Raw genomic sequence first — 69,032 nt, forward strand, 5'->3', positions numbered from 1 at the left:
CTGGGCGGTGGTGCACGCCGGTCTCTGGGTGGTGGTGCACGCCGGTCTCCGGGCGGTGGTGCACGCCAGTCGCCGGGCAGCGGAGTGCTGGGCAGCGGAGAGCTGGGCAGCGGAGTGCTGGGCAGCGGAGAGCTAGGCAGCGGAGAGCTGGGCAGCGGAGAGCTGGGCAGCGGAGTGCTGGGCAGCGGAGAGCTGGGCAGCGGAGAGCTGGGCAGCGGAGGGCTGGGCAGCGGAGAGCTGAGCTGCGGCGTGCTGAGCAGCGGAGGCTCCTGGATGCTGGGCAGCACTGGCTCCGGGACGCCGGGCAGCGGAGTGCTGGGCAGCGGGGTGCTGGGCAGCGAAGGGCTGGGCAGCGGAGAGCTGGGCAGCGTAGGCTCCAGGATGCTGGGCAGCTGGGAGCGTTGGCGGTGTCGATGGCGATGACGCCCCCTCGCCCGGTTCCCCTTGACGATGGCCAAGCGAGACCCAGCCCAAAGGTCTAGGGCTGTGTTGAGGGAATCAGACCCTGGGTCAGTAATCACCCAGACTCCCCACCGGAACCCCTTCGAGATGTGCTATAGTCTCTCCGGTTACCGGAATTTTAACCTTACTCCTATTTATCGCTTTATCTAGAATGGATAAACTCTGTCTCTTGAGTTCAACCTAGAGGATCTATTCTCGGTAGATTACAAGTGGCTTCCGACAATGTCTAGACTGCATTGCTCAGAACTCAGGCACAAATCTAGAATTAGATTTAATAAAACACTCAGTGATTGGAGACCAATACTATTGCTTTGGCGTATTTTACCAACAGCTACGGGACACAGCTGCTGCTGTATCTGCGTGTGTGGCTTCAACTGTAACAGACCTAATTTCACTCTTGGCTCTGGCCTTATCACCAAGCAGTCAGTGCCAAGTTTTCTCTCGTGAGCAGCGCTCTTTATCCTGCTTTTATGAGGATATAAGTGAGAGCCACTCGTTGAGAAACTTAACACCAATCACCTTACTCAGTAATAAGAATCAGATAAATATCTCCACTGGGGAAATATCGTTAGAATGAAACCTAAAGCCGTGGGCAGGGCCTGTCCCAACCTGTATCAGTTTAGAGAGAAACTCTCAAACACAGGCTGGCTCCTATTATTAATGTAATAATTTGTGTTACCAAGCTTACCACAGAAATACAGGAAAAGGACAAAAACCCAGGATATCTTTCTCGGCTAATGAAGCAGGGGAGGCAGTCGTCGCACAAAGTGAAGTTCAATAAAAAGTATTTATTAAGAAGTGAGTTACAAATATAGAGTAGTAAAGTATTCAAAAGATAAGAGGCCACGAGGTGGCTGTTAGCTGTATATGACAACAGATGTCGTAGATGCAAAAGTCCAGGAAGAGTCTGCCCGTACCTGGGCGCTCGGGGGTTAAATACATCAAACCCTTGTGGCAGTATACTGTCAGTACATAGCATCCTCCGCCCCTCCCTCCTGCTCAACTCTCAACCCTTGAAGCACGTACACATGTTCCCATAGTGACGCATTACAGCTGCAGCCGGTGCGTGACCTTGAGCGTCTAGTATTTTATCAGTTTTACCTAGACAGTGCATGAGAAACATTTCTAGCAGAAAACACATTTATAGCTGAGTCATATTGTGCTAGCATTTCTCTGAAGGGCTAACAACTAGCTAAGCATTTGTTTTACATGTGGCAATAATCCCTAGTAGTAGGGACCTTGCTGGCCTCTTGGATCGGGTTGATATTGGGCAGGGGGCGCCCCATAGAATCCTGTGTTAGGATGGCGGCGAGGATGGGGTAGGGTCCTTGGTGAGGTCCCCTCGTGCATATGGGTGGGGGTACATCGGTGGACCCCCCCCCTGTTGTAGGGACAGCGTTGTATGGTGGATTCCAATTGCTCCATTGCTCGCTGTCTGCGGGCCACCCAGTGGCTGGCGCCCACGCAGCACGGTTGTGTTTCAGCTTCTCTCTCTTCTTGCCGGCCGACACGGCAGATGCCTTGGGCGGGGGCTTTACAGGAGCTCGGGGTATAGGGGTCACATTGATGGCTTGAGCCTCGCTCTCAACAGGCTGACACAGTCTCACCGTAGGGTGGCTCGGGGAACGCGGAGTCAACAGGGGCAAGTGCGGAGCACACGGGCCGGAGGCCTACATACCCAAGATTGATCGAGTGGGGTGCAGGCTGGTGAGCAGGCTTGAGAGCAGGCTGGGAAGCAGGCTGAGGACAAGCAGGACAATGACTAGCAGGCTGGAGAACAGGTGGAGAAGCAGGCTGAATGCTAGCAGCCCGTAGGCTTGCAGGCGCATTGGACAAAGCGGCCCACATTCCCTTAATTGTCCCCTCAAATTTATCTGCTAGCTCTGGCCTAGAATATGCCACTCGGAGAGCCTGCTTCAGACCCTCAATCTTACGTTCGGCACCGATGGAGGGATCTTGGCAAATGTCCATGATGGAGATTATTGATTGAAGTGCCTTGGTGAAATCATCCACCTCTGCATCATCTGCTGGGTCCATTGTGGTTGGTTCGTTCTGTCACGGTGCGAGGCAGAGAAGTGTAGGACCCAAGCGCAAGATGAGAGGCAGAGGCAGCGTAGTTCAAGTTAAAGTGTTTATTAACACCGACACAATGGAGTAGGCAACAATCAACGTCTAGGTACAGGCAAAGTCAGTAACCGGGTAATCAGTCAGAACAAGAAAGAGACAATAAAGAGTACGGGAAAACTATACTGGGAAAGCTAGGGGAATTAGATACAAGGAAACAATAAGTAAGGAGACAAAGACTGGCATAAACTCACACTGACTACAATCAACGAACCAACAGGAAACTGAAGCAAACACAGGACTTAAATAGACAGGGGTTTAACAGGACGCAGGTGAACACAACAGACAATCAACACAGGATAGGCTAACAGGCAACGAGCACAGGTGACTAGGTTTACAATGATTACAGGGAGGTGAGACAAGACAGGAAACAGTAAACAAGGCAGACAGGAAACACTACTACAAAACAAGAGTACGGAAAACCAAGGCAAAGGCAACAGAGCTACAATACAGACAAATGCAGAACATAACAAACAGCCTAAACAGGCCTAAAGAACAGCCCTTAAGAGTCCAACACCATATAAGGGCATTCAAGGTCCACATAATAAGGTCACGTCCACGGCCCGAGGAGCGGACCGTGACAAAAATGACTTGTCTATTAGTTCTACTGGATCTCTTCTCCACTTGTCTCTCTCTCTAACATTTCAGTCTAGTTTATATTTGTTGACGAAATTGTCACTATATTTAGTCTAGTTTTAGTCATCATAGATTAGTTTTTATTTTGTTTTTATTTCGTTTTCGGCGGTGAAAAATGGTAGTTGACGAAAAATGTTCGTCATAGTTTTAGTCGACGAAATCAACACTGTCTCTCTAGTCTGAGGTCTAATACGTATCAATCTGGGGGTCCTTGACATCCAAATTATTGAGAACCGCTGACTGACCCCTATCTCTATAGATATGGTACAGTAGATGACCCCTGTCTCTGTAGATATGGTAGATGACCCCTGTCTCTGTAGATTTGGTATAATAACAGTTTCAAGAGAATTTCCTTCTTTTCTTAGCAGAGATAAGAAGAAAAAAATTACAGAGCATCTAAAAACAGTGGTTCTCAAACTTTTTTTGACTTCATCCATGGCACCCCTGAAATTACACTGTTTACGCTACGTAAATATGCAAATCTTTCCCCCTACGATACAGTATGTCACAGAGGAATATCCGTTTCCATTAGAACAGACTAGAAAATAACTATTATACCTGACGTTTAACCACTTAAACCCCAGCATCCCTAGTCTGGGGGAAACGTTCACCAAAAATAGCCGATCTACAGTACAAGCTCACAACGCGCCACAACGTGTCCCGTTGTGAGCTTGTAGATCGGCAATTTTTTGGTGGAGAGAGTTGGGGTAGATGGAAAAATAGCTCATCAAGTACAGTGTGACTCAGGTCTGTTTTACTAAGCATAGAGGCTCTAAGTGGTTTAACTGAAGTGATATTGATGAATTCCAAACATTATCAAAGTATTCTGCGGCACCCCTGGACTGGCGTCACGGCACCCACTTTGAGAAACCCTGATCTAAAAGACAGCTGAGAGTATTGTGCCAATATCTTGGCACGATGTTGTATTAAAGCAACCAAATGAAGCTGCAGCACTGCCAACATAGGGCTATTTTTTGTGTTATCCTTTCAGCCTTAGTGTCTGACTGTACCACGTACTGTTTATATTTCTGTCTAATAGAGTATTCAATCAAAGACTCCAATACCAACATGAAGGAGGAGACAATGAACTCCTCATCATTTAAAATTAGTGTATTTTTGATATATCTTCAATATGTATTCCTAGTCATTTATCTTTTCGTTAATAATGTGAAATCTATGATGTCTGAGGTTGTTTTCTTAAAGAAAATAATCATGCGTGGAAGCTTGTGAATATGGTTAACAAACTTTTATAGTAGTCATTGTAAAGGTGAAATGGAGGGTGACATTTTGAGGAACTGCAAGTTCCTCAAACAAGTGTGGTCACTCCGATGCAAGTTGTGGAACATCAGTGTCACATGCACACGCGCACACACACACACACACACACACACACACACACACACACACACACACACACACACACACACACACACACACACACACACACACACACACACACACAGACCTGAAGCCGATTCTACAAATGTCTTTTAAATCCCAACAGTTTTCTGAAAAAAACGTATGTTTCAATATCAGTGGTGCTCAAACCTTTTCATCTCAAGGACCCCCAAAATTATATGTATTTGGTCGCCGACCCCCATCTCAAAATATTTTGTTCCAGGGACCCCCAGAAGCAAAGATTTGAGTTAATGTTTGCTTTAAAAGAATATATATATTATATTTGCACACATTTTCAAAAATAGCAGATCTACAAGCTCGTAGCGCGGCACTCGGTGCCGCGCTATGAGCTTGTATATCTGCTATTTTTGAATAGCCAAAGTGTAAAATAATGTTTTTTTAGCTCAAATCAAAAACAGAGAACTGTTAGGATTTAGAAGGCATACACACTTACATTAGACTATATTTAGTGTATTGAAAGTCATAATACATTTCCTAAGAATCTATGTATCATGCAATCATGCATGGTATTACATCTTTAGGTTATGTACAGAGGAAACATTTGTGTAACATCTTGAAAACAGAAGTACATCTTGTGTAATGTATATGTTGTACACTGCCAGTAATAGAGAACATATAGTCTGAGCTATGCCCACCGTTATTCAATAAGAGAGGGTCAAAAATAAGACAGAATCATCCGTTTGAAGTAGAAATCTTCGGTTCTATATACAGGTATAGGCTAAGTTTGAAATGTGTGTTTTGGTATGGGGTTATGAATGGAGTGATAACACACAGAAAGAAAGCTACCACCGCTGTAATGCTATCACATATTTTCTAGCACTAGGGGTTGCGTACCTTCCCAAAAATCACTATGAAAATTATTCCCCCTACATGGTAAATTTGGTGTCATAGCTTACGGAATATGAACTGGGGGTGGAACCTGCATGATAATTAATTTGTCCCACTTAGGCTACTGTAGGTCAAGACATTTATGAATGAATGATTTAGCGATTCTGCAAGCCATAGAGGTGCTTTGCACGTAAACAACTGTTGTGAAAAAAAGCACCTGCTGCAAAGGTGATATTCATGTATGTAATATAATAAAATAAAAGTTATCCTATGCATTACTTACACACACAAAATTGTGTTAATTGAATTTCTTAATACATTTCTTTAGAATCTGTGTATGTAAACATGGCATTAAATATTTTTGTTATTTACTGTGGAAACCTTTGTGAAAAGGCCATTCCACACCATTGAGTCGCAACACAACTACTTGCAACTGCAATTCTTGCAACTACTTGCAAGTTAACCATTTCCCCAAAGACACCGGTCTGTAACTGGTCAGTCCAGACCGCTGCAATTTCGTGCAATGGTTGCAAGTTGCGACTAGTTGCATTGGTTTGGACTGGCGTCAACATCTCTCATGAAAACAGAAGTACACCTTGTGTAATGAGGTCAATATATGTTGCCACTGCCAGTAAAGTAGAGTTGCTACTTTAACAACTTTTCTAAAAAAAAACAACGTCTGAGCTATGCCCACCATTTTCCAAAGAGAGAGGTTCAATAGCCATCAGTTTGAAGTGGAATGCCTCATTCATTTCTATCTATAATTTTGAAAAGTGTGTTTTGATATGTGGTTATGAATGGAGTGGTAACACACAGAAAACCACCACCGCTGCAATGCTATCACATATTTTCTAGCACTAGGGGTGTACACTGTCCCAAAAATCACTATGAGAACCCCGGTACAGATGGCACATATTTGGGGTCCTGGCTCACAGACTAGTGGGAGGGCTGCAGAGAGGCTCTGTTGATGTACAGATTCTAAAGAAATGTATTATGAAATTAAATTAACACAATTTTGTGTGTGTACTGTAAGTAATGCATAGGATTATTTTATTATAGAGAGGCTCTGCAGCCCTCCCTCTGCAGCAGGTCAGAGGCTTGACCTGCACTGCTGCAGGTCAAGTTCACACTGCTGCCCTCTGCTGGACTGTCTGGTGCACTGACCAGTCCTCAGCCAACACATTCATTGGGGCATCTTTGACATAAACGTAAAAAAAGACAAATAATATTAGGTCTTACACTATTTATGAGTAATGGATTAGTTTGCATTTACTGTAAATTCAACAAGTAAACTGTTAAGAATTATTTTCTTCTACTTTTTTACCAAATTTTTCTCCCCAATTCAGTTATGTCAACTGATTCCTCCCCACACATAATGATCTGTTTATTTTAATATGTCATGTGTCTCTGAACACGAACTGGGAGTGATGAAAGCTTTACAAATAGCAAGACCACTACTATTGTTTCATTTGACTCGTTCTATTGTTTGTACATTGACTTCATTACTTTCCTTACTGATGAAAACACAATCACTCAAGTATTTTATTTCATTTTTTTTTTACAGTTTACATAGAAACGTTTCCTTATATCCACCCATCCACACAGACCCACATAAACAGACAGTGCCCAGGGCCACGCACATGCACACGCACACACACACAAAAACACATTTCTGACGACAACAATCAGTTGTACCCAGTGCGGTTAATGCGTACCGCATTGGGTACTCTGACCACAAGTACAACGAATAGTCTAGGCTGGAGGCAAAACAAACCAAATGCGCTGCGTTTTGTGAAAGGCGCAGCGGAGGTCATCGGTGGTATGCATCTAAAACCGATAAGCCCTCATCCTTCACAGTAATGCAAAAAATAAAATATGTCAGCGAGACGGAAATAAATTGTATTTACTCCACAGTGCCCTCTACAGATCTGGAAGATTTGAACTTACCATTAACCAAAATCTGTAGAGGGCACTGTGGAGTAAATAAAAATAATTTCCGTCTCGCTGACATATTATCATATCATCATATTTTATTTTCTGCCCAAAAAGTGTATTTTACAGAGTAGGTGGGGTGCTGAGAGGCTCCCCAGTGCGGAGAATAGACTTTCAACAACGCAAAACAGCCTTTGCTTCGGTGAGTAGCGAAATGGTTTTGTTTATTTTCACTACTCTTGAGCGCTGGCAGGGCAGTGGAATTCCTTGTACATGCGCAGAGCGAGGGGTCTTCCAGGGCGTTAGAGGGAACTCACTAACGCTCTGAACCAGGGCTACCCCCTCCCCATCCGAATGAAACTGCAGGCAATCAGAGAATTGGCACTTGCCAAAATTCAACATCTTTTCTCAAATGTCCATTTGCCACAGAACACCCTAAATTGAATAACAAGACAGTGCGTTTGGTGAGGGGCTGGTTCTGTTTTAATACCCACTCCACCCGTGCCATCCTCTTTCAGTCCATCAGAGATGGTGGTTTGGGCGTACTGAACATAGAATGGGTTTACACCGCCACCAGAACCAGCCACGTACCTTATCAATATGCCTAACAACGATGATCCTAAGGTCAGGGAAATGGCCCGCGAGTCACTCATTCAGCATATGCAGCAACGCAAGGTACCACCCGCGCTGGAGAATGAGCAGCAATTTCTTGGATTCAAGATTAAGGGAAATGGTAAATTGGACGTTAAAGCCACAGGATTTGGTGTGCGGTCCGATTGGATGGACCTTAACGATCTATGCCATCGTTCAGGATTACAGTTTGAAGTGGGCAGTGTCCGATAAAACAACTGTTGCGCTCAAAAGAAAAAGGTACATTTCTGTATATAGTTAGTAAGTCATCAATGTGTTATATTTTTTCCCTCTGTGTGTTAATAACTTAAACATGTGTAGCAGTTGTATCTGGTTTGACTGTAACTAATGTAACCGTCTTCTGATCAGTGCTTGGATCTATCATGTATTGTGCTTTTTGTGCAGATCCACATGAAATAATTCAAACGTGTGGAGGAGGATTAGGGCCACATGGAGGGAAAAAAAGAATTCTGAGATTAATGTCAGAATTAACTGGCTTTTTTCTCAGTTTTCTGAGATTCATTAAATTTAGACTATATTAATTTATTTCAAGAGATTTTTTTCATCTTTCATCAGTGAACATACCTCTTAGTGAGGCATGTTCCCCTCAAGGGAGTTTTGGCCTCCCCCTTGGTTGTTGGCCACTCTTTGCCTGTTAATGCTCTTTGTTAAATAAAGGAAGGGTAAGTGATTTATTTTGGTCAAACAAACTTTGTTTTGTTGTTGTTAAAAGGTTAAAGCTCTATATTCTGATAGTAATCATTGCTAGTGTTGTTTGTTCAGTAACAGGAGTCTCCCTGTCTCTCCAGCTCTATAATGAACAGAAAATACATTTTCAGATGGGTTGCAAATGTTCAACCAATCAGGATCAGCTTAATTTTTATTTTGTTCCAGTTCCAATTTTGTCTGTCCATTTCTTTGTGTCATCACTTCCAAGTTCACTTGTTTATCCTGTATCCTGTATGAGTTCTCTCTCCTGATTGGGTAAAATTGGTATTGGTATGAAAATGCATTTTCTATGTATTAAAGAGCTGGATATAGACCCCTGTTACTGAGCAAACACTCTATAGCAATGAGTACTATCAGAATATATAGAGATGTAACACTTATTATAACAAATGAATATCACTTACCCTACCTTTAATTAATATTGAATCACGGGTGAGTGAGAAGATCGCATCCAGGAGAGGCCCTCCACTCACTGCCACAGAGAGTCCCCAGCCAACACACAATTATCAGTGAAACTGAGGCTATTCTACTGTAGAGGAAAATAAGAGGCTTAGTGCTGACCTCTAGTGGTGGCATAGGGAATTAAATACATCACAACAAAGACAAATTGAAGAGCAACTTTATTGAAAACTGTGTCATATTAACATGTTTCAGATTAGTGATGTATTTCCCCCTCACATATTTTAAAATGATCCTGAATGAAAGCAGTGAAGTCATTTTAAGGTAAAAACAGTACTATATGAAATTCTTCTTCATACTATTATCACAAACATGACCTAATGAAATCACGAGGAGTCTTTCTGGATCAGTTCCTAGTCTCTGTCAATAGTGTCAGACATCATCTCTGGGGGTTCTAGATCAGTTCTGACCGCTACGATTAGAATATATTTCTGTCTCCGGACTGGCTTCCATTCGATGAAGCCCTATCCTCTTTTTCCTAAAAGAAGAAAGTCTTGGGTGGCCGTTCCCCCTCTAGCGTGGGCCAGTCCCTCTCCTGCATTCATGCATTCTGTAGGCACACATGTAAAAGATACCTGCAACAGACAAAGAGGGGGGGGGGGGGGCGAGGGCGTGGTTCAGTCATTGATGCACACACACAGGGGCCCAACAAGGAATATCTTGCAGTGGTGGGAAAAGTATCAATACTGCAATGTAGAAATACCCTGTTACAAGTAAAAGTCCGGAATTCAAAATGTACTTGAGTAAAAGTGCAAAAGTATTGGCATCAAAATGTACTTAAAGTACCAAAAGTAAAAGTACTCATTATGCAGAATGTCCCATTTCGGTTTTCAAATGTAAACAAATATTTAGAAAATAGCAGATCTACATGCTCACAATGCGTCGCATCGCAACGCATTGTGAGCTTGTAGATCTGCTATTTTCAAATGGCCGAAATGTATATAGGGCTGAAGTGGTTAATGTGTGTTTTATAATAATAATCAAAATCTGCAAAGTAACTAGTAACTAAAGTTTTCAAATAAATGTAGTGGAGTAAAAGCGCAATATTTGGATCAGAGATGTAGTGGAGTAGAAGTAAAAGTATTGGAAGTTGGAATTACGCAAGTAAAGTGCAAATACCTCAAAATTGTACTTAAGTAGAGTACTTAAGTAAAAGTACTTAGTTACTTTCCACCTCTGATATCTTGCATGGCCTACTGTGTAGATTACAGAACATGCTGCTTTAAACAGTCTAGCAGTGAAGAGAATTCTAGCTGAAGAGAGATTTCTACTGCATGGTAAACAGGCAGCATTTTGGTTTCAATTGGCCCACCGAATAATAATATGGTGTCAACTAATATAATGTATGTGGTCCTCCTGACTTCATCATTAACGTGTTGCACCCATCATTGCTCTGTTTGAAGCTAGCTATTGAAAACAACCTCCATACTCTTGTAAAGCACATATGACCTTAAAGGGATAGTTCACCCCCAAAATGTTTTTTTCCCTATTGATTACACACCCCCATGGAGACTTGAACTCATGACTTGATTTTTCGCTTTTTTGTCGTATTCCTAAGCCAATAATTTGATGACCGGTGGCGGCTCCTACCGGAGACATTAGCATCTTTCCGCCGGTTAAATTATTGCCTTAGGAATGCGACAAAACAAGAACATCTGAATTCAAGGCTTCATGGGGTGTGTCATTGATAGAAAATAAGATTTTTTTTTTGGTGAACTATCCCTTTATATCAGCAACATAATGCAGATGATACACTTTAAGAACACCACAGAGTCTGCTGTTGTTGTTTCATCTGCCCAGGTTCACATTAGGATAACATTGTGGTTCATCTTTTGGAGAGCAGCGTGTCTGTGGGTTCTCTCTGTCTCTTATACTGTACCTGCAAAGAAGGTCATGAGCAGAGCCACCCAGCCTAGTATGTAGGACCAGGAGAAGCGCCAGTCACCGAAACGCCTGCCCAGGAAGTTGACCGTCACACCAGTATAGATGGCCATGGCCAGCAGAACAAAGAAAGCTGGGAAAAGGTGGGAGAATTGAGATTGTTATTCATGGTGCGAGCGTGTGTGTGCGTCACTGTGCATGTGTGCTTATAGCATATGTGTGTGTGTGTGTACGTGTATATACATGTTTGTATATCCAAACCCTCTGTGTTTGGACCTGTTATGTTTAAAAATAGGCCTCTTGCAGTGCACTGGTCCATTTGTGTATTGAGTTGAATTAACACTGTGGATTTTCCAGTGCGTATACGTGTAGCCTATAGCGTGTATAGGGTTAGGACTTACTGGAAACAAAGAACATGATCCCTGCAGCGAACGAGCGGTTGAACCTCTCAAAGGATGAGAAGTGGGCAAAGGACATGATGCCGGCGATGATGCCCGAGAAGCATGCCATGCCCGACAGGATCATGAAGGCTCTGGTGGCATTCCAGTAAGCTGCACAGGGACAGACAGGAGGGGACAAATCATCAGTGATTGTATGTGGAATAACATCTTCCTGACATCTTTGATTTATTGATCAGGTGTCTGCACAGTAAACTCCTCAGTATTAATTTAACTCTGAGAGTTACAAATGGATAAATTAACACTGAGGATTGTACTGTGTGCCAGGACAGAGCTCACTATGAACTGTAACACAAAGAGATGTTAATCTAAAAAAAACACAAAAGGATTTTTTTTTTTAAGTTAGTGTTGAATTAATCAACACCATCTTAAAAATATCTTGCCTTTTTCCTCCATCTAAACTCAGGCACTGCCTCATTTAAAACATAATAATGATAATAATCTGTACAGAAATGCACAGTTATCTGCTGTACACATTAACAGATGTTACTGTGTAAGGTTGTGAGGATGAACTTGAGGTTATATGGGGTACAATGACAACCAAGGTCATGCAGGTTTCACTCTCAAGGACCATGCTACTGTAGGCCACTTCTCAGGTGGCATCATTTGGACTTTGCTGGGTGTGTTCCTAACAAGGACTACCAGACTCCAGTGGTGGAAAAAGTGCTCCCATGTTTTACTTATAAGTAAAAGTATCAATACTGCAATGTAGAAATACTCTGTTACAAGTAAAAGTCCGGAATTAAAATTTTAATTGAGTAAAATAACAAGAGTATTGGCATCAAAATATACTTAAAGTACCAAAAGTAAAAGTACTCATTATGCAGAATGGCCCATTTCAAATGTGACAAATTCTTTTGAAAACAGCAGATCTACAAGCTCACAATGCGTCGCATCGCAACGCATTGTGAGCTTTTACTTGTAACGGAGTATTTCTATATTGCAGTATTGATACTTTTACTTAAGTTAAACATGTGAGTACTTTTTCCACCACTGAAAGTGTATTATTATTATTATTATTATTATTATTATTACATAATATAATAATAATGAATATATGTAATGCATTCCTCTCATCACTGCTTATCCTGGCTGAGAGGAATGTTGCTTCACAACATCCTGTATAAGTGAATGACGGCCCGGGCCTTACCTATGCTGTCGGTCTGCATGTAACACTTGTTGGACATGCAGTACCTCCACAGCCCCTGGTGGGCGTAGCTGCCGGACAGACGGTACTGCATCCAGTAGTCCGTGGCGGTGGACACCACCAGCAGGATGTTGCCCACGATGGCACAGAAGAGACCCCCTCCCATGAAGCTGTACATCTTGAGCTGAGATAGAGGGGCTGCCGCAGAGCACCTGTCACTGGCACCCACGGGAGATAAAGGATGGATTAACATTGTGTGAAATGATTAATAACCCCATTCAAGACCTAAGGCGATTCCTAGAAATGTTTTCTAAATCCTAACAGTTTAAAAAAATAATAATAATAATAATAGCAGATCTATAAGCTCATAGCGCGGCACTCGGTGCCGCGCTATGAGCTTGTAGATCTGCTATTTTTGAATAGCCAAAGAAATCAGATGCGTTCCAGGTCTGAATAGGTTAATAACCCCATTCAAATCCGGGAAACGCGTCTGTGTCATTTTAAGATTTGAGCTACAGTATAACCATTATTTTTGACTTCTCGGGCTATTCAAAAAATAGCAGATATACAAGCTCATTGTGCCGCGCTATGAGCTTGTTTATCTGCCCTGGAACAACATATTTTTACAAATGTTCGCTTTAAAAAATATGTATTCAAAGATTTGCACACATTTTCACGACTTTTCCCCCCAAAAATTGCAGGTCTACAAGCTCGTAGCGTGGCACTCGGTGCCATGCTATATGAGCTTGTATATCTGCTATTTTTGAATAGCCAAAGAAATGTAAAAATGACACACAGATGCGTTCCCGGTCATTCAGTGCCAGACTTATTTCTGGCCGTGTTGTCCCAGTGCCAGAGCCAAAAATTCATCGTAAAAAAAAAAGTGCTTAGGAGCCGAGATACAGCCTTTTTCAGTACGTTTTTTTTTTTCAGTTCAGGAAGTGAATGGAGCAGCAAATTTTCAAATCATGATATCTTGGGTTCAGTTGTAAAAAAAAGGAGCTCAACATGGTTCCGCATGACTACTGTATGTGCAACGGCAATCAATGTCATACTCTTGTAAATGTATGTATTGTATAGTGTACTCGTAGCATGTGTACCAGTGTTGATTTCGTCGTCTAAAACTATAACGAAAAATGTTCGTCGACTACCTTTTTTCACTGACGAAAACTAGATAAAAACTAAATAAAAAAACTACGCTATGATGACTAAAACTAAATATATTGACAATTTCGTCAACAAATAAAAACTAGACTGAAATGTTAGGGAGTGACTATAGTGGAGAAGAGATCCAGTAGAACTGAGACATTCATTTCATGGTTGGTTGCGCTCGGGTGTTGCGCTCTCATGCAACCAAGTGTAAAATCAGCCATTACGACGCCATCAAGGCACCGCCTAAATACATTTTAGTCGACTAAATCAACTGTAGATTTAGTCGACTATAATCTTATGATATTTAGTCGACTAAAACTAGATAAAAAAATTATAAAAAATCAGATTACTAAGATATGACTAAAACTAAATGGAATTTTATTCAAAAGACTATTGACAAAACTAAAAAAAAAATAAAAAAAAAAAAAAAAAAAAATGTATATGTAAAATATATATATATATATATATATATATATATATATATATATATATATATATATATATATATATATATATATATATATATATATATATATATATATATATATATATATATATATATACATACAAAGAAACACCTTGGGCGGCCTTGGCTTAGGTTCGTCTCCCGACCCTGGTCCCCTGCTCTCCCCCAAGCTCTCATCATCATAACCATCTGAGTAGCCATCAACTGGGTGAAGCTGAAACTGATTTTCTTTTTCCCCCCCATGGGATTGATAAGGTATAACCCAAAATAACAATAATAATAAAGTCAATGTATAATTTTCTACTGGTTGTTTAGCTTATAGTTTAGGCACCTGTAGTGGTTCTATTTAGCACCATTTGACAAAAGTGCTATATACGTGGCACCTATAAAGGGATAGTTCACCCCTAAAATGACTTTTTATCCTATCGATTAGTCACCCCATGGAGACTGGAATTCATTTTTTTTTTTAAAGCCAAAGAACCACCTTTAGGGTTAAGGTCAGCACCATTTTTTGTTTAGTGTGATTGACAGAACACAAAAGTACCATCATATGATAATAAATAATGGAACACCAACATATCAGTTGTATTGTCAATAACATACAGGACTGGATAAACAAAACAAAAGACAAAGATAAAAATAGGTCATTGTGAATGTCTTAACACAAATCACTGTAAATGTGTTTTAAAACAAACATACAGAGCCAGCCAATAAGACAAAACTAAATATCAAGCAGATATAAAAAAAAAAAATGACATCAGAAACATCACCCAGTATGAACATTCATGTTCAGGTTATAGACACATAAAGAATAATTCCTGCTGAGCCTCCATGCAGTCACTGTTAGTTTTGTTGACTAAGATTAAAACACTAAAAGACTAAGATTTTGATATTTAGTCGACTAAGACTAGACTAAGACTGAACAATTTCAGATGACTAAAAGAGGACAAAAACTAAATGGTGTGTTATTCAAAAGACTATAAGACTAAATCAGAATTTGCTGTCAAAATGAACACTGAAGCGTTTCAAACCAAGTCCATTCAAAAAAACGTCTACAAACTTTTCGACAGCCATATTATGTTTGCTTTTCATCCAGACAGACGCGCAGCAGCAACCACAGAGAGTTGACCAGGTGTTATGTAAAGCTCCCAGGCAGGTGAAAACCGTCTTTATACAGAAGGCTTTTTCACCTCGCTGCTGCGGTGATGATGCCAGCCGAGCAACCAATGGAGCAGTGGTGGAAAGTAACTAAGTACATTTACTCAAGTACTGTACTTAAGTACAATTTTGAGGTTGTTTTTCTTTTTTGCTTTAGTGGAGTATTTCCCATTTTCCAATACTTTTACTTCTACTCCATTACATCTCAAAGGCAAATATTGTACTTTTACTCCACTACAATTATTTGAAAACTTTGGTTACTAGTTACTTTGTAGATTTGTATTATTATTACAAAACATACATTAACCACTTCAGCCCTATATACATTTCGACCATTTGAAAACAGCCGATCTACAAGCTCACAATGCGTCGCGATGCCACGCATTGTGAGCTTGTAGATCTGCTATTTTCAAATGACATTTATACAGCATTTGAAAACTTGTGAAATGGGAAATTCTGCCTGATGAGTACTTTTACTTTTGGTACCTTTTGATACCAATACTTTTGTACTTTAACTCAAGTCGATTTTTAATTCCGGACTTTTACTTGTAACTGTAACAGTGCAATGTAGAGTATTTCTACATTGCAGTATTGATACTTTTAGCATAGTACTTTTTCCACCACTGCCAATGGAGTATAGGACCATAACTCTATTTAAAGACAATATTAACATCTGTATACCGTTCCAACACAGGAGCCTAGGATAGGTCTTACCTTGTTTCTTCTGGAAAATGCACCCTCTTGACCACCGTTCCTGAGGTTCAAGGAAGAGAGGGATGCAAGGGGAAAAGATAGAGGGAGAGATAGATAGATAGATGGAGGGAGTGATGCTTCCAACCAAGAGGGAGAGAGAGAGTCAGAGAATTCTCTTGGGCCGAAATCCAAAAAGTCACGCACCCACCACCTCCTCCCCCTGTACTTTTTTTTCTGTCGATGAAAGCAGAATCCTTTGGGCGACAATATAGTCACCCTGTGTGGGACGCACTTGAATGAGGGTGGGGGTGGGGTTCGGGGGGCCCAACCCCACCCCCACCCCAACCATGTGACCCCCTGTCCGTATCAGCGGCAGTGGTGGAAGAAGTATACTCGGATATTTCACTTCAAGTAAAAGTATAGCAATACCACCACAATATAAAAATACTCTGTTACAAGTTAAAAGGCACGTGTTTAAAATGTTACTTGAGTAGAAGTGCAAAAGCATTGGCATCAACACATACTTAAAGTACCAAGTACTACAATGTTTGAAAATAGCAGATCTACAAGCTCACAACGCGTCGCGATGCGACGCGTTGTGAGCTTGTAGATCTGCTATTTTCAAATAGCCTAGGTATAAAATAGGGCTGAAGTGGTTAATGTGTGTTTTATAATATTATGATTTATATCTGCAAAGTAACTAGTAACTAAAGTTTTCACATAATTGTAGTGGAGTAAAAGTACAATATTTGTCTCTTGAGGTGTAGTGGAGTAGAAGTAAAAGTTTTGAAAAATTGGAAATACTCCATACAGTAAAGTAAATACCTAAGTACAGTACTTGAGTACATGTACTTAGTTACTTTCACTGATCAGTGGCGGTGCCTGTGTGTGTGGTGGGACCGGGGTCAGTGGCTAAAGAGAGGGGGGAGGGGGGGGTGTGTGTCCATGTTTCCTTTTTTTTGTGTTTTGTTTTGTTTATTTGTAAATGGTGTATTCTGGAGCTGGGGATAATGCTATGGTATGCAGTACTCTCCGGTGTCAATACAACATGCTGACACAGGTGGTTTTCTTTCAGGCCATGTTACACTGCGGCAGCATTGTGGGGGGGGGGGGGGGGACGCACGTATAGTGGGAGCTCTCTTGTATAGGATTATCGGTGCTTATATATAATGCATGTCAGGATTTTCTCTCCTAAAACGCGGGGCTGCCGAGTGCGTTGACGCCTATGAGTATAGAAGATTATTAGGCTTTAAACACTTAAACATTATATATGTTTTTGACCGGGTGTGTCACCCAGGGGTCCATACTAGGCCCTCTACATTTTCCCCTCAATACCAAAACTCTTGGTAGCCGATCTGCTTTGCGTTGTTGTAAAGCTTGCAGATCGGCTAATTTTGCCGCTCACAAGTTGTGAGCTTGTAGATCGGCTATTTTCGGCATGCAGCTAAGTGAGAATCTTTTCCATGCCATCACGGCCCGCCAAAAATACATTTTAGTCGACTAAATCAACTGTAGATTTAGTCGACTATAATCTTATGATATTTAGTCGACTAAAACTAGACTAAAAGTAAAACTTTTCAGATGACTAAAATATGACTAAAACTAAATGGAATTTTATTCAACAGACTATGACTAAAAAAAAACGTGTTTTTGTCCACTACAAGGCAAGTCTGAGTACACATATACTCAGCCGTATGTGCTCAGACACATACAAAACATGTTCCAAATGACAATCGCAATAAGAGGATGGTGTTGAAAAGACTTTAAACAATGCATCTGGTTAGTCCAATGTGATTGCGATGTCCTTGTCAAATTAAAATAAAATAAACATATCTACCATTCCCTCTTCCAACCACTGTGTCCATTTAACATAAAATCAACCTATCAAAACCAGCTTTTAACCTTTTCAATCCGGGAACGCATCTGTGTCATTTTAGATTTCTTTGGGCTATTCAAAAATAGCAGACATACAAGCTCATGTGCCGCGCTATGAGCTTGTAGATCTGCAATTTTTTGAAAGATCGTGAACATTTGTGCAAATCTTTGTATATATATTTTCTTCAAAGCGAACATTTTTAACTCAAATCTTTGCTTCTAAATCAAAAAAGTTTTTTGAAAAAAACCAATGTTGCTATAACATCAGTGGTTCTCAAACTTTCAAAGATTTGCACACATTTTCACGTTTTTTCAAAAATAGCAGATCTACAAGCTCATAGCGCGGCACTCGGTGCCGTGCTATGAGCTTGTATATCTGCTATTTTTGAATAGCCAAAGAAATAAAAAAATTACACAGATGCGTTACCGGTCTAAAATGGATTAAGCTGCCATTTGTTTGCATCAAACATTCGGCATCAACATGTTCATCACAGATGGCCCCAAGATGAAGTTTTTCGATTTGCTTGAATACTTTAGTCAGAAATGTAAAACAGCACGTGGTAGGCCTACTGTCAGACATTGAAAGGCTAAAGGGATAACACAAAGGATTCCTGGGGACTAGCTTGTTTCCAGTGATGGCCCCCAGTACCTTTGTGACGACAAAGGTAGACAAACATGTCATTTTGCTCATCTCACCACGTGAGGCTGGGCGGCTTTGTTTGTGATGATGACCTTAAAAACATGAAAAGAAACGACCTGTATTTTATCTATACTGACTCTCAGTGGCAGCAGTGGAAATGGAAATAATAATAGCCTGGATCAAAGTCAACGGTTCATATAATATGCTGCATAACATATACTTTGCCTGGAGTCAAATGACTCATTTTCACTGACTTCAATCCTGAATCTATAAGGTCTTTATTTGGGTCAATGACTTGTCCAAAAGAGATAAAAGAAAAAACAAATTTACTGATTTTATGTGTAGGCAATAGGCATAGGCAATGTTACTGTAATAAATAGCATACACGTGTATTACTTTTTGGATGTATTAAAGGAGGAGTTCACCCAAAAAATTACTTATTTTCTATCAATTGCACACCCTATGAAGACTTGAATCCATGGATTCTTTTTTGTTTTTGTCGCATTCCTAAGCTAATAATTTGATTCCCGTCTCCTACCGGCTAATGTATCCGGTAGGAGACACAAAGTAGATTATTTGTGTCTCCTACACACGGTCATCAAATTATTGTCTTAGGAATGCCACAAAAACAAAAATAAATCCATGAAATCAAGGCTTCATGGGGTGTGTAATTGATAGAAAATAAGTCCTTTTTTGGGTGAACTCCTCCTTTAAACATGGTATTGCAAATTGTCTTTTCTTTTATTTGTATCATTTTATCTAATCTAATTTAATCAGCACTTTATGTTACTACTGAGGTATGGTTTCATAATAATAGCAATCTGTTGAAACAAGCCTTCAGGCTACTTTCAAATGGCCTTAATGTATATAGGGCTGAAGTGGTTAATGTATGTTTTGTAATAATAATCAAAATCAACAAAGTAACTAGTAACAAAACTTTTAAAATAATTGTAGTGGAGTCAAAAGTATAAGATTTGCCTCTGAGATATAGTGGAGTAGAAGTAAAAGTACTGACATTTTTAAATACTACAATAAAGTAAAAAAAAGAAAAGAAAAAAGAAACTCAAAACTTTTTCCCCCTTCCTTCTGGAAAGAGAAGAAACCCTGACCTCGTGCGAACCGGAAGTCGACGCCAACAACCCCCCCCCCCCTCCTCCTCCTCCCCTCCCTCCCTGTGTTCCATCCATCCATCCATCGGGTAGGAGGAGTAAAGATGGCTGACAACGGCGCCGCGGATCCCGCTAACAACAACAACAACAACGACGACGACGACACCGAGGACACCGAGGACACCACCACCAGACCCCCCCACGCCGAGGAGTCAGAGGGTCCGGGGACCACCGCCACCACCATCATCAAGGTGACGGTGAAGACCCCCAAAGACAAGGAGGAGATCGCCATCTCGGAGGATGCGTCGGTCACTCAGGTGGGTCCGGTGTGTGTGTGTGTGTGTGTGTGTGTGTGGGGAAAGCCTGGGTTGGTTGGTTCCCATTTGCTGCCTCGGAGGCTCAGATCCGGTCTAGAGCCCGCCCCTGGCCCCTGCCGTATCCGGTTTGGGTTTGCAAAGCGTTGCCAGATCTTGCGAGAGAAATGAGCAAATGATTGATTGGTTGATGGAATACTTTATTTCGAAGTTTGCAGAGAAAAAGCACATGGAAGTACAGTTTACAATACCAGGTCAACTAAAGTGGATTGCCCAGGAAAGCTGCAGTGGCTTGTTTTAAATGGGATCCTCACATGCTCAATTCATGGAGAGTAAACCAGGCCTACGGCTATTTGAAAAATAGTGTGACAACGTGTGAGCTTTGTAGATCTGCTATTTTGAAACACATCTTTTGTGGGGAGATTTGGAATGTTTTTTTAAACATTTTTGACAACACAAATCTGGTACGGTGCTAAAATGTTTTTAGATGGGGGTTATTGTAGGGACAAATACATATTAATCTGGGGGTCCTTGCCATGAAAATGTTTGAGAACCACTTGTTCAAACAACATTAGGAAGTAAGCCCAAATAAGCGACAACACTTTGGAAATAAGTCCAAATAACCACAACCTACCAATATTTACGAGCAACTTTACATATACACAAGCCCCAAAGTCGCTTATAATAAGCGGACGTGGCAACACCGGTGGTTGAACGTGATGCTCGCACAATGGGAGTGTTTCCGTATCCGCCTGCCCTTAGACCGGATCTGCAACTTCTGCAAAAGCTGAAACGATCCCCCTGCCTAGTAGTGTAGGGGCTAGCCTTAGCATGTTAGCCACGGTGCTGCTAGCTAGGCTAAGTTAGCCGTGTATCTAACTAACTGCTCTGGCATGTTAGCCACGTTAGCCCACGGTGCTAGGCTAGTTAGCCGTGTTCTAGTAACTCTTGCTTGGGCCGGCTATCAGTTGAAATGGACGCCCCATAATAAACATGTGTTTAGTTGTATATGTTGACAGATAGTATGTATATATTATTATAAAGAATACGTTTAACAACGGCCGGTAGAGGAGGGGGATGCTATGGTAACCGGCTCCTATGCTAGCAGCTAGCATGGTTCACACACCTACAACTGTTAGCCAAACAAGTGTCAGCTGATGAGTTTGCTCTTCTTGCTGCCATTAAACAATAAGGTTTAGCTTTATAGCAATAGCTGGTCTGGGTTGTCCAATATTAAACCTGTCTGGTTGTCCAATATTAAACCCCAAGTACTTTTGTATTATGACTGGTTTCAGCTTGTAAAGAATTAGAGCCACAACATGCTAAGTTTTGCTCTCATAGTCTCTAGAACATTCTACCATGATCATAGCCCTGTGCTCTCTCACAGGTTGTTGTTTAAAACCAGAAGTGGTGGAAGAAGTACTCGGATATCTTACTTAAGTAAAAGTACCAATACCATTGGTACTTTTATTTTTAAAAAATACTCTGTTACAAGTTAAAAGGCCTGTGTTAAAAATGTTACTTGAGTAAAAGTACAAAAGTATTGCCTTCAAAATGTACCAAAATGTAAAAGTACTAAATTGTTTGAAAATAGCACATCTACAAGCTCACAACGTGTCTCACTTGTGAGCTTGTAGATGTGCTATTTTCAAATTGCCTAGGTATAAAATAGGGCTAAAGTGGTCAATGTTTGTTTTATAATGTAATCATTTATATCTGCAGAGTAACTAACTAGTAACTAACGTTTTCAAATAATTGTAGTGGAGTAAAAGTACAATATTTGCCTCTGAGATGTAGTGGAGTAGTTAGTTACCTAGTTACTTTACACCACTGAAAACCAGTGGTTCTCAAACTTTTACATTTCAAGGACCCCCTTAACTCTATTTGGTTCCATTTGTATACTGTAAGAGTTACAGACTTGTAAGGGTCAATTTATCCACTTTTTGTGAACCACTGGTCTAAACCAGGGGCCTTCAACGTTTTTTTCAGGCCAATTAGGGCCCCCTAGCTGAGAGAGAGATGAAGCAGGGACCCCCAGTTCTCCTTGGGATGCTAGGGTTCAAGTGGTTCGAATGTAAAAAAAATCATATCACACAAAGATTTGGCGGCCCCCCTGTATTAACTCTGAGGACCCCCTAGGGATCCCGGACCCCCTGTTGAAGAACCACTGGTATAAGCGGTCCTGTGTGTGTGAATCACTGTGGTTACTGAGTCACAGTTGTTTTTGGCTAACACTCTAGTGTGACTACGATACTAAGCATGGCTTTTCTTTATAATGTTTAACATGTAAGAGTTCTCAGTCCTATATATATTGTTGGCCTACTAGTGTTCAGTTCTGTTAATCCATTACTCATTGCTAGTATTTATCGAAAAAAAATTCTCCAAATAAGAACATGGCTTTCTAAAAGTCAAGAGCGGTGGTTCTCAAACTTTTTAATTTCAAAGACCCATATAACCAAAGGGACAGTGACTTACGGGTCCATTTGGTTCCATGTGTACACTCTCAGAGTTGCAGACCTGTAAGGGTCCATTTGGAACCCGGAGGGCCCACAGATCCCACTTTGAGAACCACTGGTCAAGTGTATTACATACTATTCTAACAATGTATAACCATTATGGCATATTTATATGTACCGTTTTCTAAGTTGTCTTGATATAATAATATCTCAAATTTATATAGCGCTTTTCTGAGTACCCAAAGAAGACGCTTTTTTTAATGTGGGGGGCATGAGAAAACAACAAAAAACAACAACTGTATTAGGGGGAAAAAACACTAAGAATAGGGAATAAAAACAATAGAAACAGTGCAAAGAAGAAAAGGAGTTAGTTGGGGAAAGCGATATTGAAGAGGTGGGTTTTGAGGGCGGTTTTAGGGGGCATCTCTGAGAGTTTTGGGGAGTGCATGATTCCACAGGGTTCGGGGCGGCAAAGGCAAAAGCTCTGTCGCCCCCAGGTTCGGTACTTGGTCTTGGGGACCTCCAGGGAGGTTTGCGTCACCAGACCTGATCGAGCGGGAGGGGACATGAGGTGGTTTGTGGGTGTATGTGGGTGTTTGAATCTTGTAAATGTATTTGAACATCTCGTGGCTGAAGTGGAGAGATTGTTCTAGCACAGTCGGAGTTAGAGATCAGATCTCATAGGCTTAGCCTAAATGCATATAGTTTCATCATGGCCTTGTTGGTTTGTAATTTGACAATGATACCGTTTACTGGGTCACTGTGGGCAGATTGTTCTACATACACACACACACACACACACACACACACACATGTTTCTTACATGTTTTGTAATCACGTTGTTGTTCAAATAATTGTAGAATAATCTATTCCATACGTGTTTTAGTTACACATGAAAGTGTTTGACTTGTGTAGGCCTGTCACGATTATTACATAATTGTCTAATCGCAATTATTTTTTGCATAATCGTCATAATCGTTTCCAGGTTGAAACATTTTCACACATTTTCAAATATGTAAAAAAAATGCAGAAATAGCAGATCTACAAGCAGATCTACAAGCTTACATGTATGTATAGAATTATTAAATATGTCAATAATTTCTTTGTATATTTCAGTTATTTGTCATATCTGCCCTGTGCAATTTTTGATTACGAAGCCTAAAAGGCTTCATAATAATGTTCCAGTGTTCAACGGCCAAACACACAATTAAATCATTAATCGCAATTATTTGAGACAGTTAATCGTACCATTTTCAATGTGTAATCGTGACACAGCCCTACTTGTGTGTTACTACTCGACCACTCTCTCATGCTATTAGTAAGTACTTTTACTATTTTACTAAGGAATGTGAATACTTTCTTCCACCACTGGTTGTATTCATTTTCAGAAGAGATGAAAATGAGATATCTGGCCTTGAAAGAATTGGTTGCAGATCTTTTCATTTCAAATGAAATTGAAAGGTGGTTCAGGGTGGCGTGGCGTGGGGGAGGGAGGGGCTGTTAGTCTTTTCACGAGTGAAGCTTTTGGCTGTTGGGCAATTGTGGCAATAGACCAGTGCTAATAGGATAAGTCTGAGGGAGTTTCTTAGAAATGAGATATTTAAAACCAGAGGGTTTCAACAGAACAAAACCAGATTACACAGCAAGGCTGCTGAGGACATTTGTCCTGCTTCTTTTCGTCTTTCTTCTCTCATCCTTCTCTCCAGTGGTGGGAAAAGTACCTACATTTTTTACTCAAGTAAAAGTATCGATACTGCAATGTAGAAACACTCTGTTACATGTAAAAGTCTGGTAATAAAAATGTACTTTCATTATGCAGAATGTCCCGTTTCACAAGTAATATGTATAAAATGTATTACAAATCTTTTGAAAATAGCAGATCTACAACCTCACTGTGAGCTTGTAGATCGGCTATTTTCAAATAGCCAAACTTTAAATAGGGCTGAAGTGGTTACTGTATGTTTTGTAATAATAATCCAAATCTACAAAGTAACTAGTAACTAAGGTTGTCAAATAATTGTAGTGGAGTAAAAGTACAATATTTGCCTCCGAGATGTAGTGGAGTAGAAGTAAAAGTATTGAAAATTGGAAAGTACATTACTTGAGTACATGTACTTAGTTACTTTACACCACTGCTTCTCTCTCCACACTCTCCCCCTCTTTCTCTCTCACACAGACACACACAAACAAACTCTCTCTCTCTCTCTCTCTCTCTCTCTCTCTCTCTCTCCCTCATCTAGCTATCTAGCTTTCTTGTTCCTTAGGCTCATACGCTCATTCCGTTTTGTTGTCTCTCTCTCTCTCTCTCTCTCTCTCTCAGTTTAAGGAGGAGATCTCGCAGCGGTTCAAAGCCAAGCAGGACCAGCTGGTTCTGATCTTCGCGGGGAAGATCTTAAAGGACGGCGACAGCCTCAACCAGCATGGCATCAAGGACGGCTTGACCGTTCACCTTGTCATAAAGACGGCACACAAGTAAGGCACACATCTTCCACACAACAGAGTGGTATTAAAGGTTCTTGTGGAGGTCGAGGTCAGCAGATCGAACTCCATGTCTGTTATTGACAGATATGAAGTGGGAGCTGTATATCACTGGACTGTGCAAATAGTGTTCCATTTGTAAATGTTAAATGGTGCATTTATATAGCCCTTTCGTCCAAAGCGCTTTACATAGATTGTGCATTACATTCACACACCGATGGCGGAGGAAACCATGCAAGGCACCAACCTGCTCATCTGGAGCAATTAGGGGTTCAGCGTCTTGCTCAAGGACACTTGGGCACTAAACTAGATAAGTACAAGATAATTGGGTATTTATCAAATTTTTCTCACGCTTACCTGAGAGCTCAGGCACACCTTCTGTAACGCCTGTGTTATACCTGGTTGTGGGCTGTGTCTCGCACCGAAAATAGCAGATCTACGGTACAAGTTCAACACCGTGTTGGGGCGCTTTTGTGAGCTTGTACGTCGGTTATATTCAGTACACGACACCGCCATATAGTATAGATCATCCTTAAATCATCTGCCTTGCTAAATCCCACACATTCTAAACCACCACCATGCTTGTCCACAGTAATTCCCGTTCACATGAAGAAACTCCCCCAAATAATGTCTCATTATGCATAATACAGCATGTGCAAATTATATATGTATGAATTCACCAGTGGGCATACATTTCTGTCCTGGGGTCCAGGACAAAATAAAAACTAGACTAAAATGTCAGGGAGGGACTAGTGGAGTCATTTAATGCTGTGGGTGTTGCGCACTGAAAATAGCCGATCTACAAGCTCACAACGCGTTGCAGCGCGACGCGTTGTGAGCTTGTAGATCGGCTATTTTCAGCAGGCAACCAAGTGTAAAATCAGCCATTACGACGCCATCAAGGCACCGCCAAAACACATTTTATTCGACTAAATCAACTGTAGATTTAGTCGACTGTAATCTTATGATATTTAGTCGACTAAAACTAGACAGTAAAACATTTCAGATGACTAAAATATGACAAAAACTAAATGGAATTTTATTCAAAAGACTGTGACTAAAACCAAATCAAAATGTGCTTTCAAAATCAACACCGCATTGTCCATTTGGTGGATGGTATTTCATTAACAGTTCTCCTGTTCTACCACAAGGTGGTGTGTGTACTGTGTGTGCATGGTCAGTGCCATGCTTACATTTGTGCATATTCATAAATATAATGTGTTATTATGATGTCACAAGAATTGTAAGCCCATATGGGCTGGCCTTCTAATGAAGCAAGACACTTAACTCTTTCAGTGCCAAGAGTATTTTCATAAAGTACTCCCAAACTGCCAGGAATTTGCGTTTTTTAAAATTTTAAATTTTTTAAATTTTTCATTCAAATAAATGATCTGATTGGGGTTTTAAACCCATAATACAGTTCTACCAGTAGAGAGCAACAAATCGACACATTGATGATCTCGCTGGCTCACTCGCCCCCTCCCAAACAGGCTCACGTCATATCCGGTCAGAACCGGATGTTGACATTTTCGATAATCGTTGATCGGGCTAAATTACGATGCGATACACGACTACGATGACTGATCGTCACCCAGACCAAAGAGAGTAGACGTGGACCTCTCCGTTCGCTTTTTATACCGTGTGAAAAAAACGTGACTTTCCCTATTCTGGCCGAAAATCACCGGAGAAAAACAACGTGACCCGGAAATGAATTTTTTTTTTACATCCGGCTCCGGGTGAGTGTGATGTAGTCAGGAAGCGAAAGTGATCATGAAAAATATACAGAATAGCGCGACCACAGTCAAAAGTAAAAACTCGGGATTTCTCGTGCTGGCACTGAGGGTACTCGGGAAAAACTCGGGATATGTCGGGGCGTGGCACTGAGAGAGTTAACATGAATCTAAATCCATCCAAATATAAGTATAAAATGACATTATATAAATAAGTATATAGTGATGGTTAAACATTAGCGGTCATTCCTCCAGGGCATCAGATGGCGCTAGCTCCTCGTCCTCCAGCTCCTCCGCCCAGCCAGGCAGTGCCTCCAGTCCCAGCCCGGCCGCCAACCCCTCCACCACGTCAACCTCCACCGGTGGCCCCGCCCCGCCAAACACACAGACACCCAACCTACTATGTGAGTTCCACACTACACTACACACACACACACACACACTACACTACACTACACTACACTACACTACACTACACTACACTACACTACACTACACTACACTACACTACACTACACTACACTACACTACACTACACCACCCACACACACAGACACCCAACCTACTGAGTGAGTTCCACACTACACTACACCACACCACACACTACACTACACTACACTACACTACACTACACTACACTACACTACACTACACTACACTACACTACACTACACTACACTACACTACACTACACTACACTACACTACACCACCCACCCACACACACAGACACCCAACCTACTGAGTGAGTTCCACACTACACTACACTACACCACCCACCCACACACACAGACACCCAACCTACTGAGTGAGTTCCACACTACACTACACTACACCACACACACACTACACTACACTACACTACACTACACTACACTACACTACACTACACTACACTACACTACACTACACTACCCACAGACACCCAACCTACTGAGTGAGTTCCACACTACACTACACCACACCACACCACACCACAGACACCCAACCTACTGAGTGAGTTCCACACTACACTACACCACACCACACCACACCACAGACACCCAACCTACGGAGTGAGTTCCACTCTACACACACACACACACACACACACACACACACACACACACACACACACACACACACACACACACACACACACACACACACACACACACACACACACAGACACCCAACCTACTGAGTGAGTTCCACACTACACTACACTACACTACACTACACTACACTACACTACACTACACTACACTACACTACACTACACTACACTACACTACACTACACTACACTACACTACACTACACTACACCACACCACCCACACACACAGACACCCAACCTACTGAGTGAGTTCCACACTACACTACACACACACACACACACACACACACACACACACACACACACACACACACACACACACACACCCAACCTACTGAGTGAGTTCTACACTACACCAGCAAAATTAGTTAGTAAATCATTAAAAAAAAAGCAGTATCGGCTGTTTGAAAATAGCCGAGCTCACAACGTGTCGCATCGCGACGTGTTGTGAGCTTGTAGGGGGGGGGGGGGGTCCGCATCATTTCTGGATCCTTGACACGAAAACGTTTGAGAACCACTGGTTCAGAATGATAATAATACCCAAGATTCATCATTTAAACGTTCAGTCATGAGGATTTTGTTCTTTGCTTTATTCCCAAAAATGCCAGCCGGGTTCGGGGACCTCTCCAACCTGGCCGGGCTGGGCATGGGCTCGGCCAACTTCATGGAGCTGCAGCAGCAGATGCAGCGGCAGCTGATGTCCAACCCGGAGATGCTGTCGCAGATCATGGAGAACCCGCTGGTGCAGAACATGATGTCCAACCCGGACCTGATGAGGCAGATGATCGTGGCCAACCCCCAGATGCAGACGCTGATGGAGCGCAACCCCGAGATCTCGCACATGCTCAACAACCCCGAGCTCATGAGACAGGTGTGGGGGGGGGAAAGGAGTGTGTGGATGTGCGTGTACTAGGGATGTTAACAGTTAATCTATAATCGATTCTTTGCTGTTTAAGAATTTAATCGATTCAATTTATCGGTTTTCAATTCATTTCTTTTACATTTTTTTGGGGGGGTGCTAGTGAAAGTGACAGGTATTTAGCAGACACTCTTAACACATTGACTGCCAGAGTTTATTCATAATGTACTCACCCCTGTGCCAGCAATTTGCGTGTTTTTTAATTTTTTAATTTTCAAATTTTTCATTCAAATAAATTCTCTGATTGTGGTGTCAAGCACGTACGACAGTTCCACCAGTAGAGAGCAGCAAATCCACACATTGATCACCTCGCTCGCCCCCTCCCAAACAGGCCCACGTCATATCCTGTCATTCACCGGATGTTATGTTTTCGACAGTCCCTGATCCGCTGATCGGCCTGAAAACGATGTGATACACTACGACGATGACTGTTAGTCACCCGGACCAAAGAAAATAGAAGTTGAGCTGTCCGTTCGTTTTTTATACCGTGTGAAAAACGTGTTTTTCCCTATTCTGGCCGAAAATGACCGGAGAAAAACAATGTGACCCGGAAATGACATTTTTTTTTTTACATCCGGCTCCGGGTGAGTGTGACGTAAGTGGAAAACGAAAGTGCTGATGAGAAATAAACAGAGCTGTGCGATCACAGATTAAACAATGAAAATTGCTGGCATTCAAGCGATGGATTTGAAAGAACGCATCGATGCGATCTTGGCAATCAATGTGTTAATCCAGAGCGATTTACAGTAAGCAAGGAAAACACGAGGTAACACATCAAATGCATAGAAATAGTAATCTACTAATAAACGAACACATAAGTAAACCAAGACCCTATCATCAGTCCAACCGTAGAATATCCCCAAAACAAGTCTTAACAAAACGATAATCTGTACGTTGAAACTATACACACTATAGGATGCCATGTCAACAATGACCTGGCATCTGTCTACATAACATGCTATCTAAATTACATTCCAGCCTTTGCATAAGCCTGCAATGTCGTCAAGGCTAGGGCAAGTGCTACAGCAAGTGCTGAGGGCTGAGGTGGAGTCTGAAGAGGCGAGTCTTTAGATTACAGCGGAAGATTGGGAAGTGAGTCTATAGTTCTGACTGCAATGGGGACTTCATTCCATAGTTTGGGAGCCAGGAGGGAGAAGAGTCTGGGACGTGTGGAGCGTTTGTCCCGGATGTTTTAGTGAAGGTTCTGACAGCTTCCCCTGTGTTAGCTGATCTGAGTGAGCGGGAGGGGTTCTAGGGTTGGATCAGGCTTTGAAGATACGGGGGTGCCATACCTTTGGTTGCTTTGTAGGCCAACGTCAGTGTTTTGTACTGTGCGAGGGGGTCAGTAACTGGGAGTCAATGGAGTAAGCGGAGAAGGCGGGAGACATGTTAACATTTTGTCTGGTTGAAGACCAAGCGTGCTGCGGCATTCTGGATTTGGAGAGGCTTAAGTGCTCATACCGAGAGGCCAGTAAGGAGAGGGTTACAAGAGTAAAGTTTTGATATGACTGATATCAAATTTAAAAATGGCATTCATAAAACCACCGCCCTAAACAAGTCCTCACAAGTATATTAATACAAGTGTGTGTGTGTGTGTCAGAGTTTATACTAACACAATCTGGCCCCGGTCCACATGTCAGGGGATATTTTATTTTGCCAGACAAACGGGGAAAATCACAGTGGTATTCTAGCTTCTAGCAGCATTGTTGTCATTGCACCACGGCCACTCATAAGGGACACACTGGCTGGAAAACAAGGTCACCCAAAACTTTCCAGCTTTGCCAACTAGTGTTAGTCCTTCACATTCTAAAAATAAAGCCCTGTCCGTTAACTTGACTCGCATGCAGCGTTTTTTTTGCATTTGTCAATGCGCTTTGGTCATAATGTCAGCATAAAGACCAGCCTGCTTCGTCACACAACCCTCTCGCTCGACATAAATTGTATTTTCAACTGGGATTTTTCTTTTTTGATCTGCTGAAAATGAATCCCGGTTGAAATTAAGCCTAATTGTCAAAACGTCAACTTGTTAACCTTATTAGACAGCAGTATATTTTTGCTGTCAACGTCTCGCTTTGAACTTGGTAGGAGTTGTGGAAATTGCATTTATTGTCTTAACATTTTGTTTGTACCTGTGAATTTTCTTTGTTAGTGTAATTAGTTGTGTAATTTGATAGATGTGGCACGTTTTATTCACCGGTTAACAGAGTGTGTGTGTGTGTGTGCGTGTGCGTGCTGGGGACGGGGGTCCAGGACATAGATATAGAAACCTAGATACCTCATTGGCCTCTGCAGTTCATTGTAACGACTGGTCTCTCAATACAAGGCTCTTCCGGGGGGCTGTTTGACTACTGACCAATCACATCACGTTAACTACTGGCCAATCACAGCGCGTCTAACTGACTAGTTGCTGCGCGGCTGCCTCTTAAGAAAAGACCCACCCCACCTGCCTCTGATTGGCCTACCGAACGCCCCCTTCTGTGACGCACACGGAAGTTTCCAGCTGCCCCCCGGAAACATAGAGGAAGCGGAAGTGCGTCCGAGATGCCGACGCTTCAGAGCCAGAGGAGGCGTCTACCTTTATATGTCTATGGTCCAGGACACTAATGCAGTTTAGCGGTAGACATGAGCACTTCCTTTCCCTTCCTCTCTCAGAGCTTTTACTCGGGTGCCTTTTAAGCACCTTGTAAGGTGTGGTGAATGAGTCTGACCTCTTTCCCTTTGCGCGTGTCTCTAGATTGAAGATACTCTGGCTGTCACTTTTTTACGAAGGCGTTCGTACCACTTGGGAAACACAGCGTTTCATCAGGACGTCTGACTGACTAAACTGGTGTAACAGCAGAGTGTCGTAAGCAGGGCTCGGTCGCTGTCATCCAGCCGTGACTGTGTTCAGATCCTGCGCCAGATTAGCGCAGACAGCGCTCATCTGACTGTCGCCAAGTTTTCATTATAGCTAAGGGGCATCTTGACTGCCTTTTCTCCTCTTTAACTCATTAACACATTGAGTGCCAGTCGCGTATATCTACGCGAACCTATTTAAAGCCGCCACGTGCCAGTCGCGTAGATCTACGCCAACTGGTCTTTTATTTTTTTTATTTTTTTTAGTTCACATTGCATTGTAGGCCTCGTTCGGTACGACACATTTCATTGTAGCACCACCGGAAACGGAATTATCCGGGATCCGTTTTTTCCGATCCCATCCACTTCCATTCTAAAGCTTTTCTCGGTTGTAGTTTTTCTCGTCGCTGATCGCTGTTTAACATAAACCGTTGTAACTACAAGATGGCGGATCGGATTTTCATGCGGTCTTCACTGGTCGACTCAGACCGATCGCTTGTGTGTTTACAAAGAGTTGAATGCGCGATTTTAGCGGATTTAACTTTGTCCGTGGCGACGTGAAGAAAACAAAAAAAACAACAATAAAACGCTGGCACTGGTGAGTACATTATGAGATTAAACTCTGGCGTGGAATGCGTTAACTGCCAGAAGAAAACATCGTCTACAGCCGAGCGTTTTCACTAATCTTTGAAAAATCTTAGAATATTATTTTTCACAACGATCCATCCACCGATCGCTTTAAAAGACGTATCCGAGTCTCGTAGAATCGAGGGGGAAAAGCATGCCATCGCGATCCTCCGTTCCATAGTTATTGGTTATTGGTTATTGGTTTTTGCCAAAAAGGAACTGAAAGCAGAGAAAAGGGTATTTTTCCAACTCCATTAGAATGGAAGTGAATGTGGCTGTTTTTCTTTTGTTGCAATCACGTGATTTGCTGCTTCACTGAGAGTCAAATGGATCTATAGCGTATAAACACTGAAAACACCAAAACACATTGGTGGTGTGGGCTTTGGAAACAAACACGTCAAACACGTCATTGGCAGAGAATGATTTAAGCCGCATTCATACCCAAAAGTAGCAGATCTACAAGCCTCACAGCTATGTTTGCACCGTGACATAGTTGTGAGCTTTTTACATCTGCTATTTTCTGTGGCACAACCATTTATATCACAAGGTCTTTAATGCCCACTCCTCCTTGCTCCTCTGCCTCCCCTCCCCTCCCCTCCCTCCCTCCCTCCCTCCCTCCCTCCCCAGACCATGGAGCTAGCCAGGAACCCCGCCATGATGCAGGAGATGATGCGCAACCAGGACCGGGCTCTCAGCAACCTGGAGAGCATCCCGGGAGGCTACAACGCCCTGCGCCGGATGTACACAGACATCCAGGAGCCCATGTTCAGTGCCGCCAGAGAACAGGTATAGCTGCGCCAGCTGTTAACTCTGTGTGTGTTAACTGTGTGTGTGTGTGTGTGTGTGAGTGAAAATTGCAAGATACTTGTGAAGCAGTCTGAATTTTATGCAAATATCCAACTCTGTTTTCCCTAAAGAAGGTTTGATGATGGATACGACTATAGTTAAAGGAGAATTCCGGACTAGCCTTTCTCTTACCTTTTATCTGATGTTATTATATCCTAGGAAGAGCGGTACAGCAGAACATTTTCATAACTCCATCATCCATCATAAGTCCACCGCAGCTAAAAACCTGAGGGGACGGTCCATGCGCTAGATCGCGTATTTTTATCGCGATTTTTATCTTCACTATCTATCACACAGACACTGTGGACAGTTTTCTGTCATTAGGAAAGTCAGATATGAATTTAAAAAAATATATATAAAAATACACGATCTATCGCATGGACCGTCCGCTGGGGTTTTTAGCTGAGGTGGACTCGGGATGGAGTTTTCTGCTGTACCGCTCGTCCTAGGATTATAATAATATCATATAAAAGGTAAGAAAAACGTGGTCCGGAATTCTCCTTTAGCCCATTAACACATTGAATGCCAATCGCGTAGATCTACGCGAACCTATTTAAAGCCGCAGCGTGCCAGTCGCGTAGATCTACGCCAACCGCCGATTCGCGTTGAAATTTCCCCAGGTGCACTTTCGGAATTTTTTGATCCATTTCCGGTTCCGGTTTGAAGACCGGAAACAGAATTATTCGGGTTCCGGTTTTTTCGATCGTATCCGCTTCCTGTCTGGGATCCTGTCTAAAACTCGATTTTCTCGGTTGTTGTTAATTCTCCTCGCTGATCACTGTTTAGCGTTCACACGCTGTGTCTTCAAGATGGCGGCTCGGATTTGGAAAAGGTTTTCGCTGGCGGTTTCACACAGATCCCCTGTGTGTTTAGAACCAAATGAACGCGCACTTTTAACTTATTTAGCGAGGTCTGTGGCGACATGAAAAAAACAACAATAAAACGCTGGCACTGGTGAGTACATTATGATATTAACCTCTGGCATGGAATGTGTTAAGACCTGAGGCGATTCTTAAAAAAAACCTAAACATTTTTTTTTCAAGATTTTTCAAAAATAGCAGATCTACAAGCTCATAGCGCGGCACTCAGTGCCGCGCTATGAGCTTGTAGATCTGCTATTTTTGAATAGCCAAAGAAATCTAAAGTGACACAGATGCGTTCCAGGTCTTAACACATTCCATGCCAGAAGTTAATCTCATAATGTACTCACCAGTGCCAACGTGTTATTGTTGTTTTTTTGTTTTTTTCACGTCGCCATAGATCTTGTTAAAATCCTTAAGATTGAGCTGTGCACTGTCTGTTTACATCCGCGAGATCTCACTGAATCTACCAGTGAAAACCACATGTCAAACGGAGCTCCATGGTTGTAGTTAGAGCGGATTACGTTAAACAGTGATATGCGAGGAGAAAAAACTACAGGAAGAGAATTGAGTTTCAGTTTCGTCAGTAGAACGAGGGCCGACGTGATCGGCAAAACCGGATCCCAAATAATTCTGTTTCCGGTCTTCAAACCGGAACCGGAAATGGATAAAAAAAACTCCGAAAGTGCACCTGGGGGGGATCTACGCGAACCGGCGGTTCGCGTAGATCTACGCGATTGGCACGCTGCGGCTTTAAATAGGTTCGCGTAGATCTACGCGATTGGCATTCAATGTGTTAATGGGTTAAAATGAATTCCAAGTAGCCTGCCAGGACAAAGCCGATCGGTAAACCTTGACATCCTTTGTTCCGACTTCCCCTTGTTTTTTCCGTACAGTTTGGTAACAATCCCTTCTCGGCCCTCGGGGGAAACACCGACCCCGGCGCCCAGCCGTCGAGGACGGAGAACCGCGAGCCCCTGCCGAACCCCTGGGGACCCCCCACCTCCACCAACCCCTCCGAGGGCGGAGGGGCCGGCACCGCAGGAGGCACCGCCGCCGGCGGCACCAACCCCAGCGTCTCCAACCCTCTGGGCATCAACGCGGCCAGCCTGGGCAACGGTACGACTAACGCGATGTCACAGATAAAAAAATTAATGCCCCCGTTTCATTCTTCCTTTTTTGAGTGTCATTGACTGACCTGCATCACACACAACTATAGGTGTAACGATACAGTAACTGCATCGATTTTAATTTTCAACGATCCACTATATCCATATGCAAACGGCAAAATATCGAAGCGTTCTGCAATGCAAATAATCTATTTTATCGATACTAAGTACTTGTGCGTTGTATTTAGCAATTTTAAGATGGGGGAAAAAGGAGAAAGATGGGTTTAATTACTTTTCCATTCCATATCGCTACACTTGGTCTATCGATAAATGTGTGTATTCTCTGTGTTCATGTCAAGGTGCGGGTTTGTCCATATGTGTTCAAATACAATGTCCATGTATTTGCCAGAGAATCACTGTTAACTTATTAATATCCATAATAATACATGTTTCCCTTAAAAAAACTCCACTATCCACACGTTTTGCACAGATTTTTCTTTCTTTTTTGTGCTAATTAGTTACTGTATCGATTTTAAATCATTGAATTGTGTCGTATCGCCATGAATGAACCAATATCCTCCATGTATTGTATCGTCAACCATGTATCGTGATGCGTATCGTTGTTAAAATGTGTCGTTACACCCCTACACACAACACAAGTCACACTAATGGCTTGTCCTTCGTTCCCCCCCCCCACAGGCATGTTCAACAGTCCAGGCATGCAGAGTCTAATGCAGCAGATCTCAGAGAACCCCCAGCTCATGCAGAACATGCTGTCCGCTCCCTACATGCGCAGTATGATGACGTCACTGTCCCAGAACCCAGAGCTGGCCTCCCAGGTCTCTCCGCACGCACGCACACACACACACACACACACACACACACACACACACACACACACACACACACACACACACACAGACACAGACACAGACACAGACACACGCACACGCACACGCACACGCACACATTACATTACATTACATTACATTACAGTCATTTAGCAGACGCTTTTATCCAAAGCGACTTACAATAAGTGCATTCAACATAGGTAGGGATACTTTGGCTATACTTTGGCAATTCTTTTAAAATTCTTGAACATTTGAGCAAATATTTGAATATATATATATTTTTAAAGGGAATATTTTTGATTAAAATCTTTGCTTCTGGGGGGTCCCTATTACAACACATTTTGAGATGGGGGGGGGGGGGGGTCCCCGGCCAAATAGATATAATTTTGGGGGTCCTTGACATGGAAAAGTTGGAGCACAACTGATATAGCAACATGCTGTTAGGATTTAGAAATTATTTTTAGATTTGTATGTAGTAAAGATTTGAGTTACAAATGTTTGCTTTGAAAATATATATTCAAGAATGTGCACACATTTTCAAGATCTTTAAAAAATTGCAGATCTACAAGCTCATAGCGCGGCATGTGTGGATCTGCTATTTTTGAATAGCGAAATTATAAAATAATGGTTGCTTTCCCGGTGTAATTGGGTTAAGAGGTACTGTAGTTTTCAGAATGGTCTCCCACACAACTCCTTGTTATTCTGTTCCTTGTTCTGCGTGGAGGACATATTGATGTTGTGGAGTGATGCTGCAGTTTTCCAATGAATTGTAATGAGGGGGATCTGGGTCTAAGGCTGCTGTGCATTGGGTCAATAAAGCCCCAGACACTGAGCACACGGACACTCTCATACACACAGAGCAGCGGGGATTGTCTCTTACGCTTCACGTACAACTGCGGCATGATCTTCAAGCAAACAACGTGTCGCATCGCGATGCGTTGTTAGCTTGAAGATCGGTTCTTTCCGACAAGTGACACTTGTCGGATAATTGAGGTGAAGGGTATGGTCACATTACATTACAGTCATTTAGCAGACGCTTTTATCCAAAGCGACTTACAATAAGTGTATTCAACATAGGTAGGCAAGAAAACTACTTATCACCAAGAAGTCTTAAGTGCATTCTCTTCTAAAACAAGCAACTAGCGCTAAGGTAAAAGTGCAATATATCAGCTACCTACTTTCTTAAACAGATGAGACGAATAGGAAAATCAAATGAGCAAGATGGGGGCGGCCATAGCTGAGTGGTTAGTGAGCCCGCCTAGGGAACCAGAGGCCCTGGTTGCCCCAGGTTCGATTCCAGGCTATCCCAGCATATGCGCCGATGATATGAAATTTGTCCCTGAGCAAGACTCTTAACCCCAATTGCTCACAGGTTCTCATTGGAAACAAGACCGCAAGGACTTTCATGAACGGACCTGTTAAAAGGAATTATCCTTATCCTTAACACATTGAATGCCAGTCGCGTAGATCTACGCGAACCTATTTAAAGCCGCAGCGTGCCAGTCGCGTAGATCTACGCGAACCGCCGATTCCCATTGAAATTGCCCCAGGTGCACTTTCCGAATTTTTTTGATCCATTTCCGTTTCCGGTTTCCGGTCGGAAACAGAATTATTCGGGTTCCGTTTTTTTCGATCGTATCCGCTTCCTGTCTGGGATCCTGTTTAAAACTCTATTTTCTCGGTTGTTGTTTTTCTCCTCGCTGATCACTGTTTAGCGTTGATCGGCTGTATCTTCAAGATGGCGGCTCGCATTTGGAAACTGTTTTCGCTGGCCGTTTCTCACGGATCCGCTGTGTGTTTAGAACCAAATGAACGCGCACTTTTAACTTATTTAGCGAGGTCTGTGGCGACATGAAAAAAACAAAAAAACAACAATAAAACGCTGGCACTGGTGAGTACATTATGAGATTAAACTCTGGCATGGAATGTGTTAAGAGCTAAAACAAATAAGTGTATCGAATTAACAAGGTCCAATAAAACAAGAGCTCGTACAAATAATTGACAACAAGTAGGCAAGGCTAAGAGGAAGGGTCAGGGTAGTGTGGCCTGAAGAGGTGGGTTTTCAGCCTGCGGTGAAAGATGGGCAGTGACTCTGCTGTCCTGACATCAGTGGGGAGTTCATTCCACCACTGTGTGGGGCCAGAACAGAGAAAAGCTGTGACCGTGTAGATCGGCCAGACGGACCACTGAGTGACGGGGAAACCAGTCACATAATATTCGGATGAAACAGTCATTCTTTTTTTTTTCCAACAATATGTTTATTTATTTTTTCTTTCTTAGCGAGCGACATATCAACGTAACTTCCTTTAGGGCTTTAGGATGGTACTATCGGTACTTACTATCAAGCCAAATTCAACTTCCACCCTCACGAGTCCGGAGGAACCGAGCAGGTTGGACTGAACAGCCAAATTCCAATACTCACATTTCTGCCTACTTGCCTCCTCCAGATGTTGTCCAGTCATGTTTTGTATTGGAGCACCGTATTTCTCACACGGTTCAACTGAAACTTGTACGTGACCTGGCCCTGCCTCTCTCTTCCCCTGTCTCTCAATTCTCTAATTTGTCCATCTGTGTCTCTCCGTCTTTCTCTTGTCTCGCCCAGGTATTGATGAATAACCCCTTGTTCGCTGGAAACCCACAGCTGCAGGAGCAGTTCAGATCCCAGCTGCCTGTTTTCCTGCAACAGGTATGAAAACACTCTGTACATCCAACACAAGGCCATGAAAAGTCTCAGTATCAGTTGGTGGTCAGAGGTCAAGAGGGTCAGTTATTGATTGTCGTACATAAACGGCTAGTATAAGGATGAATCTGCAAACATTGATTTGATTTGAGCATGCACGGACACACACACACTAGGGCATTCACAACTAATGATTTTTACTAGTCGACTCATTTGACCAATTAGTAGTTGACTAGTCGACTAGTCGAAATTTACATTAAAAAAAATATGTTTAATGTCATCCTACTACTATATTACTATTATTATTATCCTCTTGCCCTTATTTTTATGGCGTTTTAAGGGAAGCGCTTCTGGCACAGCAGCACAGCACCACAGCAGCGTCTCCAAGGATCCCCATTGCCCAATAATAGGCTTTTATTGGGCATACTTTTGACCCCCTTTTGATAAAAAATTAAGTCAGGAGGATAATAATAATAGTAAGATGGGCCATTACTATGGCATTAAAAAAAATTACAAAAAAAAAAAAAATCAACTATTCGACTAGTACCAACCAAGTCGACTAGTGGTTATACTAGTCGACTAGTCGACTAGTTGGTGAAAGCCCTAACACACACACACTCGTGCAGATGGATTGTACATACAGACAGAAAACAGACACTCATACATGCTCACTCATAGACTATGCACATGCATGCACTCAGACACCACACTTACAAGCTTATGCACATATGCAGCATGGCATATTTTGCCATGTTTTAGTGAGCAGACGCACACTACATGTACATAAATGTGATGTACGGTAATCATTGTATAATCATATAAAGAACGTTATTACTGTTGATGGGCTTACTTTATGAACATGGTAAGAATGTTATTACTTTTTATGTTTATTTGAACTATTATTAATGTAATAATTATTTGGGAGACCCCCCAGGGGTCCTTGGGGCGGTACCAGGGGGTCCCCAGCAAAATGTGTTAATATAGCATCACAATAATTTTAACCACTTTAGCCTTTTATACTTTGGCTATTTTTGAAAAATCGTGAACATTTTAGCAAATCTTTGAATATAATATATCCAAATATAGAATCCAAATAGAACCAAATATTTTGACATGGGGGTCCAAATACGTATAATTCTGGGGGTCCTTGACATGAAGAAGTTTGAGAACCACTGGCCTAAGGGACAGGGGTTGCAAATGATTCATGAAAAATACATTTAAAGGAGGTTGATTGCATCTGAATTCTTGTCTCAGGCCAAGCGTTGAGCCCCCAAATCTATAGATGTTATTACTTGACTGACGCATTGATCATGATGCAGATCTCTCTCTGTTTGTTTTACAGATGCAGAACCCAGAGGCGTTGTCGGTAATGACCAACCCCCGAGCCATGCAGGCTCTCATGCAGATCCAGCAAGGCCTGCAGACCCTGCAGACAGAGGCACCAGGACTTATGCCCAGGTACACACACACACACACACACACACACACACACACACACACACACACACACACACACACACACACACACACACACACACACACACACACACACACACACACACACACACACACACACACACACACACACCGTCGTGGGACGGGGCATAAATTAGGCTTGATGGGCTGCAGCTCCGCGAGCAAGAGCAGGCTCTGGTGCTGTGATCATAGACCGCTCCCTCCGTTCTTATGACAGCCACTGGAGGTGGGGTTTGGGGGACAACTGCTTTGAATTGCTATTATTGTTTACACACAACAGAAACCAAGGATTATATATTTCAAGAGCGAGAGATCACAGTAAAAATCCTAAGCATTCTTCCTCCACACTGGGAGAAAAACGGCATCTGAAAGTTTGATGGGATGCATTTTTACACGTCCGTGCATCTTATGCATCTTATGAGCGGCGGGGTCCATTTGGTGCCGGCCTGCGCGCGCATACTGGTTGTTATGAATGTGAATAATTAGACAAATATTTTGAAATTAAAATAAAAAAAATCCAGTACTGGAAAAGGTTTGGAATTGATCAAAGGTCCTGGAATTTATCAAGGGTCCTGGAAAAATATTTGGCTATGCATTGTTTTTGGCTATTGATTTTTTTTAATACAAAACATTTTCATAAACATGTATAACATAAGTAGTTTTTCGCCGAACGGGCTGTGTAACACCCCATCCGCACTGCCAGCGATGCGACGTGATGCGACGTGACTCGAAGCGAGCGGGCGATGAAATCTCATTAAAATACATGTTTTTTAATGAGACCGTCCTGACCTACCGCGAGCGACAACGAACCGTGCAACGACGTCGTCCACCCCTCCTATTTTCGCTCGCAGGGTCACTATGCCCTAATTTTGCACGAAATGTTGAATGAAATTGTACTATTTTATATTCTATGCTTTATTTTTGCTACACTGCCTATCTTTGGGCATTGTACATAGGAGTAAGAGACACATTATTGCGCTGAATGATTGTTTTATAGGCCTGGAAATTGGGCTAAATATTCTGGAAAAGTTTTGGAAAAGTTTTGGAAATTCATTGCTAAAAATGTGTGGGGACCCTGTATATGTCTATGAAATTAATTCAAGGACCCCAACGGAAACAAGTCCGCAAGGACTTTTTTGGTCGGACCTTTTAGACAAAAGTATTATAAATGTAACTGTGTTGTTTTACATTCTTTTGCATAATAAAAAATTCAATTTCAAAGGCACCGCCAAAATACATTTTAGTCGACTAAATCAACTGTAGATTTAGTCGACTAAAATCTTATGATATTTAGTCGACTAAAACTAGACAAAAACTAAAACGTTTCAGATGACTAAAATATGACTAAAACTAAATGGAATTTTATTCAAAAGACTATGACTAAAACTAAATCAAAATTTGCTGTCAAAATCAACACTGTTATAGGCACCTACTTCCTGTTTTATAAGGTCTTTTTAAAAGGTTTCAGAACCAGTGATGAACGTAGATGTTCTACTGACTCTCTCTCTCTCCGTCTGGTTTCTCCATCAGTCTGGTGCCAGGTGGAGTACCCGGCGGAATTCCCGGTATGCCCGGCGGAATTCCCGGTATGCCCGGCGGAATTCCCGGCATGCCCGGCGGAATTCCCGGCATGCCCGGCGGAATCCCCGGCATGCCCGGCGGAATTCCCGGCATGCCCGGCGGGATCCCTGGCATGCCCGCTGGAATGCCCGGCGGGATCCCCGGCATGCCCGCCACCCCCGGCATGCCCACGGGTGGGGGCGTGGCCCCGGAGAACCCCGCACCCTCGCCCAGCGCGCCGGCGGGGACGAATGCCGCCCAGCAGCAACTCATGCAGCAGATGCTCCAGATGTTCGCAGGGGGAGGAGGAGGAGGAGTAGGAGGCGCAACGGTACACACACACACACACACACACACACACACACACACACACACACACACACACACACACACACACACACACACACACACATATTTATTGGGTTAGGTTGGTTTAAACCCGCTTAAATATTTTCTTCTTTTATTTAATACCCAACCGATCCAGTAATACCAACGTTGACCACTTGGGCTCACAATTTTCTTCTAATAAAATGCAATAAAACTTTGTTCTGACAGTCTTTACATGGTTTCATCTTACCTCTTTTGACTGCATAAGATTTTAGTCGACACAAATGTGTTTTGGCGGACCGTGATGGCGTCGTAATGGCTGATTTTACACTTGGTTGCATGCTGAAAATAGCAGATCTACAAGAGCTTGTAGATCTGCTATTTTCAGAGCGCATCACCCGAGCGCAACCCAACATAAAATGACTTGTATTTTAGTTCTACTGGATCTTATCTCCACTCGTCCCTCACTAACATTTTAGTCTAGTTTTGTTGACGAAATTGTCAATATATTTAATCTTAGTTTTAGTCATCATGCAGTTAGCTTAGTTATCATTTAAGTTTTATTTCGTTTTCGTCAGAGAAAAAAGGTAGTGGACAGACATTTTTCATCATCGTTTTAGTCGACTAAATAAACACTGATTTAGTGCCGTCGGTACGTAAAGGTAAAAGCGTCAGCATCAGTTGTAGACCACTTTTAGCAAGTCTCATAAGTTCAGCTGGTACACATAAAATCAAACCGGTTTAAGCTCGTACAGCATGCCGGACCAGTTCAACCAGAAAAGGAAGTGATTGTGACTCGAGTTTGGTCAATTTCTGGTAATTTCTTTATTGGTCAATAAAACAAAAAATGTACTTATTTCTGAGTGCAACCCTCCTCGTTTTTTGATTCATTGGTAAACTTAACCCATTCAATCCGGGAACGCATCTGTGTCATCTTTCAATTTCTCCTAGCTATTCAAAAACAGCAGATATAAAAGCTCATAGCACGGCACAGCGTGCCGCGCTATGAGCTTGTAGATCTGCTATTTTTGAGAAATCGTGAACATTTGTGCAAATCTTTGAAGATTTGTGAACATGCAAACATTTGTAACTCAAATCTTTGCTTCTGGGGGTCCCTGGAACAAAAAAATTTAAGGTGGGGGGGGTCCGCAGCCAAATGCATATCGAAAAATGTTTTCTAAATCCTAACAGTATGATGCTATATCAGTGGTGCTCCAATTTTTCCATGTCAAGGACCCCCAAAATTATATGTATTTGACCACAGACCCCCATCTCAAAATATGTTTGTTCCAGGGACGCCTCCAGAAGCACAGATCAGAGTTAAAATGTTCGCTTTAAAAAAATATATATATTCAAAGATTTGCACACATTTTCCAAAAACTAGCAGATCTACAAGCTCATAGCGCTGCACTCTATGAGCTTGTATATCTGCTATTTTTGAATAGCCAAAGAAATCTAAAATGACACTGATGCATTATTGATAACATTTGTAGCCATCAACCATCAAAATGGCCTAAAATGTAAATACTGATTGTTCTCAGCCACAGGCTAGAATTCGACCCCCCCCCCCCCCCCACAGGCCTATGTGACCTTTTCCACTGTGGGGTAACATTGTAATCCCCCCCCCCCCCCCCCACCTCTCCCTCTCTTTTAGACCCAGACCCCGGAGGTCCGGTTCCAGTCCCAGCTGGACCAGCTGAACGCCATGGGGTTCATCAATCGCGAGGCCAACCTGCAAGCCCTCATCGCCACCGGAGGAGACATCAACGCCGCTATCGAGAGACTGCTTGGCTCACAGCCCTCATAAGAGACATAAACACACACACACACACACACACACACACACACACACACCACCGCACACATACTCGTTCATCACCAAACCACGCAGCATCTCGCATTGAACCGAGAAATGAAAAAAAAAAATCGATTGATCCCAAACTGACAGAAGAATCTTGGGCAGGATGTGTATGACGACCCCCCCCCAATTCTACTGCCTTTCCTCTTTAGCCCATTAAGACCGGGAACGCATCTGTGTGTCATTTTTAGATTTCTTTGGGCTATTCAAAAATAGCAGATCTACAAGCTCATAGCGCGGCACCGAGTGCCACGCTACGAGCGCCACGCTACGAGCTTGTAGATCTGCTATTTTGTGCAAATCTTTCAATATGTGTATATATATATATATAGGCCTATATGTTTGAAAGCGAACACTTTTTACTCCGATTTGTGCTTCTGGGGGGGGGGGGGGGGTCCCTGGAACAACATATTTTGAGATGGGGGTCCGCGGTCAAATACATTGGATTTAGAAAACATTTTTAGATATGTATTTTGTCGCGGACCCCCCATCTCAAAATGTTTTGTTCCAGGGAACCCCCCCCCCCCCCCAGAAGATTTGAGTGTTGATGTGTTTAAAAATATACATAAAAAAAATATATATATATATACATATTCAAAGATTTGCACACATTTTCGTGAATCTTCAAAAATAGCAGATCTACAAGCTCATGAGCTTGAATATCTGCCATTTTTGAATAGCCCAAAGAACTGAAAAAATGACAGCGTGCGTTCCTGGTCTTAGTGGGTTAGATTGCACCCCGTTCCCCCCCCCCCCCCCGCTACGCCGCCAGCCCTTTATATTTTCTCATCTGGAGTCGGCATCATCTAACAGAGATCTCTGCCAACAGGGCAACAATGTTGCAGAGTTGGACTGAACCACTCCCTCAGCTCGTTGCGGGGAGGAGGAGGGGGGGGGGGGTGTTTCCCGAGGAAAAAAAAAAACGGCGAGCGGAAAGAAAGGGGAAAAAAAGTTCCCCCCCCAACAACCGTCAACTTCATTCACCGTTTTAAACGTCTCCTCCTCCTCCTCCTCTTCCTCCGAACGCGTGAGTCGCTTTCCGGTCGGCCGGGGGACGGGAAACGGCCCCCGCCGAAACCGCCCGACCCACGAATAGAGATGGTTAGAGAGTTATTAGAGATGGGACACCGTCACGTTTTTGTCACCTTCGGACGATTGGATATTTTTTTGGGGTCGTTCCTTGTGAATAAAGACTGCTCCCTGGTTCACAGAGGGGTAGGTTTTACGAAGAAAGGAACAAGAAGAAGAAGAAGAAGACACCCTCACCCACCCCCGCCCTCACCCCCACCCCCTGGAGACCACACTGCAGATCCTGCCCGACAACAACCCTCACTATTTATTGCAAAGTGCTTGAGGAGCGTCCTCTCTGCCCCACACTTCCCTAAAGTTGCGATTTGTCATTCCAGATAAGGGAGTCCACTCAGCCGCGAGAGCTCTCTTCCTTTCTTTCTTTCTTCCTCCCTCTCTCCCTCTCTCTTATTCTTTCCCTCCCTCTCTCCCTCTCTCTTATTCTTTCCCTCCCTCTCTCCCTCTCTCTTATTCTTTCCCTCCCTCTCTCTCTCGAGGTACTACTACTGTGCCTTCTTGTGCTCTCAAACCTTATAAGAGCACGCTCATCAAATTACTCCCTCAGCTCCCACCTGGACAGATATTACAACCCCCCCCACCCCCCCATTGGTGGTCCGGTCCGGCCCAGCAAGCATCCAAGACCCCCCCTTTACCTTTTTCCTCCATAAATAAGTTACCAGAGTCGCGGTCCCCCCACCCCCCCCCCCCCCCTCCCTCCCCCCAAGCAGAAGATGCAGGCAGAATTCATGAAATAAAATTTAAAAAACAAAACGAATGAGCTTTCCTTTTTTTCTTTTCTTTTTCTTTTTTTTTATCTGATTGTTTATCTATTTTAATAGGTTTTCTTCTTTCTTTCTTTCTTTTTTTTTGGTGCAAGGTAGTACCTAGAGATAATCATCATTTGTCTCGTATCGAAAGAAAGGAAGAAAGAAAGAAAAAAACTGAAAATTAATTTGGAAATCATTTAAATGCAACAACAATGACAAGGCTTTACATTGTTCTACTGGTATGCTCCTAACGGATCATCCACCTGTAAAAAATAAATACAAATAAAAACATAATTAATTTTAGGTTTGTTTGTTTTTTTTTTCTTTCTCTTTGCTTTTGAAAATCTCAGCATTGTAGTTGTGGTAACCTTGGCAACGGGGCTCTGACTATAGCTTTGCTTTGTCTATTGACCGCAGCTGGAAAACAAACAAAAAAAAGATTAAAAACCCATCTCCCAATTCAACATGTTGGAACTAACTTTTAACAGTACTGTACTAAAAAGAATAAAACAAAAACTTGGTCAAAAAGAGACTGTTTGCTCTGTGTCGATTCATTCATTCATTGTTTGTTTGGGAAAGAGAGACAGTGCTGTGAGGTAGTAGGGTTGGGGATCCGTAAAACCGGAGGAACCGGATCCTACGTGGAGGAACCGGAACCGGTTCCGTCACATTTTGGAACCGTTTCCGGGTTTTATCTACGCTGTCAGAGCTGGTATGTGGACTTATCACGTCTACTATAACAGGGGTTCTCAAACTTTTTCATGCTCACTTTATTGAAAACCTAACATCACTGTAGTATTCGATTTATTCGATATTATATTGATATTATAGCTATTTCACTAGATATGTGATGTTGTAGTTGACTTTTGGCCGCCTATATCAGTATTGGTTGATATCGGTATCTGAAATTAGGAGTTGGACAATATCGGTATATCGGATATCTGTAAAAAAGGCAATATCGAACATCCCTATTCCCAACCCTAGCTGTGAGGTATATATTATGGTTTTTATATTATGGTATTATGGTTTCTCCTCAAATTAATTCTCTTCCTGAAGCTTGTATACTGAGAATGAATTATCCGGAGCGATGTTTGTTTTCCCATTTTTGATTATTTTTCATATTGTGCCGTGTTAGAAGTGGCATTTATTCATAGTGTGATGGAAACCCATTGCAAGGGAACCAAATGACACTTATCGTTGAATGTTTGGCCATTTTGTAGTGTATGAAAATTGTTTCTTTATTATTACATAGAGATTCCTGAATGGATGTCTGTAAAAGCTGCCGTGCATCTCAGGCTGTAATATTTGAACGGTCCAATTGAGCACTTCACTAAAATTGAACGGGCGGCTGTATTCAGTTAAAACTGCAATCCATAAATTATTTTGAAGGTGGTGTAAGTGATTTCTTGTTTGTTTGTTTGTATGAAATCGGTATGCTGCTGACCTGAAAATGTATTTTGTGTTTGCTAAAGAGCTGGAGAGAAGGGAAGATCCCTGTTACTGAACAAACACTATAGCAATGATTACTATGGTAATATAGAGCCATAACTTAATTTAACAATCGTGAGAGAATTTGTATATACAGAATACAGGACAAACGTGTAATTGGAAGTGATGAAACAAAGAAATGAGCGGACAACATTAGAATTGGAACACTAAAATTGAAGCTGATAAATGGTTCTCTTTCTATTGGATTAAATTGAATGAAAATGTATTCTATGTTCATTGTAGAGCTGCAGAGATGGTGAGACCCCTGTTACTAGAGCAATGATTACTATTGGAATATAGAGGTTTAACTTTTTACTTACAGCACATTTAATGAATAAACAAAACATTATTTTAACCAATATATGTCTTGCGGAGTATGTTGAGGTTAGGATAAGTGATATTTTGTGGTCAAAACAAAATGTTTTTTTTTGTAAATAAAATGTAAATCTTTGTATTCTGATAGTAATCATTGCTATAGTGTTTGATCAGTAACAGGAGTCTCCCATCTCTTCAGCTCTTCAATGAACAGAAAATACATATTCAGGTGGGTGGCCGATTTCAGCCAATCCGGGGAGAGTACTCAGATTTAACAGCTTCAATGTTATAGTGTTCATGTTCCAATGTTGTCTGTTCATTTCTTTGTGTCATCGCCTCCAATTTCAATTGTTTATCCTGTCTGAGTTCTCTCTTCTGATAGGATAGAATTGGTATCCCAGCCTGGAAAACTTTGTTTCTGTTTACTATTGGCCTGCAGGCAGCAGTGTATGTATTGTAGTAGGCCTATTCATAGCAGCTTGGAATGCTGCTGCTAAGTGAGTGAAATGAATGGGGTTGAATCGGGGAGGGAGGAAGTTCCACCCACGTGGCCTCAGGTAATAGATATGCTGCTTTCGGTGTAGTTATACTCTAGTTCCTGGATCCACCTGTTAGGTGAGACTCCAACAACAGGCCAAACAAATGGACAGAGAGAGAGGGGGGGGGGGTGAAACGAGAGCCCTGGAGGTGATGGAGGAGGGAGGGAGGGGTTGTGGCCTTGTTATGATGACAGTGGTTCTACACCCAGTGGTGGAAAGTAACTAAGTACATTTACTCGAGTACTATAAGTACAATTCTAAGGTTTTTTTTTTTTTTACTTTAGTGGAGTATTTCCAATTTTCAGTACTTTTACTTCTACTCCACTACATCTCAGAGGCAAATATTGTACTTTTACGCCATACAATTATTTGAGAACTTTAGTTACTAGTTACTTTGCAGATATAAATTATTACATTATAAAACATACATTAACCACTTTAGCTAGCCTGATTATCAGACTGAAGCTGCGTGGAGCTTCAGTCTGATGAGAGTGGGCGGGGTCTATGGTATGGAACCAGGCTACACTTTAGCCCTATTTTATACATAGGCTATTTGAAAATAGCCTATGTATAAAATATAGCCGATCTACAAGCTCACACCGTGTGGCGATGTGACACGTGAGCTTGTAGATCTGCTATTTTCAAACATTTTGGTACTTTTACTTTTGGTGCTTTAAGTATAATTTTGATACCAATACTTCTGTACTTTTACTCAAGTATTTTGTTTTTAAATCCGGACTTTAATTTGTATCAGAGTATATCTACATTGCAGTATTGATACTTTTACTTAAGTACTTCTTCCATCACTGGGTGAGGTGGAGGGATACGGGACGGGTTGTGGCCTGATTAACTTATGACACTGGTTCTACCTGTTCCACCTGTCCTCTCTCTCTCTCCTCCCACCCACCACCGCCACACCCCTTACCTGGTCAGCTGATGAGGGATCGGCAGCCAGGCGACAGGAGGAGTGTCGTCTCGTCTGGCCCGTACGTGTCACTGACTATTACACACAGACACACACACACACACACACACACACCACCCCTATTATACACGGATCAAAAGAACCTGTTCCTCGTCTCATTTTTCACCTTCTTTTACCTCATTCCGTCCGTCCAGCCCTGGAGAGGAGAAGAGAGAAGAGGGTCCCAGTTGGTCACTTTTTAGTTTTTTCTCTCTCTCTGTGTCGTTGTTGGGATCTAATGTGGATGTTGTGAAGATCTAATGTGGATGTTGTGAGGGACTAGAGGAGAGGCACATTGGTCAGATTGGTGAACCAGTAGCCTAAAAAAAAACATCATCATGGGGTCTGACGAGGCCTACAACTTCGTCTTCAAAGGTGAGTCGACTTTAAAATAGCCGATCTACTTGTAGATCGCTTATATTCCGCGCGCCGCACTCGCGCGCAACTTTAGTGTATTAAATCAAGGCTGCTATTACGCACCGGGGTCCTCGGCGCGTCTGTGATGGGATGGGGGGCACAGACAGGACAGACAGGTGCACTGGGTGCACTATAGCCATGGATCACACGACGGTGGTCTGTCACGACAGTCGTGGATGAACTTAAACCTGGTGTTTGCACATTCTCCCCTTTTGGTCCGTACATCTACACAAACGTTCTGATTTCAAATATAAAGTGCTTACCCCATGGCCATGGATGTTAAAATGATGTACGGGTGCTCAGATGTACCCGTACCTTCCGTATTGTTCAATATAAAAGCATTTTAATCCGATTGGTGGCCATTTTCCATAGTCATAATAATGTATCAGAGTGCAATACACCTCCCAACCGATAGGGTCGCGTGGTTGAAAGTGTCAAAATACGGAGAAAATGGCCACCAACCGGATTAAAATGCTTTTTATTGAACAATACGGAAGCTACGGGTACTTCCGAGGGGCCGTACATAAGTATAACATCCGTGACCATGGGGTAAGCACTTTATTTTAGAAATCCGAACGTTTCTGTAGATGGATGGGCCGTACATGGAGAATGTGCAAACACCAGGTTGAAGTTAATCCATGACTGTCATGATATATGTATATATATATGACAGTCATGTTTCAGGGCTAGGGAAGTGCACAGGACAGACAGACAGACAGACAGACAGACAGGTGCACTGGGTGCAAAGGGCAGCTAATGCTAAAGAGTGGCTCTGCTGCTGGTTGACACTTATTTATTATTTTCATGAAAGCAGAAACTAAAGGAGAGACTGGGAAGGAAAGGAGGAAGTGACTGTTCTCTCTCTCTCTCTCTCTCTCTCTCTCTCTCTCTCTCTCTCTCTCTCTCTCTCTATTTGGCAGCGTGCTGCGTGCCTGTTTGAGCTTTGACCCAATGTGGGTGTGTGTGTGTATACTGTTACTGTGTGTGTGTGTGTGTGTGTGTGTGTGTGTGCTGTAGCCTGATTTTCAGACAGTGCCCTTTCCTATATGAATACAGTACCTATGTAGTCTACTCTATGCCCTCTCATTCCATACATTCCTAATGCTTATGCTGCATTCAGTCACACTCCAGCAGCAACCATGCATGACCAGCAACATTGCTGCCACGTATCTGTTGAAGGAAGTGTTGCTTAAGAGTCACACACTGTGTAGATGAAAAGGGTAGATTTAAAAGGTACAGTAAGTGATATTGTTTGTAGTGCGGTTGGCGAAAGGGCCTTTCTGTGTGGAGTTTGCTTGTTCTCCCCGTGTCCCCTTGGGTAGGTACCAGGGCAGGAATTTCAAGGAGGGCAGGCCAAGAAGGCCATGGCCGTCGTTGCCCCTTAAGTTTGGCCTTGTGCCCCTCAAAAAATGGGCATGCCCTGTGGCCACAGTGGCCATAATGCCCCAGCTGACTCCATGTCAATATGTAGACACCAGTGTCTCTTAATGTCCAGTGTCTTATGTTGAGATTCTGAATTCTTAACTCCCCTGACTCCCCATCTTTAAACCAATCTAGTGACTTTGATTGGTGCAGGCCTGAGCATGGATCAGATTGTAAATACTGTATTTTTTAATTTTATTTCATTGCAGCTAGTCTACATATTCAATTTTGAATGATTTAAATTCAATTAATTATTTTGATGGAATAAGATTGTTTTTATTTGATGGCCTTCCTGCCCTGGCATTTGGCCTTTGTGCCCTCAAAAAATTGACAACACCAAAGGCCAAGCGGCCTTGCCCCTAAAATGACGAAATTCCAGGCCTGGTACTGTAGGTACCCTCACAAAAAAACATGCAGTAATATTGGTCTCTATACTGCCTCCCCCTTGTCAGCCAGTGCACCTGATGGAGGGGAAAGGAACTGGTTGGAATAACGTGTTCCTTCCACACGCTACATCCAACCGGGGAAACTCCCGATGGCAGAGGGAGAGTAGCGCCCAGGATAACAGCTTAGACATTGGCACTGGGTGAAAAAATGTGTTACAAAAATTGTGGGAAAAAACTGATATTGTTTGGTTAAAACAAAAAGACATGGAGACTCCTGTTACTGAACAAGCTCTCTATAGCAACGAGTACTATAGCAACGAGTACTATCAGAATATAGAGCTATTTAACACTTATTTTAACCAAAGGAAATCACCTACCCTACCTTTTTAAATAGCAGCACAGTAACTATTAGTTTTTCTTCGTTTTACAGAAAGGAACAGGGCTTGTGTGGACAGAGAAGTGCAGTGCAAACTAGGGTGAAACAAAAACTTGTGACTTGTGATTGATGCGTCATTGCGTCATTGTAGAGCGGAAGAAAGTTGAAGCCAATGCAGCGCAACATTCTTTATGTAGCCCGTCATGCAGATACAGCTGTCCTATGAGTGTCAACCACACAGGGTAGACAGGGACGTGTGCCACTCTCTCTTTGATGATGATGATGTCACCACATCTGGTGTCTTGTGAGGGCCAAAGGATGGCACACTACCAAGTGCCAGGTTGACGGGACAGATTGCTGATTCTTGACGTGGCTCAGGACAGATACAGGATAGGTGGGCACTAGGGATATCTCTGGGCACCTCCATGTAAAATTGGCTGTTTTGTCCAAAATGTAAAAAAATAATCCATCAATGACTCACCCCATGACGCATTGAATTCATGGAGATCTTTTAGTTTTTGTCGCATTCCTAAGCCAATAATTTGATTACCGGTGGAAAGATGCTAATGTATCCGGTAGGAGACTCAAAGTAGACTCTTTGTGTCTCCTACCGGTAATACCCACAGTCATCAAATTATTGGTTCAGGAATGCGTCAAAAACAAAAAAAATCTCCATGAATTCAATTCTTCGTGGGGTGTGTAATTGAAAGAAAACAAGTAATTTTTTGGGTTAACTATTCTTTAAGTAATGTAAGTATACATGATGTGAACATGCACGGTACATCATTATCTTAAATGTATCCTTCAACTTCTTGATTATGGCCCTAAATGACTGGATACACAGGTTTTGTAGCAATTGTAGAACTATTAGACCTTAATTGTGTGGAATGTTTAAGCATGTTCTAATCATGCATATACTTTGACTTTTCAATGACAATTCAACATTAACCCTTTAAGACCTGGAACGCATCTGTATCACTTTAGATTTCTTTGGCTATTCAAAAATAGCAGATATACAAGCTCTTGTAGATCTGCTATTTTTGAAAAATGTTTTTTTTTTTTTTTTTTTTTTTTTTTTAATTTTAGGATTTAGAAAACATTTTAAAGAATCGCCTCAGGTCTTAATGGGTTAATTAAGGTGCCCACTCTTCCTTGGTGCCCACCTATCCTGTTACCCTCTCAGGACCTACAACGTGTTGTCAGTAGGTGAGACATTTGCTGATATTAATGAATTCTCTTCTGTCTGTTTTCCTCCTCTCTGTCTGTCGTCCCCCCTTCCTTCCTTCCCAGTGGTTCTGATCGGGGAGTCGGGCGTGGGGAAGAGCAACCTCCTCTCTCGCTACACCAAGAACGAGTTCAACCACGACAGCCGCACCACCATCGGCGTGGAGTTCAGCACCCGCACCGTCCAGCTGGACACCATCACCATCAAGGCTCAGATCTGGGACACCGCCGGCCTGGAGCGCTACAGAGCCATCACCTCAGCGTGGGTAGACACACGCACACACACACACTGCACGCACACGCACACACGCACACGCACACGCACACGCACACGCACACGCACACACACAGACACGCACGCACAGACACAGACACAGACACGCACACACACAGACACGCACACACACACACACACACACACGCGCACACGCACACGCACACGCACACGCACACGCACACGCACACACACACTTTGTATTCGTTGCTGTCGGGCATAAACCTCTTATCTCCATATTTTTACTTTTTTGTGTTTTTTCTTCGTAAATTTAAAGGGATAGTTCACCCCCAAAATGACTTTCTTTCTATCGATTAGTCACCCCATGGAATTCATTGACATATTTTTGTTTTTGCCGCATTCCTAAGCCAATAATTTGATGACCGGCAGCGGTTCCGGTAGGAGACACAAATAGTCTCCTTTGTGTCTCGATCCGCTAGTCATCAAATTATTGGCTAAGGAATGTGACAAAAACTACGCTACACGATACGATAAAAATTATCCATGAATTGAAGTCTCCATGGGGTGACTAATCGATAGAAAAAAATTATTTTTTTTCCGGTGAAGTATCCCTTTAATGCCCTACTTGATCATACTACAGTATCACACAAAAGTATCAAAAGTAGTAGATCTACAAGCTCTTTCAAGCTTGTAGATCTGCTACTTTTGCCATTTTTAGAATTCGAGAACTGAAAAGTAACAGTTTTGGACAAATGAGGTTTCCACCCAACACAGACGATTACTATATTATACTTATGAGAACCTTCCATTGACTACGTTAATGTATTTATCCCCATCTCTAACCACAATACTTGTGTTTTTTAGACTCTAACCCTATAGCCCTTAGCCGCTTAGTCCGTAGTAGTGAAAACAGGGAAATGTCCCTCCTTTAGTAGATTTCCATAATCTCTTTATAATCGTTAGAGGGTATCTTTTCTTAATTTAGTGTTAAAGAGTGAGGGACAAGGGTATAGAATTGGGGCGGCAGTGGCTCAGGGGTAGAGTGGCCGGATGGCAACCGTGAGGTTACCAGTTCGATCCCAGGCTCCCCCAGAGTTGGTGTCGAAGTGTCCTTGAGCAAGACATTGAACCCCTAATTGCTCCCGATGAGCAGGTTGGTGCCTTGCATGGTTTCCTCCGCCATCGGTGTGTGAATGTGTGTGTGAATGGGTGAATGTAATGCACAATCTATGTAAAGCGCTTTGGTTAAAAGCTGCACCATTTACCATTTATTTACAAAAGACTGTGAACACGACTCCAACTTATTTTAATAGTTTCTCGCTGGGTACGCGGTCTAGGAAGATTCTTTGACATTCAAAGGAAGCGCTCATTGGAAAGTGTCCTTGAGGTATTTTCTTCATTAGACACGGGCAGCAAACAAACACCATACGCGCTTCGGAAAACAAAGCCTTCAGCTTTGTGCTAAAACGCATATGTTGTTTGTTTGTGTGTATTAAACAAAGTACTTGACCTTTCCGTGAGTGCTGGCAATTCCTCTGCCTGTCTTAACAACAAGGGTATATATACACACACACACAGACGCACGCACGCACGCACGCACGCACGCACGCACGCACGCACGCACGCACGCACGCACACACACACACGCGCACACACACACACACACACACACACACACACACACACACATAAACACTGTGTAATGGCACTTTTCAACAAAATCCAATGGTCATGTTCCTTGCCATTACAGTACGTTGCACAGGAAAGGGAGAGATCCTATGCAGATACAAACAAAGAATGTCCAATTTCTGTTCCCCTGGTTAACTAATACCGTACAAGGAACATTACCAGTGAACCTTTGTAGTTTCTCTCTTGGTTTCTTGTTTCCCAGTTTCTTGTCTTTTGTTTGGTTTCTGGTAAGAACCAAACAAATACAACCCACACTTAATTTATGCACCTGTGTACCTGTTCTCCATCGATACACAACCTCATTACGTCATTGCTTTGCGTCTCCAGGTATTACAGAGGGGCCGTGGGGGCTCTCTTGGTCTACGACATCTCCAAGCACCTGACCTACGAGAGCGCCGAGCGCTGGCTCAAGGAGCTCTACGACCACGCCGACCCCCACATCGTGGTCATGCTGGTGGGCAACAAGAGCGACCTGGACAACGTCCGGACGGTGCCGGGCGACGAGGCCAGGCAATTCGCAGGTCTCTATTCACCGCTGTTATTTTGTAAAAGAAACATCCTGAAAAAGGCCTGTTGTGATTTAGAATTGTCTGTTGTGATCCTAGAGTCTCACCGTGTGCTTCGTAGCCCCGGGGTCCCCAAGGGGGTCTATTCTTGGGGCCCTATTTTCGCCAGTGTCTTACCCATTATCCCTAAACTTCTTTGACATTTTTTACTACATTACATTACAGTCATTTAGCAGACCCTTTATCCAAAGCGACTTACAATAAGTGCTTTCAACATAGGTAGGCAAGAAAACTACTAATCACCAGAAGTCTTAAGTGTTCTCTTCTAAATCAAGCATATCTAGCGCTAAGGTTAAAGTGCAATATATCAGCTACCTACTTTCTTAAACAGGTGAGACAAGTAGGAAAATCTAAATGAGCAAGAGCTAAAACAAATAAGTGTATCAAATAAACAAGATCCAATAAAACAAGAGCTCGTACAAAAATACTATTTTTAAAAACATTTTCAAATGGTTCAAATAGCCAATCTACAAGCTCACAACAGGTCAGTGTAGAAGTTTAGGGATAATGGGTAAGGCACTGGCGAAAATAGGGCCCTTGGTCCCCTCCTTTTTTCCCCCTCTACACCAAATCTCGTCACTCAAAATAGCCAATCTAAAGCTCACAACACGCTGCGAATGTTCTCTTATTATGACATACACAGAATAGGGACGCTGTAGGGTTCGTGTGGTTAAAAGGTGGTGACTTCATTCAGTTGCGTTACTCATCTGCACGCTGGCAGCGAGCTCGACCAACAGGATGACAGCAAGGCAGCGTCACACCTTAGTATACACACTTCTAAAGTGTATTAACCCATTGAGACCTGAGAAGATTCTAGAAATGTCTTCTAAATCCTAAAAAAAAAATGGAAAAAAAAACAAATGTTTTTTTCCTCGATTTTTCAAAAATAGCAGATCTACAAGCTCGTAGCGCGGCACTCGGTGCCGCGCTATGAGCTTGTATATCTGCTATTTTTGAATAGCCTAAAGAAATCTAAAGTGACACAGATGCGTTCCAGGTATTAATGGGTTAAGACACTCTCACAGACTATATATACATTTGATTACATGACCGGAAGCTGTGTGAGTCATGACTGATACAGAGGTAGGCGAGACCGTACAGGAACAGACTGTAGGTTGTACTGTACATACAGTTCTGTCACTAGGAGGAGATGACACACACAAACATATACTGTATCTATGATCACACAGCTTAGGTGTGATTAAGTGGTAATGTTAGAAGATTATGCACAGATACTGGGGATGTGGGTCAAGCTTTGTGTGTGTATATAATAACAACCAAGTCCAGTTCAGATCAAAATGTAAACAAACGGGTGGTGTTACAGTATCACCATGTAGTTCCTCATGCTGTTTGTGTGCTGGTATCCAGGAGTGACGTACGGTTTGCTGTCATCTATAATGAGCAAACCTGAAACCTTGTTATATCCAAAACCACTACTCTTCAGGATATTAAATCTCTATCTCGGTCACAGCGTCACAGAGGGAACACACATCATATGATAAATAATACATACGTAGGATTGAGATTTCGAGCTTCTTTGATCATCTATAGATAAATGAATGAATGTATAAGCTGTATAAAACTGTATTAAAAAAGTACTGAGGATTTACACCACTGTATATTACACGTTCTATTTCTGTCAGAGTTCAGCTTCATTTATATTCCATCTCACGACTGTGCAGTGGTGGAAAGTAACTAAGTACATTTACTTAAGTACTGTACTTAAGTACAATTTTGAGGTATTTGTACTTTACTTGAGTATTTCCAATTTCCAATACTTTTACTTCTACTCCACGACATCTCAGAGGCAAATATTGTACTTTTACTCTACAATTATTTGAAAACTTTAGTTACTAGTTACTTTTCAGATATAAATTATGATATTATGAAACATACATTAGCCACTTTAGCCCTGTGTCACTTGCAGCCAAGAACTGATCTTGTCTGTAAGTGACAGTCGCACTACAGAGTCTACATTATATATATATGTATATTATATATAGTATATGTATACAGTATTCATTAGGCTTTAGTCGACGCTGACTTAATACTCTTTCCCTTCCTATCCAGAGGACAAAGGCATCATGTACATGGAGACCTCAGCGCTGGATTCTACCAACGTTGAATCTGCGTTCCACGACGTGCTCACAGGTACACACACTCACTCAACCAAAATGCCAACGTTTTCTTGCATTCTTCTATCTAGACCAGTGGTTTTCATGTCAAGGACCCCCAGATTGACGCTTATTAGCCTGCGGACCCCCATTTCAAAAGATATGCCAGGGACCCTCATAAGAGAAGATTTTTTACAGCTCTATAGCAGTGATTCTCAACCATTTTAATTTCAATGACCCCCTGTTTGACATGCATTAGGCTACGCACCCCCATTTAATGGCATTTATATCTCTGGGACCCCAATTTATATAGTAAAATCAACTCTGAGAGTGTATAAATGGTTCAATTTGTACACTCCATTTGTACATTTTGTACTCCATTTGTAGAACTCTCAGAGTTACAGACCCATAAGGCTCTATTTGATTCCTAATCTATCATTTGGCTGGGGACCCCCTGGAACTCCGTCAAGGACCCTGGGGGGTCCCCGGACTCCACTTTGATAAACCCGATGTTCCAGACAGTGTTTGAATGTTACCGAATGCTGCACGGCTATAGATCTTTATCCAGGAATCGACTGAGTGCACAAAGACTTAATGTGTTGCTTTGTGTCTCCGTGTTCCCCAGCCATCCATAAGAAGGTGGCCAGCAGGGAGGTGACCCGCGGCTCCATCAGCGCCGTGACCCTGTCCAGCCCCGTGGGACCTGCCAGCGAGCCTCAGCCGGAGCAAAGGACCTGCTGCAAGAACCTCTGACCACCGCCGCATGGGGGGGGGGGCTTCTACTGGACCCCCTCCCCTTCCCCCCTCCTCCCCCCACACCATGCAATCAACGGACCCCGTCATTAACGTCATAATTAATGTACACTTCATCCACAATGTCATTCACATGATCGGCAAGGTGCCTCTTTAAAGGGATAGTTCACCCAAAACATTTTTTTTTTCTATCGATTAGTCACCCCATGGAGACTTGAATTAATGGATTTTTTTATTTAAAGAAATCGCATTTCCAAGCCAATAATTTGATGACCAGGGGACCGGTAGGTGACTAACGGAACCGCTGCCGGTCATCAAATTATTGCCTTAGGAATGCGACAAAAAAGAAAACATATCCATGAATTCAAGTCTCCATGGGGTGACTAATCAACAGGAAACAAGTCATTTGGGGGTGAACTATCCCTTTAACCACTTAAGCCCTATTTCAGAAAATAGCTGATCTACAAGCTCGTTGTGAGTTAGTAGATCGGCTGTTTTTGCTATTTTTGAAAGAAGATTTGAACATTTTCAGCCTACAATGACACGCCTGAAATTGGGACGCATTGCAGCAAATTCAAAACACAAGGGCTGTGTTGTTGTGGGGCTGCAGGACCTGAGGACCAGTGTTGGTCTGAAGTCCGGTTTCCACAAGACCACATTCTGTCGGCCTTGGTCTCTCCTGCAACTTTCCTCGGACCAGAGGACTCAGCATTCATTAGTACGGCAGCCCAACCATTCAATCCAGGAACGCATCTGTGTCTGTGTAAGATTTTAGCTATAAACCTCAATGTTTTGTACTTTTGCTATTCTAAAAATAGCAGATCTACAAGCCCGTGGCGCTACGAGCGTGTGGATCTGCTATTTTTGAAAAATCTTTAACATTTGTGTTGAATACGTATCTTTTTTTTAACCCTTTAAGGCCGGGAAGGGAACGCATCTGTGTCATTTTAAGATTTCTTTGGCTATTCAAAAATAGCAGATCTACAAGCTCATAGCGCGGCACCGAGTACCGAGTGTAGATCTGCTATTTTTTTAGAAAAATCCTGATTTTTTTTGCAAATCTTTATACATTTTTAACTCAAATCTTTGCTTCTGGGGGTCCCTGGAACAAAATATTTTTAGATGGGAGGGGGTCCGCGGTCAAATACATATTATTTTGGGGGTCCTTGACAAGTTTGAAAACCATTGATAATATAGCAACATAAGTAAAAAGAATTTTTTTAAAATTCAAACTTTCGGAAAAAAACTTTAGGATTTAGAAGACATTTGTAAAATCCCCAGAAGCAAAGATTTGAGTTAAAAACTTTCGCTTTAAAAAAGTATATATATATATTCAAACTAAAGATTTGCGCGCATTTTCACGATTTTTAAAAAAAAATAGCAGATCTACAAGCTCATCGCGCTATGAGCTTGTATATCTGCTATTTTTGAATAGCCGAAGAAATCTTAAAATGACACAAAGATGCGTTCTTAAAGGGTCTTAAAGGGTTAAAACAATTAACATTTTTAACTCAAATCTTTGCTTCTGGGGGGCCGGTGGTCCCTGGAACAACATATTTTGATGGAGATCGGCGGCCAAAAACATATAAATCTGGGGGTCCCTGACAATAAAAGGTTTGAGCACCACTGATGCAACAACAATAGTTTTTCAGAAAAATGAAGACATTTTGTTGAGACATTTGACGGTTGATTTGCAAAAAATGTTGACGATTTTTCAAAAATAGCAGATCTACAAGCTCATGGCTCTATGAGCAGATGCGTTCCCAGTCTTAATGGATTAAAGAGTTTTACCGCCAGTATAAGTGTGCTAGTCTAGTTTTTTGTTCATTCTCAGATTTATTCTTGAATTAATTACCCAATTACTTGAATAATGACTTAATTATTTGAGTAATTGATGTGTAAAAATGTTACTTATTTAAAAGTTTTCTTTTTCTCCTCTCCGTGCTAGCGGTGTAATTTATTTACACGTTATTTTAAATGATATACATACATTATATATTTACGCTTAATGTTGTCTTCATCAGTCATAGCAGAAGTATATAAGGTGTTTGACACTCTTCTGTTTCATATCCAACCGCAAGCTTTTACAAAGTCAGAAAAATATATTTGTGTTTCAGATCAAAGCATTGCTTTCTGTTATATAGTCATTTGTATTTTTACTTAAATACATTAAAATATTTTTCCTTTTGAAAAACAGAATTAATTGGTCACGGACTTGATTCATTTACTAATACCAAACCTTCTGCTCTCGGTCTTGATTCGATGCTGACCTCTACATTGCAGTATTAATACTTACTATAGTATAGTAAAAATGTGAGTACTTTTTCCACCACTGACTGTGCGTGTGTACTCCCTCCAGTTGGCCTGTAGGTGGCAGCGGTGAGGTAGAAAGCGAGGCTGGAGTTGTTGGAGCATCTGTGAGCCCACTCTCTCCTCTCTCCTCTCTCTCCTCTCCACTAAAACTGTGTGGTACACATTAATGCCTTCCCTCTTCCATTAATGGACATGATATACCCACCGCGTTCACGTGAAAACTTCCAGCCGCGTCTCTATGGCAGCGAGGCAGGCTGACAACCTCATAAGCGCTCATCACCCGAGGAGAACACAATTAATTCACACTCTTCCCACAATTCATTCACAGGCCTGCTGTTTTATTCTTCTTCCTTAGCTGTGTGTGTGTGTGTGTGTGTGTGTGTGTGTGTGTGTGTGTGTGTGTGTGTGTGTGCGCGCGCACGCGCAGATCACCTGCAGTCAGTCTCTATGGCTTTAATTGGGTCGGCCTGCTCAGCTCGGCTGAGAGACTGTATTATAAATCTACAGTATTGGTTGTTAATGAAATTTTTGACAGATAACTGCTCTATCTCTGGCTCACAGATGTGCATACTGAGGCCTCACTCTCTCTCTCTCTGTCTCTCTGTGTGTGTGCGTGCGCGCTTGTGTGTGCGCGTGTGTGGCCTCTGATGTGCCCATTTCAAAATTGCTCTGCCAGCCTGAGATCATTTGCTACAGCTGAATTGACCACAAAGGTTTTTTTTTTTAAATTAAGTTTCTGTCATGAAAGTATAATAAGGAAGTATCTGCGAGGGGCAGTAAATGTTTCATTATTTCTCCCCATGAATGATGATATTTTTATGGGCCGAGTAAAGGCATCTGGTTTAATAATCCATGCAGCCTGACTGCCGGCTGCACCGGGTTTGAAAACTGTAAATTTTGATCGGTCTAGCATGGCCCTCACAAAGAGGCTCAACAAAAAAAGACAAAAAGACATGAAAAATGCCATTTCCCCCCAAATCCTATGTTCAAAATGTGAAGAGGACACAGTGGGGTGAATTCACTAACCACTTAAGACCTAGTTTTTTTTGTTCCTTGTATGATGGTGGAGCAAGAATATATGTTATCTATTATCCGAGCTATTTTTGAACATGATGACATGCCCAACACCATGTTGAAATAGTTTTAAAGGGATAGTTCACCCGTGTTTCTATCGATTAGTTAGTTAGTAGATTAGATGGAGACTTGAATTCATGGATATTTATTTGTTTTTTCTCAATGGCCTAAACCAATAATTTGATGACCAGCGGACCTGTAGCCAGCGGTTACGGGAGGAGACACAAAGGAGACTCTTTGTGTCTCCTACCGGAACCGCTGCCGGTCATCAAATTATTGGCTTAGGAATGCGACAAAAACTAAAAAATATCGATGAATTCAAGTCTCCATGGGGTCATTTTTTGGGGGTTAACTATCCCTGTAAGGCAGACAGTTTTGAAACTTTCCGTGCCCAAGGCACACCAGAGGTCAAAATCACAATGCACACCTGTATTCAAATCCTTGCAAAATAGGCCCTATTACAACTCTAGTCACTCTAGACCTTTATTTTCATTTACTAATACCAATTACCATATTAATGTTTTTAGGGTAAATATATGATTTGTTTATGTTGGGGAAATGATTTTACACAAAGTACTAATATAGCATGTGAAAAAATAATGATAACAATACATTTTATATAGTTGTTTATATTGCAATGATAAAGTGTGGTTGTCACTAAATCCCAAGTCACAGCTGGTCTTGTCTCATGGCACACCACACACACACACACACACACACACACACACCAGTGTGCCTTGGCACACCGTTTGGAAACCACTGATTTCACCACATTAACCCTGGCACCATTATTTTGGGCACATCATTATAGGCAACAAAAAAAAAAACGTTTTGAAAAATAGCAGATGCACAAGCTCAAGCTGTGAGCTTGTGGATTGGCTATTTTCGCTATTTGTCATGGCAAAATAATAGGATATAGGGCCTAAGTTATTAAAGCGCTCCACGCAGGGTTCTTGTAAAATTCACCCTGAACCCCGTCCCGGTAGGGCCGACCGCGACCGGGCGGTGACCCCCAGGGAGCGGTTTGGAAAAGTGTGCGTTGAACGGCGGCCCATGTGGTGGTTATTATCCACGCACCACTTGACATGTGTAGCCTGTAAAAAGCAAACGCAGGGAGTTGTACATGCTTACAGCTGATGAATGGCGTGGCACCTTTATGAGCGGGACGGGGCCTGTATACAGATAGACCGACTATCTGGGCCTCCATACCAGCTGCTCCACCAAGTTGCCATTTTCTCTCTCTCTCTCTCTCTCTCTCTCTCTCTCTCTCTCTCTCTCTCTCTCTCTCTCTGTCTGTCTGTCTGTCTGTCTGTCTGTCTGTCTGTCTGTCTGTCTGTCTGTCTGTCTGTCTGTCTGTCTGTCTGTCTGTCTGTCTGTCTGTCTGTCTGTCAGTGGTGGAAAAAGTACTCATATATGTTTACTTAAGTAAAAGTACTACAATACTGCCATGTAGAAATACGCTGTTACAAGTAAAACGTTTGGGATTCAGAATTTGTTTGAGTAAAAGTACAAAAGTATTGGTATCAAAATGTACTTAAAGTATCAAGTGTAAAAATACTTGTCACGCAGAATGTCCTGTTTCGCAAGTTTTCAAATGTGAAAAAATCTTTGAAAATAGCTGATCTACAAGCTCACAATGCGTCTCATCGCTCTACAAGAGCTTGTAGATCGGCTATTTTCAAATGGCCGAAATATATCGGCTGAAGTGGTTAATGCATGTTTTGTAATAATAATCTAAATCTACAAAGTAACTATAGTAACTTAAGCTGTCAAATAATTGTAGTGGAGTAAAAAGTACAATATCTGCCTCTGAGATGTAGTGGAGTAGAAGTAAAAGTATTGAAAATGGGAAATACTCCAGTAAAGTAAAAAAAAAAAATCCTCAAAAGTGCACTTAAGTACAGAACTTAAGTAAATGTACTTAGTTACTTTACACCACTGCTCTCTGTCTGTGTGTCTGTGCAGGGCATCAGGCTATAAGAAGAGAGGCTGAGGATTTACAGTGGTGGAATCACACCTGCACACAGAGGGTTTATATTGTGACCCCTTCATCCCCTCTGTGGCCTTTGACCTGCTGGTGGGGGGGGGGGCTATGGACCCCTCCTCAAACCCGCTGGATGTGATCAGTCTTTCCTCTCTCTCTCTCTCTCTCTCTCTCTCTCTCTCTCTCTCTCTCTCTCTCTCTCTCTCTCTCTCTATGTCTCTCTCTCTCTCTCTATGTCTCTCTCACTGGTTTGCAGTGGAGGATTGTCCATGGGGCGGTGGCTGTTAATGCCACTGTGTCAAAAATTCAATTCAACTGTTTCAAATGAGTGTCCCTTCTGTGGAAGACTATTTCTCGTTGTTGTTGTTTTTTATGTGGAAGGATTAATGCCTTATTTGGTGTGTCAGAGAGTTTGCTTACATTTTTTGAAGCGGAATGGTCTAAAGTTGTTTTTATATTTGGAGCTGGTTACAGGAGAAACAATGCGACTAAGTGGCAATTGCTGAATTTCTTATTGGGGGATGGCAATATATTTGATAAGAAGTAATGCAGGATCTAGTGAGTGTGTTCATCTCATTGGTAAGGGCAAGGGTATGGATGGATAGACTTTAGATTTTACGAGGAGATGAAAAGTCTGGACACTTTTCTGCAGCAGTGGTGTTATAATGATGTGATCTGTTCAGTTGAGGATGAGGTGTTATGTTTTGGGTTCATTTTCGGATAAAAGGCTTTTGTTTCATCATACTGTGAATGTTGAGTGAGAAGAAGTAAAGTGTGAGAAGAAGTTGTTTTGTTTTTAGCAATGTGTAAATAAAGGTTTTTTAAAAGTCTGAAAAAAGTCTCTCTCTCTCTCTCTCTCGCTCAGTTGACTCTCCTCTTTCTCTCTGTGTTAGTTATATTGTGTTGACATACTCTACCTACCACAGTGGTTCTTAAACGTTTTCATGTCAAAGACCCCCAAATGATTATGTATTCAGACCCCATCTGAAAATATTTTGCACCAGGGACGCCCATATAAGGAATGGAAGTAGCAGATGTACAAGCTCTAGGCTATTTTCAAATATCCAATGTATATACTGTAGGGTCAAAGTTGTTCAAACTGATTCTTACGCTACATTAACACATTTTGCTGGGGACCCCCCTGAAACCCCCTCAAGGACCCCTGGGGGTCCGTAGGCCCCACTTTGACAACCACTGCTCTACCATACCGTCTGATCAAAATGTTGTATTCCATAAAATAATGATGGATTGCAGCTTTAAAAGGGTTATTTATTTTTCTCGTATTTCTGATTGTGTGTGTGTGTGTGTGTGTGTGTGTGTGTGTGTGTGTGTGTGTGTGTGTGTGTGTGTGTGTGTGTGTGTGTGTGTGTGTGTGTGTGTGTGTGTGTGTGTGTGTGTGTGTGTGTGTGTGTGTGTGTGTGTTCATGTTTGTTTGTTTGTTTGTTTGCCAGAGGCTGTCTCTTCATATAAACCCTATGCAAACAAGACCGAACCCAGCATATGCTCACACATTATCTCGCCCACACACACACGCACGCACGCACACACGCACACACGCACGTGCGTGCGCACACACACACACACACACACACACGAGGCTGCGTATATAAAACAGGAGTGAATAAACCATGATGGATTCTTTTATCCCATAAATGCTCCAGCAGCACAAACACACACATTGGCAACACCTGGTGACATGGTGTTTAGTGCTGAGAGGAGAACTGTACAACTTACATTCTGTCTGCTGACAGTTAGTTAGGCTATTTAAAGGATAGCCCTGTGACAAAGAGGCCCATTTGTCATGCAAGGATTTGCATATAGTGTCAGATATACTGTAGTAGCTATAGCATGCGTTTAGGTTTAGTGTGGTGTGTGTGTGTGTGTGTGTGTGTGTGTGTGTGTGTGCGCGCGCGTGTGTCTGTGTGTGACACTGTGTCAAGTAGAAAGTACTCATTGTGCAGAATGTCCCATTTCAAGTTTTCAAAATGTATACAAATCTTTTGAAAATAGCAGATCTACAAGCTCACAATGCATCGCATCACGACACATTGTGAGCTTGTAGATCGGCTATTTTCAAATGGCCGAAATATATATAGGGCTGAAGTGGTTAAGGTATGTTTTATAATGTAATATTTGTATATATGCAAAGTAACTAGTATTTAAAGTTTTCAAATAATTGTAGTGGAGTAAAAGTACAATATTTGCCTCTGATATGTAGTGGAGTAGTATTGAAAATGGGAAATACTCCAGTAAAGTAAAAAAACACTCAAAAGTTTACGTAAGTACAGTACTTGAGTAAATGTACTTACTGTACTTTACACCACTGCATATGGCGGAGGAAAACATGCACGGCACCAACCTGCTCATCGGGAGCAAGTAGGGGTTCAGAGTCTTGCTCAAGGACACTTCGCAGTTCGACACTAACTCTGGGGGAGCCCGGGATCAAACACTACCTCCTCACCCATTGCTTCGTGGAGTCCCTTTTTGAAGCTTTGAGTTTGGCCATTTTGCAACAGGGGTCCACAGCCAGAAGCTATAGTTATTTGGGGGGTCCTGGCCATGGAATGGTTTGGGGGAAGCCCTGTGTTAGCCCTCTCCTCTTCTACTACTCAATAGAGTACAGAAGTCCTGACGTCACTCGTCCATCCCCTGGTTCGTAAAGTAATTTCTCTATGGTGAATATCATTGGGTCATCTTAGAATCGTCTCGTACAAGAATTGTGGTCCAAAAATAAACAAACTGTCTCTGCGATATTGTCAGGGAGGAGGTTCTGTATCGTTTATGGTAGTCAGTCACTCATATTTGAAACAGACTGTTTCTGGCGAAAATTTAACTAATTCGTCGGAAGTAACATTAGCGTTTTCTCACCGTCAGTTGATGGTTCATATCCATAAGAGTAAAACCGCCGGGATCATTTGTTTATTTTTGCAACACAGTTCTTATTTGACGCGATATTAAACACGTCTATGGGAATTCAGAACGGGGGGGAAAAAACACGACCCAGGTAGGATGTGTAAATTACGTCAGACTTCGGTGTTCTATTAGAGAGAGGGATAAAGGTGGGTATACCTCGAACTGGCAGCTGGGTCGTTGCCCTCGTCACGAATGAAAATGTACCCCAAAAATACTTCATTATCAGTTAGGTTAGAGCTAAGAAAATGTCTCCCACGCATGTTCATTATGTAGAGGAGGCTACTATTAGTGCGGTTGAGTGTGTGTTTGTTGGTGTACAGAACGTTCACGCACACAGTTTTTGGCGTGTCGGCGCTAATGCCTTTGCACGCGCGAGTGCATGTTTAACCGCATTATACCTCGCCATAAACTCTGCCGCAATTAACTGCCTTAAAAGCCTCTAATATCATCATAACACGGTGCCGTTATGCTTGGCTCCCAATCGTTCTGCGAAGGGGCCCCAGCTGGGGTCACAATATTCCCTTTCTGCCTCGCAATTAACTCCGGTCCCTGAGTGCCACCGTGTCACTCCACTCCCGCATGCATTACACCACTCGCTGTTTCCGTGACAACCGTTACTGTTTGTCCAATGACTCAAAGATTTTAAATTGTTTGGTGTAAAGCAATGTATAATTGACTGTACATTTATACACAGAACCTGGAACAGCAGCTTGGTAGAACCTGCTTTTTACAGTGGTAGGCTATGATATACAGTAATACAGTAAGCATGGCTGGCAGTGGGCGGAAGGTGACAAAGTACATTTACTTAAAGTAAAACTACAGGCCTTTGATCGTATTGCTGCTGTCAGGTGAAAACCTTGTGCTGTATGTCCGAACCCATTACTGTTCAGGAAATGTGAATAAGAACCTGTGTTCCAGTGGATCCATATCATTTAGTCACAAGTTCTTAATATATTTCATCGGTAAAACACTTTATAAAATCCACAGACCTGGCGTCCCTGTTTCGGGCACGTTGTTATAGGCAAAACAAGAAAAAGAAAAAGAAAGAACATGTCACAATGAGACACATTGTGAGCTTTATGGACGAGTTATTTTCACTAGTTTCACACACCACTGTCATACGACAAACTATGAAACCGGCCTTTAATTCAGGGGTCTTCAACAAGGGGTCCCGGACCCCTAGGGGGTCCTCAAGAGTTACTACAGGGGGTCCGCCAAATCTTTGTGTGATACGTTCTTTTTGTTTTACCTTAACGGTTAAGGTAAAACAAAAAGGCTTAACCACTTGAACCCTAGCATCCCTATTCTGAGGAGAACTTTAGCCAAAAATAGCAGATCTACAAGCTCACAACGCCTCGCGCTGCGAGGCGTTGTGAGCTTGTAGATCGGCTATTTTTTGGCAAAGAGGTATAGGTGTAGAGGGGGAAAAGAACAGTAAACGTAAACACAAAAAATTGAATCTGAAACACAATTTTATACAATATAGAGGGGGGTCCCTGCTTCATCTCTCTCTCAGCTAGGGGGTCCTTGGGCTGAAAACGTTGAAGACCCCTGATTTAATTTGTGAGATGAAAGATGAAAGATGGAGGAACAAGGTTTCTGCCTGACAGCAACGATAATATGCATTTCTCTCGGTGTGAGAGGCTTTTTCACCTGTAACCCAAAACCCCCTTAAACACAAATCCACAGAGTGTTGCACTGCCTCGACGGCAGGAAAAAGGTCACGGACGCCCCACCACTTCAAAGGTAACTTCTTAGCTCTCCTCCTCACCTCTGGAGCAGGTCCTATACAGTACATACATACATACAGACAGACCAGACCCTCTTCCAGGCTAGAATTGAGGCCCTGAGGCAACGAGAAGCCTTTCAGCTGTTCCTTCCACTGCATGGAGAGAGAAAGCAGAACAATAATACCACCCAGCCCCTTAAAAAAAAGTCTCTCTGCTCTTTCTCACCAGCAGAACACAAAGCGTCTGGCAGTACAGTAGGCTAAGTGACAAAATGAGCCTTAAATTGAGTTTATGAGCAGATCTTTCCATGCATGTATTTTTCTCCCTCGCTGCGTTTGTTCCACGAGGGCCTGTGTTGCACGGAGCCTCCGTTCCAAATGGAATGGCAGTAGATAGGCTCTCTGGAGTCGCACGCGCACACACACATGCACGCAACGCACACATGCACGCGCGCGCGCACGCAGGCACGCAGGTTCGCAGGCACGAACGCACAAACACACACGCACACACGCACACACACACACACACACACACACACACACACACACACACACACACACACACACACACACACACACACACACACACACACACACGTCTTGACATTTTTCTGAACCATTCTAGATATTATGGAGCTATATTTCTAACGGCCCTCAGTGAGTTTATTTTTCAGTTACAGGTTTGTGACAGAAGTCTCTAACATATTTCGTCTGGCTGAGGATATAGGTTTGGTGTTTGGTGTGCTTATTGCCACGAGTAAAAAAAAAGTGTTCCTTTACTGAGAAAAGTTTCTATGCTTTATTGAACACACAGTTCATTACATTGGTGTCGTATCTGTGCAATATATCACACCCTGGCTGCCCGGCTTTCCGTCC

General features: G+C 42.4%; 3 protein-coding genes across 5 annotated transcripts; 2 read left to right on the forward strand and 1 right to left on the reverse strand.

Moving 5' to 3' along the window:
• Positions 1–9,556: 9,556 nt before the first annotated feature.
• Positions 9,557–16,319, reverse strand: LOC308095075 (lens fiber membrane intrinsic protein-like). Its single transcript, XM_080442001.1, has 5 exons — positions 16,196–16,319; positions 12,709–12,917; positions 11,502–11,651; positions 11,099–11,233; positions 9,557–9,794 (listed from the first exon to the last, which is right to left on the reverse strand). Exons 2-5 carry the CDS (start codon positions 12,881–12,883, stop codon positions 9,733–9,735), a joined length of 522 nt encoding a protein of 173 aa, XP_080298127.1. The 5' UTR covers positions 12,884–12,917; positions 16,196–16,319; the 3' UTR covers positions 9,557–9,732.
• A 3,560-nt stretch (positions 16,320–19,879) lies between these two features.
• LOC308095074 (ubiquilin-4-like) lies at positions 19,880–43,939 on the forward strand. 3 transcript variants are annotated; one of them, XM_080441999.1, is made up of 12 exons: positions 19,880–20,115; positions 24,889–25,040; positions 27,032–27,180; positions 28,481–28,743; positions 32,881–33,039; positions 34,856–35,078; positions 35,768–35,907; positions 38,522–38,605; positions 39,942–40,057; positions 41,606–41,765; positions 41,817–41,966; positions 43,617–43,939. In XM_080441999.1, the coding sequence occupies exons 1-12, from the start codon at positions 19,903–19,905 to the stop codon at positions 43,767–43,769; spliced, it is 1,962 nt and encodes a 653-aa protein (XP_080298125.1). In that variant the 5' UTR covers positions 19,880–19,902; the 3' UTR covers positions 43,770–43,939. The 3 variants fall into 3 exon arrangements, with proteins under 3 accessions (XP_080298125.1, XP_080298126.1, XP_080298124.1); XM_080442000.1 differs by having other exon boundaries at positions 41,606–41,726; positions 41,781–41,966; XM_080441998.1 differs by having other exon boundaries at positions 41,606–41,966.
• A 5,052-nt stretch (positions 43,940–48,991) lies between these two features.
• Positions 48,992–60,083, forward strand: LOC308095984 (ras-related protein Rab-25-like). Its single transcript, XM_080443203.1, has 5 exons — positions 48,992–49,336; positions 52,853–53,048; positions 55,038–55,231; positions 57,347–57,427; positions 58,016–60,083. Exons 1-5 carry the CDS (start codon positions 49,300–49,302, stop codon positions 58,141–58,143), a joined length of 636 nt encoding a protein of 211 aa, XP_080299329.1. The 5' UTR covers positions 48,992–49,299; the 3' UTR covers positions 58,144–60,083.
• The last annotated feature ends 8,949 nt before the right edge of the window (positions 60,084–69,032 follow it).

The sequence above is a fragment of the Gymnoscopelus braueri genome, assembly GCF_963280865.1.
Source record: "Gymnoscopelus braueri genome assembly, chromosome: 11".
NCBI classification, from domain to species: Eukaryota; Metazoa; Chordata; class Actinopteri; order Myctophiformes; family Myctophidae; genus Gymnoscopelus; species Gymnoscopelus braueri.

Bases quoted from the DNA above. Each gene is read 5' to 3' on its own strand.
- LOC308095075 (XM_080442001.1), bottom strand. From the start codon at position 12,883: ATGTACAGCTTCATGGGAGGGGGTCTCTTCTGTGCCATCGTGGGCAAC. The intron at 11,652-12,708 runs GTAAGGCCCGGG...GTCCCTGTGCAG, and splicing joins CATGCAGACCGACAGCATAG to CTTACTGGAATGCCACCAGA. The intron at 11,234-11,501 runs GTAAGTCCTAAC...ACCTTTTCCCAG, and splicing joins GATCATGTTCTTTGTTTCCA to CTTTCTTTGTTCTGCTGGCC.
- LOC308095074 (XM_080441998.1), top strand. From the start codon at position 19,903: ATGGCTGACAACGGCGCCGCGGATCCCGCTAACAACAACAACAACAAC. The intron at 33,040-34,855 runs GTATAGCTGCGC...TTTTCCGTACAG, and splicing joins TCAGTGCCGCCAGAGAACAG to TTTGGTAACAATCCCTTCTC. The intron at 41,967-43,616 runs GTACACACACAC...CCTCTCTTTTAG, and splicing joins GAGGAGTAGGAGGCGCAACG to ACCCAGACCCCGGAGGTCCG.
- LOC308095984 (XM_080443203.1), top strand. From the start codon at position 49,300: ATGGGGTCTGACGAGGCCTACAACTTCGTCTTCAAAG. The intron at 49,337-52,852 runs GTGAGTCGACTT...CTTCCTTCCCAG, and splicing joins CTACAACTTCGTCTTCAAAG to TGGTTCTGATCGGGGAGTCG. The intron at 55,232-57,346 runs GTCTCTATTCAC...CTTCCTATCCAG, and splicing joins CGAGGCCAGGCAATTCGCAG to AGGACAAAGGCATCATGTAC.